The following is a 72089-nucleotide window of genomic DNA, read 5'->3' on the forward strand; positions in this document are numbered from 1 at the left end:
TGCAGTAAGAATGACTTTCGATGCCGATTACCACAGATGACGCCAAACTATTAATGCAAAAATCTAGTCCACCCTTTTTAGACATTCGAGTACCTACACAGGGAGAAGACAAAGAAGACCCTGGATAGAGCAGAGGACCCTCCGATGCCAAAGTCAAGAATCTGGGTCTAGTAGAAGTGGTTTAAGGGTAGAGACACTATGTGTACGTACCTTTCACCATTGGGAATCCCCCTATTTATAGTTGAGGAGGGATCGTAATGTAGAGGGATCCTCCTGGTTTAGTAGATGCGTGTTGTAGATGAATTAGGATTCGTAATGCATTGGGATTCACTCGAGATACTCGACGGATATCTTGGGATCCCAAGCCAACCGCAGATTAGCCTACACAATCTTCGGAGAGAACTTTGGACCGTTCCCCTAGATAAGGTCAGACTGCAGACACGGATAAGATCGGACGTCAGTCGGGAATCGAAGTGGATTCGTCTGGCCTTCGAATAAGATCAAACAATAGAGGTAACAATGCATAAGGTCGGATGAGCTCCTCTCAAGCTGGCGACTTGTCCTTTCAATTAGGAAGAACATCTTTGCAAAACATCTTTATGATATCTAATTTATGTAGCCTTTAACTTCTTCATAAGTCTTAATAACCTCTTTAGGCCGACCTTCAGGCCGACCATGGTCGTGCCGACCTATGTCGTGTCATCCTTTTCCGACCTTTCTCCTTGATTCGGCGGTCAGGTTTCTTATCCTTTGTTGCGTATCGGGCCGGGCAAGATCTCGACCTGATCTGCCTATCTAGGCCGGTCTATTTTTCCCCCATAACAAAAATTACCTGTGTTAGAGATTTTCAAAATTTGAGGTTCTTCTCAAAATATTATTAGTAAAAATATTTAAAAATATTTATTGTAAATTAATAATTTAATTTAAAATTCAAATATACATATTTATATAACAAATTCCTCATTGTTTTACTACTACACGAATTAATTTCACAATATTATTGTCATAAAAATGCGATATTTTAAAAGAGTCCAGTATTTTAAAAATCTGGAGATAATATCACAATAATAGCGTTTAGTGTATTTTTTGCCGTATTAACATTTATCACACTTGTTTGAACTTCCAGATAACAACACTTTCTTTGCTGCTAACATGTCACTATTGCATAACAGCAGAGACACCCAAGGGGTGGGTGATACCATGAAGATCACCTGACACTATATACGGATCCCATTAGATGTGGCCCACCTAATAAGTTGATTGGTCCATTTTTGTTCCGTGGGATCTTTATGCTGCAGCCCACCTCTTGCGTAGATTAAATATTCTACATCATTGGCATCTTAGTGAGTCAGCGAAGAAGGAAAGCACAACATTTGTTGGACGAAATGGGATTGCGTACTGAGTAATCGTACTGAGTAAACTCGGTTGGGCCCACCTTGAATGTACGTTGTCTATCCACGCCATCCATCCATTTTTCCGTTTAATTTAAGGGGTCGATCCCAAAATTGAAGCATATCCAAAGATCAAGTGGATCATACACAGGAAGCAGTGGGGATAATGATTTCCACCGTTGAAACCTTGCTAGGCCCCATGGGGATGTTTATTTGTCATCCAACCTATTGATCAGATTATACAGACATGGATGAACGGAAAACACACATACAAGCTTGATCCAAAATTTGTGGCCCCAAGAAATTTTCAACTGTAGAAGTTCAAGTCACTGTTTCCTGTGGCATACTCCATTTGAACATTGTATATGCTTCATGTTTGGGCTCAAGCCCTAAAATTACGTGGAAAAATGGATGGACGGAGCGGATAAAATACATAAATCATAGTAGACCTCACAGAGTTTACTCACTGCACAATCCGCTTCCTTGTTGGACATGGCGGTGGAGCCCACATGAGAGCAACAACTGGTGGGTGGGTCCCACATACCTTCCCACTTCTCTCTTCCGAGACTTTGGAAAAAGGTTGGATTAGATAGAAATAAACTTTATTCTATCCAATCTCATTCTCGATCTTCGTTTCTACAAATAGAGAAAAATACCATTTGATGAAATCAAACAATTACAAATAGTCGAAACCTTGAAGAGAGAAGAAGAGATGGAATGCCGTAAATCGAAATTTGGAGCCATCTATACCATAGTATAAGATGGGTGATTAGACCCATATGCTCCAGTAGTGGTTAGGCGGACTGCTCGACCTGCACTATTCATCCTCAACTTTATAGGGGTCTCATATCATGTAGACCGTCGGATCCTGAAGGCCCACTCTTCCGCGCCGACTTTCAACACTCACCACACCCACCCCATAGATGGCTATTCAATGGATTGTACACAAATCATGATGCTTGGCTGATCCTAAATAAGATGGCCAAACAGCAGTATAAACAGTTTTTTTTTTTTTTTATATGCAGTAGGGCCAGGAATATGTATCCCTAAATTGAGATACACATGCCATGCATATGTAGCCTTTGCGAGCCCTCTAACATGTTGCATACATATAATCAATCAAGACCATCCACAAAACTGTTTACCCCACAAATGGTGGGGCCTGAAACAACAATAATTACTAGTCAATCTAATTCTATACAGTACAACCCTGGCATCCAGGATTTCCACATCGGGCTTGCTGATCCAGATCATCGACATGATAGTCACCACTGTTGATTGCCCATGCAACAAAAATCCCCAGATGGAAAACTCCTCACCCTTGTATTGATGTCCCAACAATTAGATGCTTAAGAAAGGAAATAAGTTAACAGTTGACATTGAACTGGAAAGAGGCCAGCTTTTCTATAGCTAGGATCTTCCAATACCAGTATTTTTAGGTGCATGAACCATCCACAAGCCCATCATATCAACTGTTTGGATTGCTCAAACATTGGTCTCCACACGTACAAACTGAAAACCCAAACATACAGTACCAACTCCAAGACGGAACATTGTATAATGCCACTTTTAGTCATTGCTCAGTCTCTAATACAGGTGTAGTGCAGAATGGATTCTCTACCAACAAACTGTCGAGTGGTTAGCATTTCAGTTAGTAGAGGGATTTCACTGCCGGTTTGGCATAGTGTTGCATTGACTCTATTGAGTGGTTCGCATTTCAACACAACATTTCCATTATGCTGCCTAAACACTAAAGTACATTTCAGCCCAAAACTCCACACAATCTTTGACTTCTCCACCCTACTCTTGGAAGAGGAGATTCCCAACACGAGCAAAGAATCATGGATTATTTCTGTAACGTACTGTTAGTACACAAAGAAACCAGCTAACGGTAAAATGAATAGCGAAAAATTGATATACTCAGGACGTGGTGGTCACCAAAATTCAGTAACAAGTGGTATTCACAGGAATTAAGAGATGATTAGGAGATTGTTCTGGTAGCCGTTGTTATTCACGACAGGTCTGAGTGGATCAATTCTCCAAACGCCATCCACGACAAACTTGATCTGTACCACCAAAATAGTCCTTCATAATAGGGTACAACTAATTTCAATGGCTCATTATCCCTGTATGTTCATGTTCATGCGTGCACACACACAAGCACGAAAGGAAAAAAACCATAATGATATTGAACATGCACAACATCACGTACCTCATATCGACCAGGATACAGCTTTAGGTTCAAAGAAAAGATGCCCGAAGTTGATCTTTCCATCCTTCTCTGCAATTCAAAACTAACCATTAGTTCAATTATTTTGGCCTGCTAGGGCACCATCCATGCAAAATGGGAACTAAAACTAATTAGGAATTCAAGGATTTCTTAATAAAGAAGTTGCATCATCCAAGTTGGTTCTGGTTCTGCAAGAGGTGTTCCACTGGATTTTTCTGGCCCAGAACATAGTTTACATACCAGGTGAGTCGATTAGGGAGTTGGCCAAGTCAACCTGGCCCAGTCACTAACCTGACCAGTGAGTTGGGAAAACCAAGGATGCAACGGACACAGGCCTGATTTTCTGAGTCAAGGGGTGACTCAGTTGACCAGGCTTGAGTCCAAACAGATCATGCTAGTCTTTCATTTAAAAGGTAGAGAGAGACGAGCAACCCAAGTTAGTATCATTTCCATTTTCTTCTCCTTTCCACTCCAGCAGAAGTAATTTCCATAAAGAGAATAAAAACTTAAGAGAAAAAAAGGGAGCATTTCCCTTTTCCCACACCTCCCAACCAGTGTTTGAAGTATCGATAGTATCGGCTGATGCTATCGGTATCAATGTTCACCAATACGAAACTGCCTGGAAGTTGTAACACTTCCGGGTATGGGTTGATATTTCGTGAAATATTGCAATGTATCACAGAAATATCGATACGTTGCGATATTTTCATTACATTGCAGTTATATTCTTCCATGTATCGATGGTACCATATGTATTGTCGATAGTCGATACATTCTACCAGAAACTCCCTTTTGAAAAATCAAAAAAAAAAAATCCCCAAAAAAACACTCTAAATTCACATTCTCTCAATTTTTTTTTGGCTTTTAATCCGCTCCTAATCAGAAATCAGCCATCCCTATTTTTTTTTCTTTTTTGGCGGGAAAAGGTGGTTTTGGTGCTGAAATCGAGAGCGGATAGCGTGTGGGCCGAATTTGCAAACAGTGAGATTTCTTCGATTTTGATCTTCTTTTTTTTTTTCTTTCATTTTTTTTTTTTGGCTGTAGATCACTTGAAATCACTACAACAAAGACAGAAATCCATGATTTTGAATTTCAACCTCCGATTTGCGAATTTGGGGAAAATGGAGACAAATCCAAAAATTTCCCCATTTCCCTCATTTAACTTGCAATTAAACTGTGGAAACAATAGAGTGATTGACAGAATTTTTGGAATTTTGAAAAAAGAAAAGAAAAGAAAAATAACTTTTTAAAAAGATCTTGATTGATCAACAATTATTTAGCCTTAAAATTCATGTGTTTATGAGTGTTGGATGCTATCAATTATACTCTGATTCTCGAATTTGGGGAAATTGCAAAAAAAATCGAAATTTCCACACATTTAACTTGCAATTAGGATGTGGAAAAATCACATTAGAGCGATTGGAGGCCTATCTATAGATTGATGGAAGTTTTTGGAATTTTTTTTAATGTATTGCTTGTGTTTTCATACACGAATATAGTTGCATTACTTCTGTCAAACAACACATAGCTTAGGACCCTATACAAAGGAAACTTATTACATGCACTTGTATTTATGATCTTTTGGTTACTAAGTGTGATATGATCTCTTTTTAACATCCCTTGAAGTTTCATTCAAAAATTCGACAAATTTCCCAACATTTCCCAAAAACAGCAATACATCCGAATTTCCCATGCGATACTTGAAAAGGGTGTGATACATCCATCAATACTAAATATTGAAAACATTGCCCCCAACATTGAAGAAAAAGAAGGAGAGTATGAAAAAGAAGGACAAGAGGTATGGTTTAGGACATTTTAGCTTATGATTTTTTTAAATTCTTTTCTAATTTTCCAAACATATGAAGAAGAAGAAGAAGAAGAAGAAGAAAAGAGCCCGGATAAGTTTTTTTTTTCACTTGTCTCATATTTTTTGTTTTTATAATACATTTCAAAAATAACAAAATATGTATTTCTGACCAGCCTGATCAACACAAGACTCGGCAGGTCAACCCAACCTGGTGACTAACCAAGTCCCAAACTAGGTCCAAGTTTGCAAAGTATGACTAGATCTTACAATCTGTCTATGGTCACATATCTTCCTTGGAAATGTTTTAGAGTCGTTAGAGCACCTTCTTTTAAAAATTCAATTTTCAGATGAGCCAAGATCTGTCCCATATAAAGCAAGCTGGGAACCCACAACACAATAACAAAACATGAGATCAGAACGCAAGCATGAACATATTACAAGTTACAACAATTTCAGCTGGTACTCTAAATATCCTCAAGCATAATCTTCCACTATCACTCCCAATAGGAACACGACAATTATTTGATACCCATGCCCGAGCGCACACCAACTAGCAAAAACAATCTCCTGTATATTAGAGTGGGAAGCACGCCCCTCCTAGAGGGAGTATCTACGCTTGGGTCCCACTTGTACTCACACAGACATGACATTTGCCATGCAATGACTACTTTGGCCAATAAGTTTTTTGAAAGGTGATGATAATGATTTTATTCAGGAGAAGAAGGCCAAAACACAATTACAACACAGCCTAAGAAAAAGATAAAAGATTTCACTCGGCAAGAGCCTTAATATTTGAGGCCCACTCTTAGCCCTCCCAAAGATATCTGAAACTTGCCTGCTCCGATTATGGAAACACAGGTTATTCCTCTCCCATAAGGCCCAAATGTTGGCCGATATAGCAAGGCACCATAAGATCCTCCCTTTCTTTCCTATTGTAGCCCTGTGCCACGCAAGAAAGAGGTCCTCAATGGAACATGGCATAACCTACGTTGAACTGAAAGCCACCAAGAACCTAACCCACATCTCTCTTGCAAAAGGACAACGAATGAAGAGATGATTAACCAACTCCTCACTCCACAATCACAAAATGTAGATGTTGGTGATCATCATTTTCTTTATCTAAAGTTATTTCTACCCACCAACCATGCCAATGCAACAACTTGTGCGTGTGCCTTTTTTTTTTTGTTTTTTTTTAGTGCCAAATGAAGGAAGTTTGAAATTTGCCTTTTAACTCTTTTAAGGATCAACCTATAGAATGATCTAACCGAGAACTGACCAGACTTGTCCTTATTCCACGCTGATGAGTCCTTTCGCCTGGAAAAGGGCAAATACGATGAATCTACTCCAGAAGACTGATGAGCTCTCCCTCTTTCAACAAATTCCTCATACACTGAGGAGACCACGAACAATGGGGATGTCCGTCATTGGAGATAAGCTGGCGAACCTCAGCAAGTCTTTACAAAGAGTCCTCTCACCCATCAGCACATCATCCCCGAACCGAATCCTCATCCCACTCCTAGAGATAATACAATTCCCACCTTGAACCTTTTAACTCTTTTAAGGATCAACCTATAGAATGATCTAACCGAGAACTGACCAGACTTGTCCTTATTCCACGCCGATGAGTCCTTTTGCCTGGAAAAGGGCGAATACCATGAATCTACTCCAGAAGACTGATGAGCTCTCCCTCTTTCAACAAATTCCTCCAACACTGAGGAGACCACAAGCAATGGGGATGTCCGTCATTGGAGATAAGCTGGCGAACCTCAGAAAGTCTTCACAAAGAGTCCTCTCACCCATCCACACATCATCCCCGAACTGAATCCTCATCCCATCTCCTATAGATAATACAATTCCCTCCTTGAACTTGTTCCCCAATCTAATAGTTGTTTTCCACAATGCTAAGGCTCTATAGAGAGAAGACTCTTTTGTCCACCACCCACCTTCCTTCACACCATACTTACGAACTAACACCTCTCTCCATAAGCTTCCCTCTTCCTTGCCAAATCTCCATAACTATTTGCCAAACAACACTAAATTCAGTATCCAGCTTCTTTATTCATGCGCCCCTTTCCCATACGGCTCACACACCTCCTTCCACTTCAACAGATGGAATTTGTGCTTCTCTTTCACTCCCTGCCATAAGAAATCATGCCTTAATATCTCCAACCCGTCCAACACATCCTTCGAGCACTTAAACAAGGACTAAGTATTGTAGTAAATTCAATAAAGCTAGTTTAATTAATGCCAACCTACCTCCCAGCGACAGATGCTGCCTTTTCTAATTCAACAACTTCCTTTCAACTCTTTCACTAATTGTATCCCACAAATGCACTGATGGCTTACCAATGCATAAAGTCATCTTCATAGTCACCAATTGAGATTCCAACCAACTCACTGACATTACCCATTGCCTCCTTAATCCAACGCATATCCCTTGTCATGGGTATATGGCTACCATTCTCCCAAAAGGTAGACACATAATCACCAAACACCAGCATCTTGCTACCCCAAGCCTTCTTGCCTCTGCGTCTGGTTGCTTGCAAAGGGTGAGTGTCTAGCAAATAGAACATCAAGTCATCAATCAACAACATCTCCTAGACCTCTGTGGCTCCAAACCTCTAGCTAGCACTATCAGAACCACTGACTTGGCCCTCCACACATAGCGACTGCACTTCCATGCCTTTTTCGGATATAAATTGCAAGTCCCACGCCCCATGTTGAAGAAGAGATCCTCATGATGGGAAGCTCCTTTGCTTGATACTGGCTTTCGATAATCATAAATAAAGAAGGCAATGCTCGTGCACCGGTGATTCCATTTTATTAGACCACATTTCCCCACAACCAAGCTTGATCCAGAGTGTCATTCTAATGGGAAATGCCCGAGATCCCTTATGAAGAAAAGGAAACCTGATTCGCACGTACCACGATTGAAGTATTCGCACATGTGCGTGCTGCCTTGCTCCAACCATGCAAGAGTGAAGTCATTTACATGAGCCACATGCATATCACCATCTCAAGCATCCTCCAGAACACATGGAAAGCCTCCATCATCTGCCTCTATCTAAACATTCTACTCTAGACATATGACAGCCCTAATTATGATGCATGCTCATGGACATAATTAAACAGCGGAAATAAAAGGAATAAATGATCTAAAATTCTAACAGTAATCATCATAACTGAGAAAATCATAAAGGAAACATGCAATGGAGCGGGCCATCACTACAACCATGGATTATGGAATTCAATTACTACTTAGGTTGGATCCGGCGAGGGATGAGACCTCCCGATCTTGCATGGTCACACCCAATCGATCAATGAAGATTACTAGTCCAAAGAACCAAGAAGTTTCTCGGATTAGGGATTTGAGAATTTGGGAGTTTAGGGTTTAGATCGGTTCTCAAGATTTTGATTGAAGAAGGATTAGCCAAAACTGGAAAATAGAAGGAAGAAAATTATTACCTTGAAGAAGTTGGAGGGGCACAAGAAGAAATTAGAAGAAGAAGATCAAGGGAACAGAAGAAGCACCATTAGAGAGAAGAGAGGAAGGAGGCAACCAAAGGGTTTGCTTTTCATTAATCAATAGTTGAAATTCTAGTTTAGGGCTTTAGCCCACTTAAATAAGCAAATAAAGACATAAAATTACTTAAATACTCCTAGAATAAGCAAATAAAGACATAAAATTACTAAAAGACCCATAACTAAGTCAAAAACGCGCAAATAACATAAGTACGGGAAAGTTTGGGCGCTCGGTCTTCTTTCTCCAATCTTCCTTCACACGTGTCTTCCCTGAGTGGGGTCTTCTATATGTCCAATCACATGTGAAAGGTCTTCAGCTCCTCAATAGTCGCCTATCTATAAGGACGGCACTTGTGGTTGGCGCTTTCTTCGTTGGTACACCTTGAATGCGCTTGTGTCCGCATCACCTAGACCACGTCTAACCCCCGTTGCCCCCTTTTCTCTACCTCTGATACTTGAAGAGACACGTGTCTGGCATTCACCGTCAAGGTGCCACCTACCTCCTACATGCAATGTTTTAAATATCGACGATATCAATCGATATTTCCAACGATATATCTTGTATCCCACCTGTGTGATACGAAACACACAGGTAGTGCTGATATATCTCACATGTTCGATCCAGTGAGCATTTTCAATTTTCGATCCAATTTATTTATTTTTGTTGAAATTATGTTAAATAAGTGCCAAATGGTTATAATCCATTTGAGCTATGATTTCGATATCCAGCTATTCTTCATGTTCTCCATGTTTTTTTTTTCAAAATTTTCCTTCAACCAGCTATCAACTAAGACTAATTTCAAAGTATTTGGGAGTATTTGATGAAATGATCATCGCATACACTCTTAACTTCAAAATTTGAGTGTAGGTGATCTAATTTGGGAAATTTTGGGGAAATTCAAAATTTCCCCAATTTCTCTCAAATTTGCTTGCAATGTTGCACTCCAAGCATGAAATCGAGCATGTATGAGGGCTGATCTAATTATTTGTTAGGTCCTTGTCAATTTTTGAAAAATAAAAAACATTTTTTAATTAAAAATTAATTTTAAAAAAATATTAAAATATTAATCTTTTTTTCTTTTAAATTTCCTTCAACCAACTGTCAATTGAGACTAATTTCGAAGTATTTCATCACATACACTCTAAATGTCATGCATTCAATTTGAATATAGTTGCATTAGTTCAGTTAGACAGTGCATAGCTTAGGACCTTATGCAAAGGAAACCTATTATGTACACTCTTTTTTGAGATGTTATGATTTAAAAGTGTGTATTAAGGTCTTTTTTAACAATTCCTAAAGTTTCATTGAAAATTTCAACCAATTTCCCAACGTTTCCTAAAAAGTGCAACAAATTACCTGATACAAACGATATATCCCGTGCGATAACCGATACATATCTGTATCCCAAGGATGTGAAATGTAACGAGATACCGATATTTCGAACAGTGCCTTCACATGATATATGTCACCTTCAACTACCTTTTCTCCTCTATCTCGGACAAGTGTCTGTAACGTGAGACAGATGTCATTCTATCACCTCCTCAACTACCCCCACCCTTGAACCAGAACCTCATTGGTGTCTAGGAATGACCCGTGGTTCACCCCATCACCTAACTCATACTCCAACCTCCGACTCATCACCACCATTCCCACCTATTGGCATCTGAACTTGACTACCTCCTGGCACATCTCGCACCACCTGCATGTGAATCTTCATGTCTCCAACAACTATTGCCACCTTCACTGGCGCCATCTTCTTCCTTATGCAGTCCTGGCAGTGTGAAGCTTCACACACCCTTTTGTAAAAGGGTCGATGGTGATTACGTCCCTAGACAAGAACCCAGAACCATGAAAACATCCCAGATTCAATGTTCCAATGGGAGGTCCCAAAGTTGGAAGTAGACATCCTCTAGCCCAAGGCCAACCAATCTTCCCACTAGCAGATTGTTGAAACTAGGTCATCTCTAAAGATGTTGCTAGCAAGGATGATTCTACCTACTTTTGCATGTGGTCAAAGAGAAATCCACCACTCCGTCTTGCTCATTTGCTTAATAGCTCAGTCAACTTCCTCTAATCCACATCACTTTTAAGCCACTTCCCCACCTCTGTTGTTGAATCCCCAACTCTCAACATTGCCACCAGGCTCCATTTAAGGACCTTCTAAGTGCTTTCGAGCACCTTCACGTGTACACTCACTACTGGACCCTCTGAATCCCCTTTCCACACCCCTTCATCTCACTTGAGAAGCTTCACCTTCCTCCCTCAAACCCTCTCATGTTATATTTCCACCACCGGTATGACTTCCCACAAATACATTCGAAAGGATCTCGACTTCCCCTCCCTGATCTCCCCCTTATTACCCTTCAATTCAACCCTTTGATCGATCTTTCTAGGAATGGAGTTTCCCATCACTTTTTCCTTCAATTCAACCCTCTTATCACCATTTCTTTCCCTCTTTTCTACATAATGTCCCCTATTGAAATCGCATATTTGAGGGAGATAAGCATTTACAAATGTTTACTCAAACACTGTTATAGTGTAACTAGCACAAAATTTCCTGTTTGATTACCACCAGATTGATTAAATTCATTTCTAGTTGACGAGCGCAACTGTAGTTGTTAGTGCTAGTTGCCTAAGGAGCGAAAAGTTTCTCTTGCATAGTGTGGCCCACCAGGATTCAAGATGCGCCTTACATTTGGGGCATGGTACTCTCATGACATGGCATAAAATGTGGACAGTTTGAATGCTATACAAGTCACATCTTTGCGCTTGTTAAAGGAGGCAGAAAAGTAATGCCTTCCAAATAAAAAGAAGAAGAAAAAAATTAGCAAACTATTTTCCTGACCTTGACAGTTTCTAGTGTAGTTGTTTTCCAATCGGTAACAACGGATGTATTGCACCCTTGGGATAAAATACATATCGGGTATAGCACAAGAAACATCAGATGTATCGTGTAGTATCACTATTTTTGGGAAACATTAGGAAACATTGGAAAATTGGTCGAAGTTTTAATGATACTTTGGGGGACGTTAAAAAAGACATCATTGCACACTTAGAACTCCAAAGATTACAAAAATCAAGAACACAAAATAAGATTTCTTTGTATAGGGTCTTAAACCATGCGCTGTGAGATAGAAGTGATGCAACTACATTAAAAATCTATTCATATAAAAAAAATAAAAATAAAGAAACCACTAAAATTTCTATAATTCATATCATTTATTAGCAGATTCAATGTACTAAATACTGCCACTAAAGTATGTCCTACAATATATGGTGCATTTATTTAAACAACATATTTTTAATTTCTTCATAATTAAAATAAAAAACTTAAAACTTATTTTTGAAAATAAATAAGTGTGGCTGATATTAAGATCAACATACGCTCATAAATACAAAATATTAAATGTATATAACATCTGGTTAATCTAATTGTTTTCAAATTAATTAATTTTTAACATTTTAAAGTAAGAATATTTTTTTCAAAAATTTTAAAAGTTTCGTCAATCTATAGATTAGCCTCCAAGCACTCTAATGTGATTTTTTTCAACCTCTAATTGGAATTTAAATGGGAAAAATTTTGGACTTCCCCTATTTTCCCCAAATTCAAAAATAAAAGGTCAAAACCCTTGATTGAGCACGCGAAACATGCAAAATCATGGATTATGATCTTCATTCCATTAATTCAAATGGGTTTCAATTAGAAAAAACTGTTTAAATTTGCAAAAAAAAAGAAAGCCTATTTGGGTCTCGGTACCGAACACTCTTCGGTCTCTCGATTTGCACCCCCGAATCACCTATCCTCTCCAAACAATTGGAAAGGAATAGTCGAAATTCCCTTATGAAAGTAATGAAAGCAAAAAAATTCAGACGTTTTTCCAATATTATCACAAAGGGGGTCGATGCACTTGAGGTATCACTAATATGTATCAATACAGTCGATATGTATTGACAATACAAAGTAATATACAACAACGATATTTTCAAAATATCACAATGTATTGATATATTGTCGTTACATTGCGATATATCAACCAACAATATCGGCGATATTGTCGATAATATTGCCAATATTATCAGAGTATCACTAAATCAGCGAAACCAAAACTGTTGGAAGTATAATAATTTTCAAATATCACTGATATTTTTGAAAATATCATCTATACTTGGCGATAGCATCGATATCAGCGCTACTTTAATAAGAATCCCACATAAAAGTTTCTTGGTATCGGCGATACCATCGGTAAAATCCCCGATACCATGGAAACATCCATAAATAGTTGAAATTTAGGAAAATTTTCAACAAATCAAAAATCTCCATTTTTTTCCGGGGTCGGGATTTTGTTCTTTAGGTGATTTCAATCACTCTTGATTTTTATTAAATAGAAGTTTGGATTCAGGAAGGAATCTTGACTCGAAACGAAGATGGCTGAAACTCGAAGGTGACAAAAAATACATAGAAACTTCAATTTTTTTTAAAATCAAATGTTAGCATGGATTGCAATGGAAATCCATGTCTATGCATGGATTTGTGGCGAAAAATTAACATTTAAGTGAAAATTGGGGGAAATCCTATTTTTTCCATTTTTATATTGGAAAATGTGTTCTTCACTATTAATTAATGTGGAAATTTTGTATATTAATGAGTGTTGGCCAATCTATTGATTGGCTACAAATTTTATGTATTTTTTAAAACTGATTTTTTATTTTTTATTTTTTAATAACATGTGGTTAGGCCCCCTCTAAAATGAAAACTTATTGTGCGCAGTTATTTTTTACAATTTTTTGATTCATACATGTGTAAGCATGTCTTTAATATCTCATAAAGTTACACTGAAAAAGTCCAATTTTTTTACCAACAATTCCCCAATGTTTCCTTCAAACAGCGATATTTTCAAAGTATCGATGATACCTATACAAGTTTCTGCATCTCCAGCAAGCAATACATGTAACAATACCAATGCTTTGAACACTATATCGACCGATATTGGGAAGTTTTGCAAGTACAACCCAATATCATATTGATAGTATGCGATACCAATAGTGTAATAGGTATTGATAGGGCAATCACATAATTGTGGAGGCTAGGGGAGATGCTGGATGATCTATCACCATCCACTCTCCCATGTTGCCAGTTTGTATCCTTTTTGTTTGGTGCTAATAAATCAAATGTAACATGCAAAAAAATTCAACAACAAGACTTCTAATCTTACTGAAATGGTTAAGCAGGTACTGTTGGTTGGCAGATGGCAATTTAGGAAAACAAACAAAGCATAAAAGAATAGATCCTACAGCTTGAGATGTTCCTTATCTACAGTCAAAGACAAGTTGCAATAATAAAGGTGGCTTTGCCACTAGGGCAATAAACTTGTCATGCAGTGTACATATCAGGTAGATTAGTGATAGGAAATATAGCACTATATATATCCTGCTTCTTCTTCTTCTTTTTCGAGAAACGTATAAATCCAAACAATTGATATTTGCCAGCAAGAACAAACCTGACTTGTCCACCCATCAAAAGACCCAGCCAAGAAAACCTCTGAGGCAGAATTAGGCCAAACTATACAGGCAGTTCGGAGAATGCTTAGAGCCTTTTGAGCATCATCAATCCTTCTTTGTCTCTCTTCCACAATCTTTTGTGCTTCACTATAAAAGGAAGAAACAGGGCCATCATGCCCAATGGAAAAAAGGGTAAGGATATAGTTTAATTAAATGTTCCAATGATATAATCTGAATGCACAATCATTAGGCAAGCAAGCTTGTCCAATTTCCCTTTTTGGATAACACACAACAGTTAGGCTATAGTGCAGCTAGGCATGATTGTGTTGGCATGTGATGATATTGGTGGGCTCCCTACTATTCCGTATAGCCAACTAATGTGGTGGCACGAAGCACCAAGGGAAGCCACCACAGATTTGGGTGCCAGAGCATGAAAGCATTCATTTCAACAAGTTATCAAGTAAAAACAGCTAGGAAGTGTGATTGGGAGCGTGAATCTATCATGTATTCAAAGCGGGAAGACACACAAGCAACTAATTGACCATGTTCTTTCCACATTTGGTCCGATCATGGTACATTTATGTGCAGCAGTGCCAACCCACTCACCACTTTTGGTCTTTTCTTTTCTTTTTTTCTTCTTTTTTTTTTTTTACTGTTTTTAAGGTCGGGCTAAGATGATGATAATGAACAAATTATAATGGAAATGTACATAAAATTTGTTAGAAAATGTGATGATGGAGTCTAAAAAGACAGTTCTCTAGTTATACCCTATTGTGATTTGTGAGAGGGTATGGCAATCATGTGCATGCATGCCATGTGTCTCACTCTAAACCATCCAAATGTTGGGCCCCATGTGGACAGTTCTAACCAAAAAAATTATGCCATAAGGACAATCTTGTCTGTTTGCTGGCCATCAAAATGGATGGTTAAAAAAGTAAATAATCAATTTAGTTTCAACATGCAAATTTCCATTAATCACCCATGAAGGAATCAACAATTGGTGTGATTTTTTGTTACACCATTTGACAATTGTGGCCTTGATTTGGACAGATGGCTTTAGATATTTGCATGCTAGTGTACAATAAGTCTGTGCATGTGTATCATAATCTATACTCCAGCAGATTACAGTATAATTCCTCTTAAATCCAAGAAACCGACCAACAAGCCATTGATCGTGATTAGATTCCAGAAGCCATCAGCTACTAAAACACTCAACGTAGAGAACAAAGCTGTGACTTTTCTGTCAGTTAAAGTCTTCAGACAAAGATCAAGACTCAGACTGAATCAAGTTGAATTGACTGAGTCTCAAAAGAGCCAAACTAATTCACATTTTCAGCCCAAATTATCACCAAGTCAACTAGGCTGAGTTTGAGCTTAACTTGAAAATTTTTAGAACTATGCAAAAGACAAGTGTGCTGTTATTGTAGAGAAGGACATACATAATCTCCAACGCCATCTTGCCTTCTAAGACGGCCAACTTTGCACGCATGGAGCGCAATTTGTCCCGGGCTTTCATAATTTCAGTTTCCTGAAATTCCCAAGCATCAGAAAGCTTATGCAACTCCTCCAAGGAGCCTCTTTCACCCTGATGAACAATGAACATCATAATCAGTAAAGAAGTGTTCCATAATTGTCGAACATAGTTACTGTAAAGAAAAAATTATGAATGCAGGAGGTTTCTTCCACACCAAGTGCTTGAACTGTTTTACACTAAGGGCTTGTTTGGCACCTTGTAAATTGATATACATTGGAATCCAATTCACAATTACACTGGAATCCATAGTTGCGTTTGGCAACTTGTAATTGGAATGCACTAGAATCCAAAAATTGTGTATGGATACCTGTAATTGGAATGCATTGGAATTTCACATAACCTGAATTTGATTAACTAAATCAGTTTTAATATCCCAAATTAGAGTACATATACAATATTTGACAAAAATGATTGTAATAAGCCCATTGAAATATATACTTCCACCAAAAATGAGGAAATTCCAAGCCTCGGATGGGCCACAAACATAAGAAGCACAAGTGAGCAACTCACCAACGTTTTTTAACCATCCATTTAGATAACCAATGTTTCGACAATTCAAATCATTCTATTGGTATGATTTTAGTGATCCAACCAATAATTGGACTATTTCGGAGTATCATCAGCGTGCCAAGCAAGGTATTTTGTATCAGTAACCGTGGCCATAACGGTCACCACTGTTACCGATATGGTGGTGTAACGACTGTTACGACCCCTGTAACGGCTGGAAAACAAAATTTGCCCAAAAAGTTCTGAAAAAATATTTAGAAAATCCAGAATAATGTAAATATTCCACTAGTTGGTGAGAGTGTTATATTTGGTTGTTTGGTAAATTTGTGAACATGGTTATGTGTCTCTAATATTTATACAGCACAATCGAGCATTAGAACTAGAAATCGAAAAGCAAAAAAGGACATAAATACCACTTTTTATTTTTTGAAAAAATGGTCATTGAAGTTTCTATTCGCCCAAATCGCTTCAATCTACAGTTTTAATCCTAAAAAATATAGTAAAAGTGGTCAAAATATATTGTAAAATAATCTATGAAAGTTTTTGGAATAGGAAAAGTAGAAAAATGAATTTAAATAGAAAAAATAAAAATATGGCTATTTTTCGACCGTTATGGGGGTAACGGTGTTATGCCCCGTAAAGGCCTATACGGCCCTCGTAACGGCCGATACGGTCTCAAAAAACCAACCGCACCTTTTCACCCCCGTATTGCATAACTATCATGGCCATTACCTACATGTGTTAGCCTTTACAGCCATAACTTAACGGATACGGAACACCCTGATGCCAAGTGTACAACAAATTCGTAGCCTAGCGACACCTTTGTTGTTACTCGTACGACTCTCCTACTGATGCAAGACAATTAACCACTTGCTCTAAAAGCTCGAATTGATAGAGCATGGTAGGACCTCGGCCGAACCACCCCCCCCCCCCCCCCCCCCCTCGTGGGCCCCACTTCACATGGTTACCGCCTCACACGAGCCGCCCACCCCGAGTGTGCCCCCGGATCCCACAGGCCACCCCACTCGAGCCCGGTGTAAATGTGTCTGTATTAATCGCCCTCGGTAAGGAGTCTCGAACACGAGACCTCTCGCTCTGATACCAATTTTATGCAGGATACATGATTTAATGCTAGCATGCAATGTGGAAAGGATGAGTACCACCCACAAATAGCGATGATTATGCAATACCCATGGATGGGCATACTGATCCAATTCGGAGAGGATGAGTATCACCCATATGTCAAGGAGCATCTTCATTAGTATCATTCTACAATGACCTTAGCACAATAATGACTTTAAGCCATTGTGCAAATCTATGTGGGTTTGAGGCACAACGGCACAAGCGCATTGAGGGCAAATCATAGGTATATTGTTACTTCTTTGCCTTTTGAATATATTGTTTATGCTTTCATACATGTTTTCTTAGATTTATAAACGATATAAACTAATTTTTAATGTAATTACATCACTTCTATCAGACAACACATAGTTTAGGATCCTATACAAAAGAAACTTGTTATGTGCACTTGTTTTTTGTGATCTTCTAATTTTAATGATGTCTTTTTTAAACATCCCCTGAAGTTTCATTGAAAAATTTGACCAATTTCCCAATGTTTCCTAAAAACACGATACATCCGATATTTTCCCATGCGATACTCAATATATTTTTGTATCTCAAGGGTGTGATAAGTCCAGCAATACTAATACTAAAAACATTGGCTATCTCTTAGTCTCCTCATTGTATGCCAACTAGATGTTTGCTCTCCATGTCAATGGGACTTAATACATGTTCCCCGACAACACAATATAAATGTTGTGGACAATTGCTAGAAATATTTAATTAAGAATCAACTTGATGGTTTGATTGAACGCTACAAAGCTCGTCTTATAACCAAATGCTTAATCAACAACATGGTCGTGATTTTAATGAAACATTTAGCCCTTAGGTAAAACCAGCAACAATTCGCATTGTTCTCACTAGGTTGGTCTATTTGATTGAAGAACGCCTTTCTTCATGGCATTCTACAGGACGTCTGTATGGAACAACCTCGAGGCTTCCGTGATTGATCTTGCTCGGTCATGCTTGTTGTATGCATAAGGCCGTCTATCGACTTAACCAGGCTCCACATACTTGATTTGGGCAGTTCAACAGTGCTTAACTTGAACTTGACTCCAATTGCAGTCTTGCAAATTCATCCATCTTCAAAACCCTATAATCCTTTGCTCCTGTCATTCTTCTTCTATATGTTGATGACATAATTGTCATCGGTTTCCTTGGTCCTCCTTTCTCTTCGTTCACTTCTCGCAAGCCACTTTGCCACAAGGACTTAGGTCGTACCCTCCACTTCTTTCTAGGATAAAGGCTACCATTGTTTCATCTAGTGTTCTAAACATTGGTATTGCGCAATGTATTGCAACCTTGGGATACAGATACGTATCGGTTATCGCACGGGATATATTGTTTGTATCGCGTAATTTATCGCACTTTTTGGGAAACATGGGGAAACATTGGCAAAATGGTTTTTTTTTTTTTTTTTAAATGAAACTTCATGGATTATTTAAAAAGACCTTAATACACACTTTTAAATCATAAAATCTCAAAAAAGAAGTGCACATAATAAATTTCCTTTGTATAGGGTCCTAAGTTGTGCGCTATTTGACTGAACTAATGCAACTATATTCAAATTGAATGCATAACATTTATAAAAGTATAAAGATATGTATGAAAACATAACCAATGCATTCAAAAGCAAAAGATATAGTAAAAATTAGAAAACATACCTATCAATGATGTGTGTATTCAATATCCACCCCATCCATCCATTTTTCCATATCATTTTAGGACATTATCCAAAAAATGAAGCAGATCCAATAATCAGGGGGACCATACCATAGGAAACAATGGTGATTGACCATTAGTGGGCCACAAAAGTTTTGGATCAAGCTGATAATTGTTTTTTCCCTTCACTCAAACTTATGTGGACCACGTAAGTGAAAACAGTTGAAATTGATGCTACCGTCGAAAACTTCTTGGAGCTGCAAAAGGCTCTGATCAATTGATGCTACCGTCGAAAACAATAGGGCCCACCTCGATGCATGCACGGCATATCCGCATCGTCCATTTGTTTTACAACCTAATTTTAGGGGTTGGCCTAAAAAATGAGGCAGATACAAATTTCAAGTGGATGTGGACCACTCCACACGAAATAGTGGTTATTGACCATTAAAAATTTTGTGGGCCACAAATTTTTTTGGATCAAGTTGATATTTGCTTTTTCTTTCATCCCAGTCTGTGTGAACTTATCAACAGGTTGGATGGTCACAGTGGACCCTAGGAAGTTTTCAATGGTGGAGGATCAATGACCATTGTTTCTTATAGTGTGGTTCACTTGAAACTTGTATCTGTTTCATTTTTTGGGACCATGCCATAAAATAAGCAGTCCAAACAGATGGAAAACGTTGTTATGCAGTACATACATTGAGGTGGGCCCTAAAAGTTTACTCACGTACGCAATTTGTTTGGTCAAATCCAAGCAACCAACTACTTGGATGGGACCCTAACCATGGGACTACCTTGATATAAGATGATGTATCAACACCATCAATTCATTTTAACACATCATTTTAGGGTACGGGCCGAAAAATAAGGTAGATCCAAATCTGAGGTGGACCATACCACACAAAATAGTGGTCATTGAATGACCACCATTAAACTTTTTTGGGGCTATAAAATTTTTGGATCAAGCTAACACTTATGTTTTCCCATCCAGGTTTGGCAAACCTTATGAACGGAATGGATGGTAAATAAACATCACGGTGGGCCATAAGAAGTTTCAATGGTGGACATCATTGCCACCACATTCTCTTGAGGTGTGGTACACTTGAGCCTTACATATGTCTTCCTTTTGGGCTCATGCCCTAAAATGACCTATGAAAGTGGATGGATAGTATGGATTGGTTGGTGTACCACACACCAGCGACCTGGTTGGTGTGGGTACGTGTCGTGCAAGGATGAGTGTTGATGCTCCTCGAGCTCGAGTTGTACAAATAGTTCAAAGGAGATCAAAGTTACATGGGCCCCACAATAATGTATTTATTATATCCACGTCGTTCATCAATTCAAAGAGATAATTTTAGATCATGAGCCCAAAAATGAGTCATATCCAAAGCTCAAGTGGACCACACCATAAATAGCAATGGGGACAATGATTCTCACCGTTAAAACATTCGTAGGGCCCACCATAACGTTTATTTTCCATCCAATCTGTTCATGAGGTCACACAACCTTGATGAAGAGGAAAAACAAATATCATATTGATCCAAAACTTCTATGACTCCCAAAAGGGTTTTAATGGTAAACGTTCAATCTCACGCTGCCTTTTTCAATATGGTCCACTTGATCTTTGGATCTGTCTTATTTTTTGGCTCAAGCCTCACTACGAGCTCACCAAATGGATAAACAGTTTGGATATAACATATACCTCATGATGGGACCCACGAAACTTGGTGATGTCAACACACCATCAGGTCAGTGGTGAGTGGTGCACCAACCCATCTGCTTCCCGTAACAAGTGCTCAAGGCCCTTTTTTCGAAGCAAAGAGGGTTCCGGCGTTCCGGAACCCTAAATTCTCTCCCAAATCTATCATTTGGCTGAGGATTTCTTCAAATTTCGTCGAGGATTTCTCCAGATTTCGCGATTTCTCTAAATTTCAACAGATTTCGCCCAAATCTCTCCCAAATCAGAGATTTTGTTTGCACTAACCTACAAATGACGCTTCAATTCGAATGGCCCATCAAACGCAGCTTCCGATCAGGGCAATCTCCTTTATAGGTACCGAAATCTACTGTTGAAAATTTTTCTTTTTTCATTTCATTTTTTTTTTCTTTTTTTTTTTTTCTTTTTTTTTTTTTCCGAATAATGATGTTGTTCGAACATCTTAGAGTTGGCTACGGTAGCCCCTGTAAAGCAAATTTCTTGAAAAAACAAATAAAATCCCAATAAAAGTGATAATATCATTGATATTGCACGATATTTTGATATATTGAACGATATTTTGTGATAATATGCAATATTTATCGATATATCGATCGATACAAAGTATTCTGTAAAATTTTCCAATTTTTTAGTCTCTTCCGAAGGGTTTCGTATCGTTGGACCGCGATACAGATAATATTGGCCGATATATCGGTATTTCGAACACTGGTTTCATCATGGTTAGTTCTATCCCAGACTAAATATACTTGTGATTTTCCAACATGGCTAATTGCAAACCTCTCACTACTCGTGTTGTTTCTTCTGAGTGTCATCCTTATGATAGTGGTCCTCTCCCTGATCCATCTACGTATAGCAGTATAGTTAGGGCCTTACAGTATCTCATTCTCACTTGACCTAACTTTTACACTGAACTTAATGTATGTGTTAAAAAAATAAAAATAAAAAACTTAATGTGTCAGTTTATGCACCAGCCTGTTGTGTCCCATGTCCATCTTGTAATGCATAGTCATTGGATTGTGAAAGAAATTCTTTCTCATGGCCTTCACAGTTGCTCAAGTTCCTCTCTCCATAATTGCAAACAATCTGAGAGGAGTGTTAAAGAATAGTGATGTATCATGTATGTTAGGAAATTATGGTGTTATTCATGTAAGACATTCTTTGTAAACACTATGTCCTGTGAGGGTATTGTTGCAATCTATGTAAATCTTTTCTATGGGGATTGGGAAGATCTCTAGAATCTTCTAGGTAGACTGAGAAGCCGATAAATGTCATACCGTTATACTCATTCCATTTATTCAATAGAGAAACAATTCTTAACCTTCGATGTTCTTTTCGAAGAGCTCTGTGGCTTTTGCCCACAGCGAAGGCTGCAATGCTTAAGAGTGTGGCTTGTCTCAGCAGAGGGACAACCCCTTCATGCAAACCTGGCCAAAATGCCACGCCGCAGTAGCCACTAGCACCAACAGATGTCAAACTATACACATGGCCAAGGCTACATCCCTTTGGGGGGTGACTTTCATACTCAAACTATGAACTTCGAAGTGCGGATATGAACAAATGGTGTCAAAGTCAGCACAGGCCTCTACATCCTCCCTATGCAGCCGTACAGCAGCTTCAGCCATTTTCAACTAAGATGCTTTCAACATCCATGTATGATTTTAAAGGGCACTAGGTCGAAAATGCACAGAAGCTTTATATATATAACCCATAAGAGTCCAGACAGAAGCAAGTGGTGAAAGAATTCTATTAGCACTTCTGCTCAGCAGCTCATAAAGGCAGTCCAGGCTGTAGGATTAAATAACTGAGGATGGAACATACCCGTGAGCCACATATTCCATTAGAACACTTCATTTTTTTTAATAAGCTTCCACTAAAACATTATACACAAGCAAAGGGATCACAAATAATTGTGGAGCAGCAAAATCCAGCCTAAAGAACCACAAAGTCTAGCATAGATAAGTTATATAGATTATATACATGAAGCAAGAAGGGTCAGATCATACACCTTATGCAAAACAACAGCATCAGCTCTAGACCTAAGAACGCGAAGAACAGAAGTAAGCTCTAACTGCAGTTGCTGAAGGCGGGTATGTATCTGACTTTGAAAATTATCTTTATCACCAGAAGCCAGTTCCTTCCTTGTGTTTCTAATCTCATTCATACTCTCAGTTATGCTACGCTTCCCATCATTCACAACCACATCACTTGAAAAGTTGTGATCTATTGTCCTTTGCTTTCCACTTCCATAGGGAACAATTTCAGCAGCTGCACATGAAAAGACAACAACAACAACAACATATAAATGGAGCAATGCTTTTAAACCAAAACAAGCCACTTGAAAGTAAACTACCTTCGAATTCAGTTTCTGGGAAACCTGCCCTTCGAACACTCCACATCCTCCACATTTCTGGCTTCAGGGAGCTAAACGTGCCATTAAAGTCTGAGGATGTTCCATTTTGAAAATGCACATCTATAGACTCATCAAACTCTTTGCCAGATCTACTTCTTCTTTCACTTCTAGCAACTGTCTTTTACAGGTAATAAATATTGCATGTTAAGTTTCAGAATCTATTTAAGAGACGTTCACAGATTAACAGAACAAGGCAAGTAACTCCACCTTGATATTTTTTTTATTGGTAATTGGAGATTTTAATAGAAGAAAACCAAAACAGCCCAAGTGTACAACAGCGAAAATTCAACCTTGCTCTATTTAGTTCAACCTTCAGATGTAAAATGACAACGGTGCATGCACATGCAATTCTTCTAAATGTTTTACCATCACCCAATCCAACATGCCTACTTTTACCACTGTTTCTCCTAGAATAGCCATCTAGAGAAAATAAGTCTCTAAGAAGATCAAGAAGCAGGCCATGTTTACCTTATGGTAAAAACCAGTGTTTCAAATAGCGTTCGTAGCATTCGCTACGTAGCGTAGCGCTATGTAGCATACTAAATAGCGTAAATCTCTTGTAGTGTACGCTACAGCTACGTAGCGTGTACCGTACACTACCATGTATTTTTTACTGTTTTATTTTATTTTTTATTCTTTTTTTATGTTTCTTTGTATCTAGTGTTGAGGTATGTAACACTCACTTGTATTATACGTGCTACTTTTGGCTTGTGACTGGTGGTATCAATTAGACATTATTAATTAACGTGGTTTGCTTAGAAAGTTGTTGATGTGATAATTATTTGATTTTTTTTATATATGTAGATTGCCTTTTGATAAATGATAATCAATAGCTTGTTTGAACATGCTTATACTTGAAAAAATTAATAATTTTTTAGGCATTTTTATATTTTTTCCTTTTTGTCTTACTATTTATCATATTTTTCCAATTTTTAAATTAAAAAATAGAAGTATCGTGTAACTTATGCTACACACTACACTATTTGTGCTACACGCTACAAAGAGTTGAGCGCTACGCAACACACTACCGCTATTTAAAACACGGGTGTTTAAAGCCTGTAAACACTTTACAAGCAAATTCAGGCATACAAACATCCACTGTTTGTAGCTAAAAGATTTTATAGGCATCCAAATCGCCCCTAAGAAAAAGGAATATAATTTTCCGCAATGCATGCATCGTTTATTTGCGGGAAGGGGAATTGGTGGACCAACTATTCATGTATTGTGGTATCTCAAGGAAAGTTTGGGATGGGTTCTTCATGCTCCTGCACATTGAATGGGTTATGCCCAAACAGATTGGGGTTTTATTCTCTATCTGGCACTTTGCTCGGACTAGCAGAAAGAAAAGAACCATATGGTGTTTGGTGCTCCCAGCATCTCATGGGCTATTTGGATGGAGCACAATAGCAAGACTTTCTGCCACATGGCTTATAATCATGACTAGATCTTTCGTAAGACTAAATGCATGGTTGTGGAATGGGCTAAAGTGTCAAGTGTCCTTGGGGTAAGTCCACTGGAGGCTTTCCAGGGTAGTTGGGGGGAACTCTCTTCATTGGATTGATAGGATGATTTATCATCATCTTTTGTAATCACCTGTTTTTCTTTCTTTTAATAGAAATTTTCGTTGTCCGTCAAAACAAGAAGATGAAGAAGATGAAGAAGAAGAAGAAGAATAAAAGAAAAGAATTTAAAAAAACAAAAAACAAAAGAAAGAAAGAAAGAACCAAAAAAGAAAGAACGAAAGTCATGTGGTTGCTCTTCATGTCATGTGATTTGAGTTACCAAGATGACGAGGTTTATCTTGGTGGTAAAGGTTGATAATATTTTTATCCTTGCACGCATTGTTCAAAGTATCCCCGATATTACGATAATATCGTAGATATTATCCGTATCTCCAACTCGGCGATACTGATAACACTCGTAACGATACCAATAAGACTGGTACTATCAGAAATTCCAAGACTTGGCAATATATCACTAAGTATCGCCAATACATTGCTATGCCAATATTTTCGACTGTGTAAATTCTAAGTCTCGCTTGTATCGCCAATGTATCGATATCGCCAATATTTTCGATCGTGTAAATTCCATGTGTTGCTTGTATCGCCAATGTTTTTGCAATATTTTGAAAATATTGTTAATGCATCGATAATCGCTAAAACCTTGTTTATTATAAAAATAAAATTAAAAAAATCATTTCAATTTTTTTTATAGGTGCATGGTTGTATGTGTTTGTGTGTATGTATATGTATTATGGGATGGATGAATGGTTGGATGGTTGGATGGATGGATTGAAGGCCAGATAGGTATATTGTTTTAGTTCATTTACTTTTATGTCTTAGTTATTGTATTATCATAGGAAGTGACAATAGCAGTTTTCTTTAGTACCCAAGTGCATATAATTACTAGGCCTGCTGCAAAACTAAAAGATGTCAGGAAGGTAGGATTTTTCCCAAACAATAAATGGAGATTGAATGATCCAGCAGACACTATTTTCGTATCTAAGAGTGCCTCCTAATAAAATTACAAGTGGCGCCCCATTTGTCAACATTAAATATCAGTGAGACTAAGAGGAGGACTAGAGGAAGGGATAATGTGCTGGATGAGGAGATGCGGTGTTGACACCGTCCAAGAATGATCATCAATTGTCAGGAAAATCAGATCCTAGAGACTATTTGCTTCCATTTTCTGTTTGATAATGCAGTCAGAGTCAAACTATATTAGGATGAAAGGTATAAAGATCTGAAAAATCTACAATTTGAAAATTCATGTCGGTGATTTCGTATGGTGCAAGCAATACAAAACAAACCAGAGATACAGCACTCATCAATAATCCAGTTTCTCTTTAAAAGCACCAATCCATGATCCAGTTATTTCCCATGCAAAAGCCCAATCCTAAAAACAGTGGTTTCGGAGACTCACCCGCATCTGTAGAGACACCCTGCCAGGCATTATCACCTTCTTTCCCCAAGATCCAACCACTGTCTTCTTTCTCACCAGACTCAATGGCATATAGAAGATTCCTTTCTTTCTCAAGTCTGCTCAATATACCCTCAATTCCAGAATCCTCCCCAACCCCAATTTCTCTGATAACAAGAAAGAAACAGACAAATTGACAATGAGAGAAAAGCAGTTCTGCAAAAGTACACAAAATTGTTAAAAGAAGGACAAGAGAGAGAGAGAGAAGAACCATCGGCCCAGCAACCATACATTGATCTACCGGAAGAAGACGAAGAAGCTGTGGTATCCGCCTGGTCACTAGTGCTACTACCAGAAAACCTTTGTTGAAAGACTCTGCTATCGTCGAGCAAGAAACCACCAATGCTGTCGATACTCCCATCATCCCCCGGAGAATCCACGGGCTTCTCATCCAAATCCCAGCCGTACGCGAGCCAACCACCCCGGGCGGCGATCGCTTCCGCCAAATCCATCCTCCCAGCAGCAATAAACTCCTCTCTCGTCGGAAACGCATTAGGGTTGGGGGATTTCAGCATGAAATCGAGGATCTCATCCTCCAATGCTGCAGCGCCCGAATCCGCCTCTCCATCATCATTGGCCGAAGAAGACAATGACGATGATGATGAGGATACCGTCCTCGTCTTCCGTTCATCGTACTCATCCCGCCGTTGAAGGAACAGAGCCGGTCCCACACTGGCGAGCAGATGGTGGTGGTGCTGCCGATGGTGGTGGTGGTGGTGGAGATGAGATTCTTGGTTCCGAGTTCTTGGAGAGACGACAAGAAAAAGACGGTGAGGAGAGAAATTAGGGCATTTTGACGGGGCGGAGAGGAAAATGGTGGTGTGGTGATGAGATATCATCCCTTCTGCATTTCTCCAAGAAAACGAAAGAGAATATATGCTTCTTTCTTCTTCTGCTTGTTCTTCTCTGAGAAATCGATTCGTCTCTTTCTTTTCTCTTCCGAAAGAAGAAAATAAAGAAGAACTGGGAAGCAAGGAACGACAAACTCGTGAAAGATGAGCAGTGCTGAAAATAGAAATTTAAAAAACAAGAAAAAAAAATTGAAGAAGAAGAAGAATCGAGTTTTTCTTTTCTTGTAAGAAGGGATTTCTTTTTTACTTTCTGTAATTCTTCTGTGACGGATTTGTCTGAACTGAGCTTATCGCCCTCCACACGCTGCCTTCAAGGTCGTTAATCACAATTGAAGTCGAGAACTGAAGGGATTCGCGCGAATCGCCTGCGACGGTTGATTTGCTTTGCACTCCCCTTCGAACACGTGGCTGTACGGTTGATTTATGAGGGGAGGTGGATTCCGTACTGCCCCGCCCGAGCGCGGGCGCGGCCTCGCGATCCACCGAGGTGGGTTGGATCCCTGACCGTGTGGCCCACCTTAATGAATGTGACTTATATCTACGCCGTCCATCCATTTTGAAAACTCAATTTAAGTACTGATCCCAAAACTGAAGAAGATCGAAATCTCAGTGAACCGTAATAAAGGAAATAGTTGTAATCAACCACTAAAAACTTTTCCGTGGACCACAAAAGTTTTGAATCAAGTTGATATTGGTGTGGTATCTTCGTCCATGTCGTTGCGACCTTATCAAAAGGTTGGATAGAAAATAAATATTCCGTTAGCCCCACGCAGTTTTTAATGGTTGGGATTCAATCACAACTATTTCCTATGACATGTTAATCAAGATTTTTTTTCTTCAAAGTAGCTGTCAGAATGGATTGACGTGTGAATGAAAGGTGCCGAAGACACCCTGCTCTATAGATCAAGTGGTAGACCGAGTGAAGGATACCTCGTTTCATCGCTAAGGTCTTTGGCATCGTTTCCCTGGTGGGGTGGCTAACCGTGAAGTGTGAACTGGCAGTGGCTGTACTAACAAACTAATAAGGAAAAAAAAAAGGTGCCGAAGTGAATTAGTTAGGGTACTACAAACCGGGTTTCTAGTTGGTGTCGGTGTATCAACGTCAATAAATTTTGTAGGTTCCATCCTAAAGTATGTGTTATATCCAAAGTGCTCATCTATTATGGTGAGTTCGTCACGAAGCTTGAGCTTAAAAATAAGAATGATCTAAAGATTAAATTACACTGCAACAAACAGTAATGGAGATTGAACATTTAACATTTAAACCCTTTTGGGAGTAACATAAGTTTTGAATTAATATGCTATTAGTTTTTCCTCATCATCCATGTCTTTTTGTCCTTATGTACAAATTGGATGGAAAATAAATGTTATAGTAAGCCCTATGAATATTTTAATAGTGAAAATCATTATCCCCATTGTTATTTGCAGTGTGGTCCAGTGAATCTTTAGATACGATTCATTTTTTGGCTCATACATTAAAATAATTTTGAGAAAATGAAGAACAATGTAAATATAAAAAATACATTATTTTGAGGCTCATTTAATTTTAATCTCCTTTCAACTGTTTGTATCAAAGCTCGAGGAGCATCAACGCTCATCTTTGCACGGCATGTACCCACACTAACTATATCATTAGTGTGTGGTACACTAGCCAATCCACTTCTTGTGGTTTATATGTCATTTATTTTATTTATTTTTGTTAGCTTGTTAGTACACTTACTGTTGATTCACACTTCACTGTTGGCCACCCCCACTAGGGATCGATACCAGGACCTCAATGTTGAAACAAGGTATCTTTCACCCAATCTAACACTTGAGATATGGATTAGGGTGTTAAGTCCATATATAATAGTGAGCCCCACATTTAGAAATCGGATCCATCCAAAGTACACTTAAAGCTTGACACATGCAAAGTTTTAAGGAGTTGTCATGTCATGATGTATGGGTTTTATTCTATATAAATTCTTCTATATTATTTTAGAATATAAGTCTAAAATGATGTAAATCCAAGGATTAAATGAACCACACGATAGGAAGTACAAAATGAGGTAAATCCAATGGTCAAATAAACCACACCTTGATGATGATCATGTCTTTCATTAAAATCTTCTTAAGACTCATATTGGTGCTTATTTGTCATGGAACCTGTTCATTAGATCATATGGACCCGAATGAAAGAAAATACAAATATCAATTTGATCTAAGAAATTCATCCACTCTTAAAAAGTTTTCAATGATATTTATTTAATTACCACTCTTTGCTTCACTCAAGCCTTAGTTCTCCCATTTCCTCGCATCCAAACAAAATATTTAAATTTCTAATACATTTCATTAATTCCCACGTAAATATAATTGAGTAAGCACAATTCATGTACCTCCAATTTCATGTTCCATCTACCTTCATTTGTAAGCTCTTAACCCAATCCTAATATACTATGGAAAAATGGATGGACATTATGAGTAAAACCCATACATCACTGTGGCCCTAAGAGCCCTTGCTCTTGCCAAGCTCAAGACAGGCAGTAATATCCAATCGTCATTCATTTACGAGAAAAACATGAATATAAGATGTTGTAATCATATATTTGTGTCCGCCATGATAGGTATTTGATATCTATTCAGTCCAAAAATTAGGGGCCTTGGAAAAATTAAGTAGCCCACACCGTAGGAAACAATAGAGATAGGAACGTGTATATTGAAACCTTCTCGGCATCCATGATGATGTTTATATTACATCAAACCCATTCATAAGTGAATACCACAAGAGTGAAGGCCAAAAAAAAAAAAAAAAAAAACATCATACTTATCCAAAATTTTAATGGGCCACAATGTGGTTTTAATAGCAGGCATCACAATCCCTTTTTTTTTTTTTTCAGTGATGTGGAACAAATGAGTGGCGGATCTGCCCTATTTTTTGTAAGGCAGCTAAAATAGGCGGGTGAAAATTCATGGACGGAGTGGATTCAATATTTACATCACGGTGGGCCCTACAGAGCTTTTTGTTCCGTGGCTCCATCAATACTCGCGTTTGCGTGGCTCCGACACACTCACGCCTTCACAAAACGGTTATGCGTTCCCCCCAAAACAAGTCGTCGTGCGCATCGTCCCATATGATGGGCGATTCACGCAAATAGCCGCCCGCATTTTGAAAATAAAATAGCGGTGGTTCATTCTCTTCACACGTGCCACTGATATGCAGCAATCCAGACCATCCAAATTGTGATTCCCATTTTGGATGATGCGTATGTCTAAAATCACACTGACTAAGAGACCCTAGACATTCATCAATGGACATCAAATGGATGGTTATAATTAAAATAATGACTCGTCCAAATTAGAAAAGGAAAATCAGATGTTTGTATTATATCCTGATCTCCATCATCGTTGGGCCAGAGATTTGAACGGCCTGGATTTACGTAAAACTATGGCATATATGCGTTGAAAGTGGTGCTAATCTAACATAGGAGTGTATACCTCCAATGCTATTATTTTGTAATTAAAATATAAAAAAACAAAACTAACTTTTCATTGCCAAATCAGTAGTGGTTGCTTGTTGCCCGTCTCCGCGTGGAATTATGGATATACAAAGAACGTGCTCGGAGAATCTGAAAACGACGGTTCAAAAGATTTGTGTGGTTGAGCCGGTTGAACTGGGATTTGGTAAAGCCATCTCCTCACGGTACACTAGGCAGTTTGATTTAATAATCCAGACCGTCTGTATCTTATTTTAAGTGGTTTAGATGGCAAATGGTTCAAAATACACAGAGAGGATCTTCCTAGCCTTCTGATCGGTGGCTTCTAAAATAAACGGTAGAAAACATTACATGATACTCGGTGCAAGAAAAATGGAGAATGAATGGCTAGGATTGTCTTGATTTTGTTGGTGTGAATTAAAAAGAAAAAGAAAAACACCTTCATTGGCACAAAAGGAGTATAGCAATTGATGCTTCGCCTTACCACGTGTAATGTGTACTCATAATTCCATGGGATCAGCTCCCAGCTTTGATGAACGACGTCCCAAAAATATCCCTTCATGTGGTCAGCTCTAAGCATTTTTTTTTAATGTTTGTCATGTAAATATATGGTCTAAAGAATTCATATTTCTTAAATATATATGTACATGCCAAGAATTGAAAATTCTTCTGTATTTACATGCCAAAAATGGAAATGTTATAGAAACCAAATGAAGAGATTTGACAGGCATGAGAAGACTTTTTAATATGGTTTATCTAAGATAGGGTCATCATTGAAGAAAATATTTCAAATAAAATAATATGATATAATATATTAGAAGGAAAAAAACAAAAGAAAGCTTCTCCTGTTTTTTTTCACAGTGTGGTACGCGCCTCTCCCTGACAAAATGTGCACCCAATCTTGAATTAGAGCCTACGACTAACCTAAAATCTGTAATTCTTAAGAAACTAAGAAATTCGAAAACTTAATCGAGAATACTAATCACCAAAGCCTACCCAGGTGGTAACTTATAACATGATCCATATAAGGCACAGGGACCCCATAGGACCACCGAAACTAATCAAAAGAATCCCGATGTGCAAAAGTTCATCCTAGTGGCAATCTGATTGCTCGGCACCATCCGGCAAGAAGGGCCCACCGGAGATCATTACAAGGTTGTGGGAGTGATCAAGATGCAAAATTAGTGAAGAGGCCGCAATCCGCCCCTATCAACATCACTCCGTGCTCCACGCACATCTTTGAGATTTTTGAAGGGGTTAAGAGAGAGATTTGACAGTTGGGTAATTATTAGGTTGTCACCCCTTGATAAAACAGTTAATTTTTCCCTTAAAAAGAGGTAAAATTACGAGCTTTACCACTTATCAATCCAGCTTAAAGGCTTTACCACTTATCAATCCAACTTAAAGGTACCACGTATACCCTAGCCAACCACATATCTCCACATGGCATTTCTACCCCCTGAGTTCCCATTTATTACAGCAATGCTATGGACTCTTCCATAAAATATCCATGCCCTATCCCATTCTTTGGGCACAACAATTGAGGGAAGAGAGAGAGAGAGTTCTACCCACTTGAGCAGAGTAGACAAGTATAAAAAGAGTAGTGGAAGGATAAGAGTAAGGGTAAAAGAGTGAGTGTGTGAGAGTAAGAGTGTCCATTTACCCTATCTCAGACATCCAACGCAACATTTACATGCATCTAATGTGGGACTTAATCTATATGCGGAATAGTCCCACGGATCTGTCTGTGCATGGGACATGGCGATCAGGGGTTCAGATAGCTTACTTAGCTGAGACGCCGCCATGGAAGCCGGATAAGAACACCAGAATACCAGAATTCCTTTAGAGCTTAGGATCTTCCTCTCTTTCACACCCTTTCTGCAAATTAGTAGATGGGACTCGAATTTTTGCTGTCGTGTAGGATCGGGGACCCAGCTCTCTTTTATAGAGTCTGTGGAAAGAGAGTTTGAAACCCATCACAACTCTCTCTCCCATGCTCCACATTGTAGCATCCTAGTACAACTCAAATTACTGTCTGCGTAAGACAGTTATAGCATTCCAGCCCTAGTACGCAAAGCTGCGCAGATAGACTGCGCAGCGCATCACCTGAAGTGGGGCCCACTGTTCTACTCAATCATCCAGTCCAACTGAATGACAATCCAAACCGTTGATCAGTAAGGCCCACTAAACAGAGTTCTTACATTCTCCCACTTGGGCCTTATTGAGCAACGTCAATGATGGTCATATAGAATAATTTTGAAAACAAGTTTTGATCATTTAAGAAAATATCTAAATGGTTAACCAATGAAACAGTTGGACAGTATGAGTAATGCTATTCAATCTGGTCCATTAAGACAGTCAGTATCGAAACGCGGTAGTCATCACAACATTTAATTTAGGCGAAGTGAGTCTAAGCGCGATCACAAATACTTTCAATCTTAACGACATAGATCACGAACTAGGAAATATGGTATAAGGATTACACACTTTAGTATGATAATATATGCCTATCCTTAAGAGGTCCTGAAGCTTTTTCATATCTCCAACGAGACACAACTGTAGTTCCACTTATTCAAAATTTGCGCATATATATAAATAAGCAGAAATAAATCTTTATATCAAAATCATCCAAACAAACTGTATAAAACGAGATCTCTAAATGTCTGTGAAAATTAAAGTACGCTCAACTCCCACTAACTAAAAAATATCTGTGGGATCAATGACTCCCATGGATGTTACATGCTCCTGAAATGGCGTGATAGGGAGCCCTTTAGTGAGCGGATCTGCAATCATCTGCTTAGTGCCGATGAATTCCATGGACACTTGATGATTCTGAACCCTTTCCTTTACAACAAGATACTTAATATCGATATACCTCGACCTTGACGAATGCTTGTTGTTACTAGAGAAGGAAATAGCAGCCGAATTATCGCAAAATATTTTCAATGGTTTCGGGATATGCTCCAATACTCACAAACCTGAAAAGAAACTCTGCAACCATAGTGCCTGATTAGATGCCTCATGGCAGGCAATAAATTCAGTTTCCATAGTAGATGAGGCTGTGGTAGATTGTTTCACGCTTTTCCACGACACAGCTCCTCCCACCATCATGAAGATATATCCTGAAGTAGACTTCTTAGTATCGACGCAGCCTGCGAAGTCTGCATCTGAATATCCGATCAACTCCAACTGATCAAACCTTCTGTATGTGAGTCCGAAGTCTTTTGTTCTCCGAAGATATCGTAATACTTTCTTTGCTGCTATCCAATGTTGCATTCCTGGATTAGATAGATATCTTCCCAACATTCTAGTGACAAAGGCAATGTCTGGTCGCGTACAGACTTGAGCATACATGATGCTCCCTATTACTGATGCGTACGGAAATTCTTTCATTCGATTCTTTTCTAAATCATTCTTTGGACACTGAAATAAATCAAATTTGTCGCCCTTCACAATGGGGGACTTTCCTGAAGCACAATTTTGCATGCCATACCTTTCGAGTACCCTAGCAATATAGGCCCTCTGTGACAAGCTGAGCAGTCCAAGTGTTCTGTCACGGCGAATTTCAATGCCGATGATGTAAGAAGCTTCACCAAGGTCTTTCATTTCAAACTTTTGAGATAAAAATTTCTTGGTATCTCTTAACATCCTGGTATCACTGCTAGCTAACAGAATGTCATCAACATACAAAATCATCATAACGAACTTACTCCCACTGGTTTTAATGTAGATGCATTCATCTGCAGTGTTTTCTACAAAGCCATATGAAGAAATTACTTCATGAAACTTAAGGTACCACTGCCGCGATGCCTGTTTCAACCCATAAATGGACTTCTTAAGTTTGCAAACTAAATGTTCTGCGCCAGTAGCTACAAACCCTTCGGGCTGTAACATGTACACATTCGTATTTAGATCCCCATTGAGAAATGCAGTCTTTACATCCATCTGATGTAACTCTAAATCCATATGAGCTACAAGAGCCATTATGATCCTGAATGAGTCTTTCTTGGATACTGGTGAGAAAGTCTCCTTAAAGTCAATGCCCTCACGTTGGTTAAAACCCTTGGCAATAAGTCTGGCTTTATATCGTTCGACATTACCTTTGGAGTCCCGTTTGGTTTTAAATATCCATTTACAACCAATCGGCCTTATTCCAGTGGGTAACTCTACAAGATCACATATTTTATTGTCCTGCATGGATTTCAACTCATCTTTCATGGCATTAAACCAACGAGAAGGATTAGCACTTTGTTTGACTTGTGTAAAGGATTCAGGATCCTTTTCCACCCCTATGTCAAAGTCGTGTTCTTGTAAGTATACGATGTAATCGTCTCGATTTACAGGCCTTCTCTCTCTTTCAGATCTTCTTAATGGTTCAGTTTGTTGGGTTTGATCTTGATTTTTCTCATCAGTGGTTTGTATATGAGGTTCTACGTGGTGCTTGCAGTGATTGCAGAATCGACTGCATCATTAATGTCCACGTGATCTGGATTGACTATGACAGGAGTCACGGTCCTTTGTCCCTCAAATATAAAATTTCTTATGTTCGTGCTCCCACTGTTTTCGGTGTCCTCAATGAATCTGGCATTCCCAGTCTCAACAATCCTGATGGAGTGGGAAGGACAGTAGAATCGATTGCCTTTTGATCTTTCTGGGTATCCAATGAAGAAACAACTTATGGTTCTAGGATCAAGCTTCTTTTCATGCGGGTTATAAATTTTGGCCTCAGCAGAACAACCCCAAACATGTAGATATCGGAGACTTGGTTTTCTCCCATTCCACAACTCAAAAGGAGTTTTCCTTACTGCTTTGCTGGGAACCCTGTTTAATATATGAACTGCGGTTTTGATCGCATCACCCCACAGGGATTCTGGTAATGTTGAATTGCTGACCATACTTCGCACCATATCCATAAGGGTGCGATTATGTCTCTCAGCAACTCCATTCTGCTCTCGAGTACCAGGCATAGTGTACTGAGCAACAATGCCACAATCCTGCAGGTATTTGGCGAATGGCCCTGGATTGCGTCCTGATTCATCATATCTGCCATAGTATTCACCACCACGGTCAAATCTGACAACTTTAATTCTCTTATCGAGTTGATTTTCAACCTCGGCTTTATAGATTTTAAAAGCATCCAGGGCATCTAATTTCTCACTGATAAGGTATAGGTACCCAAAGCGAGAGTAGTCATCTATAAAGGTAATGAAATATTTGTGGCCACTCCATGAGGCTGTAGGGAATGGTCCACAGATATCTGTATGTATAACCTCTAATAGATCTACACTCCTGGTTGCACCTTTCTTTCTCGTTCTAATCTGTTTTCTTTTTATGCAATCAATGTATACTTTATAGTCAGAGAAGTCTAGAGAATACAAAATTCCTTCTCGCACAAGCCTGTATAATCTCTCACAAGATATATGGCATAGCCGCCTGTGCCACAACATGGAGGAATTCTCATAGTCTAGTCTTCGCTTGGATCCCACTACATTTCCATACAAGGTATTAATATTATAGACATGAGAGGCAATCAAGTCTAATTGGTATAAGTTGTTTACTAAAGAGCCTGTTCCAACTTTAATCGAATTAAAGTAAATATTAAAACTTTTATTTCCAAAGTGGAACAAATATCCCAACTTATCCAAACAGGAAATTGAAACTAAATTGCGCCTTATAGACAGCACACAGAATGTATTTACTAAATTCAAAAAATGACCAGTTTTCAACTTAAGCCTATAGATTCCTATTGCCTCCACGTCAACTTTGACACCATTGCCTACGTATACTGAGCGCTCCGCATCAGTTAGTGGCCTGGCCTGTAGTAATTCCTGCATAGAAGTGCATATGTGAATAGTAGTTCCTGAATCTATCCACCAGGAATTCACTAACACATCGGTCAGATTAGATTCAAAATAGACAAGAACAGAATGATTACCTTTCTTTATGAGCCAATCCTTAAAACCTTCGCAGTCTTTCTTTAAATGACCCGTCTTTTTACAAAAGTAGCACGGTTTGCCTTTAACCCGTTTGCGTTTAGATCCATTTCCAGATTGATTCTCATGGTTTCCAGATGGAGGACCAGAGAATCTATTATTAGAACCTTGTTTCCTCTTCCTTCTACCTTTATTCCCTTGCCCATGCCCTTGTCCTGAAGTCACCATATTAACATTTTGAACTTTTATCATCTGTCTGATCCTATCTTCTTCTTGGACGCACTGAGTGATGAGTTCATCCAATGACCATATGTCTTTCAGAGTGTTATAGTTTACCAGGAATGTGCCGAATTGGGGAGGTAGGTTGTTCATGATCAAATGAACCATTTGATCATCAGTGAGTACAAGCCCTAGAGCACGGATCTTAGAAACAACTTCGATCTGCTCTATAATGTATTCACGGATGTTGCCTTTTCCATCGTAGGACGAGCGAGTCAATTTATTCAAAAGAATGCCCACTTCAGATTTATCAGATTTCTTGAATCGTTTTCCCATTTCAGTCAGGAAAACTTTAGCCTTATCTGTTTCAGGCATGACACCCTTCATCGATTCAGAAATTGAATACTTAATGACTTTCAGGCATGTATCATTTGATCTAAACCATGCAACCCATCGATTATATTCAGCTTCAGTGGCATTATCAGATGGTTTTGGCGGTTCTGGTGTTATCAGGGCAAGATCTAATTGAAGACAGCCCAGTACAACTTCAATGACATTCTTCCATTGAGTATAATTAGACTCATTTACGACAGAGACTTGATGCATATTAGTTGGAATTGAGACTGAAATATAAGAGATACACATATACTCACATTAATTCATAGTTTCACAAAAGCAATTTTGTGAATGTAAACAAATATCAGGCAAAGTTAATCAATTCAGTTGCTAAGGGAGGCATCAACTGAATCATCCAGGATGAAAATGGGCTCAACCATTACATCTTAGTGGGAATTTGTTACATCATCATCATTCCTCCTGTGGGAGGAAATAATAACATGTTAGTGATCCTCCTGAACATGAAGCTGAGTGATGTAAGTCATGTAAATTTGAGACACTCAACACCTATGGGTGAGATGAGTCTTTCAGTTTTACATTACCAGCACCATTTACTTCACCCGTTCACTTGACTGCCAAACGGTAATCGTCTATGTTTTCGTTACCGTACGCATGAAAACGTGAACGCAACTGTATGCAATCTTTCTGATCCCAATGTTACAAGTCTGTACTTGTAAAGTTTTCATCGATTGAGGTCACTATGGTGGCTAACACAACCAAATCCAAAACTACAAATATAGACTTTAAGATTGCTATTATAATCCTGCCTCTCTATGGATTATATCTTAATTATTCTGATGCGGCCCACTAGATAGTTAGTTTTGATCAATGGAAAATAGATGATCTAAAGAGAGAAACTGTCAGATATGTTTCGCTTTCTATGATCCAATGGTCTGTAATAATATTAAGGATGGGTAATGGGCCTAAATAGGGGCTTCATCAAAATTTAATTTGTATGATCTATACATCATCCTTAAGGCACTCATAATTAGAATAGAATTATCACAAGATGGGTGGTAATAATCAATAATACGTTTAGTTCAATTATAGTGCATACATACCCTTGATCCCTGCTTAGTGAATATTCTACATGAGATGCCTACGGAATACATAATTGATGATTTAGATTTATTAATCAATGTCCACAATGTAAACACAATGTTTACAATGTCAATCATATATGACCTTGGCCCATCAATGGTTATGAAAAATCAGGCCCATGGATGTCTTTTAGAAGACTAATGGCCCAAATATTCAGTGGAATGTGCCCAAGGACAAGAAATGAGTTTACACATCATGTCAGGCCTTGTTCATAGACCCAGAGAGCGGATCCGATTGAACTGCAATCGGGTCTAGAGAACGGATCCGATTACACTAAAATTGGGTCGGAGGACCCGTCCTCTTATAAGGTCGGTTTTCGACCTAATTCCATTCACAGAAGGAAAAAACGCAGGTCGTTTTTTTTTGACCGAATGTCTGCGGCGAGGAAGGAGCCGGTAGATCTCGACCCGCTGTAAGCAGTCTCGGAAAAAGAAGAAGAAAGAGAGATGAATCTCATCTGTTCTCCTCTGTCCGCTCGATCAGATGAAGAGAAGATCGACAACGGCATCTCCTCAGTTTCGAAAACATCGTCTGAAGAAGCGGCAGCGGCTGTGGCATTGGCTGCCATTGATGGACGCTGAAGCACGAGACGCTGGCAATGGCTCCAGATGGAGGAAGAAAGGAGGTTCAGAGCCATCACCATCGTCTGCACGAGTGGAAGAACCAATCGTTCATGGCGGTCTTCACCAATTCATAAGTATGGGTATACAAATCCCTAATTAACGGGATTTAGGGTTTCGAATCTGAAATCCCCAATATTTGGATTTGGGATTAAAATCCCTAATTCCGAATTTGGGATTCGAAATCCCTAATTGGATGACTGGATTTCAAAATCCTGATTTGGGGTTTTGAATCCAAAATCCCTAATTTTCAGAATTTGGGAATCTGGATTTCGAAATCCCTAATCAGATATCTGTATTTAGGGGTTCGAATCCAAAATCCCTAATTTAACTGGATTTGGGGATTTCAAAATTGAAAACCCTAATTATCTGCTGAATACAGGGATTCTAAATCCCTAATCTTAGCTGGATTTTTAGGGTTTATGAGACTGAAATCCCAATATTGGATTTGGGATTAAAATCCGTAAACATTAACACAGCTTCAAATTTGGGAAAAATTAAACCCTGCTTATCTATATGGGTTTTGAATCTGAAATCCCTAATACGAACCTGAATTTGAAAATTAGATGAATCTGATCATCATGCCTTTGCACAGATGGCTCTGATACCAACTGTGGGACTTAATCTATATGCAGAATAGTCCCACGGATCTGTCTGTGCATGGGACATGGCGATCAGGGGTTCAGATAGCTTACCTAGCTGAGACGCCGCCATGGAAGCCGGATAAGAACACCAGAATACCAGAATTCCTTTAGAGCTTAGGATCTTCCTCTCCTTCACACCCTTTCTGTAAATCAGTAGATGGGACTCGAATTTTTGCCGTCGTGTAGGATCGGGGATCCAGCTCTATTTTATAGAGTCTGTGGAAAGAGAGTTTGAAACCCATCACAACTCTCTCTCCCATGCTCCACATTGTAGCATCCTAGTATAACTCAAATTACTGTCTGCGTAAGACAGTTATAGCATTCCAGCCCTAGTACGCAAAGCTGCGCAGATAGGCTGCGCATCGCATCACCTGAAGTGGGGCTCACTGTTCTACTCAATCATCCAGTCCAACTGAATGACAATCCAAACCGTTGATCAGTAAGGCCCACTAAACAGAGTTCTTACATCTAAGCCATCCAAACAAATTGAGTTGTCCTTTAGTGTTAGGACTTGAGATCTATGATCATTTCCTCTTGAGACGAGTGTCTTAGTTCTCTTTCTTTCCTCTCAAATCTCCATGTGCAAAGGCGGCAATCCGACCTTCCATTTTACTTTTCTTTTCCTAGAACGTGCATTTCCCTTCTCATAAACTATGTTCTTTATTTTCAAGTGATTCTTGATGTATGCTCTACACCTTGTTGAATCTTTGAATCCCAATATATTTGAAATCAAGAGTCATTTAGTCCCTTTCTTTATTATTTCATTATGTTACTTTGTTTATTTTCCTTTTTTAACTATTGTCTCTTTAAGTTTCTACAAAGGCTGAGACGTTACGATCTTTCAGATAGCATCTTAAATCAAGTTGTAGTTTTCTAATCAACCTGAGGTTTTACTTGCAAGCGATTAACTAAAACGAGTATCTGGAATCTTTTAAAAATTTAAAATTCATAAAATCTCATAAAGTAGAGAGCATAAATGATTGCGGGTGGAGAAGGTCGTTATCCAAAATCTCTGGTCCTAGATCACATCTAGGAGTCATCTTAGTTCGGAATTTGAAGGCAACTCTATGGTGTCTAATTGACCATAGATTTTAGGTTTTATCGGCTAGTGGCAACTTCAAGTCAATCAAGCATGTCATTCTTAGTCCATACCATGACCATTAAAAAAATCAGGGTCGAGCAAGATGTATTTTAGTGCTCGCACTCACACCACGTTGGGAGCATATACAAGTGTAAAACCTTTAGTACCACATCGAATGGGGGAAAGAGACTAGGAAGTGCTTATAAACCATTTCTCTCACTTAAGCCTCTTGAAAAAGTGTTACGTTATTCTTAAGATCGTAAGTATGCATAAGGCCGCCTTGTGGGGAAACTGGCCTAAAAATTAGTTAATCAGGAGCATTGAGTGTGAATCCAACCCCGATATGCTTGATTAAGGTTCCTTCTAAGAGTCTTGAAGGGGGCTTGGTTTTACTTCTTCTTCTTCTTCTTCTTCTTCTTCTTTTCTTTTTTCTCCCTCTCTCTTCCCCGGACCTTTAAGTACTTGCACAGTGAGCGGACAAAGGAGACCCTGGCTGCTGCAGGAGACCCTCCAATGCCTAAGTCAGGTAGGGAATCTGAGTCTGGTCGTAAACAGAGTTTTAGGCTTAAGATTGTGCTTACCTTCCACCATTGGAGGGGCTCTTATTTATAGGTGAGGAGTGATAGTGGTGTAGAGGAGATCTTCTTACTTGGTAGGAACGTGTTGTAGTAGGATTCATATCCCATATATGTCCTGAGGATCTTCTGGGATTCTCGTCTAGGATCTTGGGCAGATCCATGTTGCAACCACTTTCCTAGATCCTCGAATGAGATCTTGGGTAGGCACTATTGGGATCAGGTCGGAACTAATAGAAGAAGGGTTGTGCTGATCTGGGGTTGTGCCAACTAGACTCCTTTGGCGACTAGTAGTTGAGCTTCTTTTGGCATCGGGTAGATCAGTGGGTCTTCCAACCTGTTGACGAGAGACCGAGCTTGACCTCATTTCCTACTCAGTCTGGGGTCAGAGGTCGAATCTTTAGTCGTATCTGTCATTGTTCGACAAGTGCTTGAAAGACGTTAGGGAGGCGCACCCCAAGCTCGACCTATCCGCTTTCAAGGTTGGTCCCTTCGAAGACTCCATTCCGCCAGGAGTTGAAGTCACCCCTTCTGAGCAACCTCCTCCATTGAAACCCTGAACACTTTCCCCATCTCTTGTACCCCTCTTGTTATGTTTCTTTTACGTACTCTTCTTTTTCGTATAAATGAAAGAGAGTTTTTATTGTAATGATTGTTGTGCTTGAGTTTTTTAAGTAGACTAATCCAATCAATTTGTCGTTAGTTGGCGGATCGACCCCTTTAGGCCGTGCTGGGGCTCGCACTTAGACCCTTGCGATGATCTTTGTTTTCACAAAGTAGATTAGATGAACTGCATTAACTCCTTTGTAGAGGGATGAACAGTTTGCTTTTAGAAGCACTGTTCCCCCTTATTGTAGATCGTGTCGTTTGAGTAGTGGTGCTAGTTAGTGGTCCGACCTCTTCTTTAAGGGTCAGACGACTGGTTGAGGGCTGTTCTTCCCTTCTACTAAGGGAAGTCCCCAGTGGGCCATGTAAGAAATCTACTCAACGGTCCAACCTCTTTTCTAAGGGTCAGACTGTTAGTGAGGACTAATTTTCTCTTGTACTAAGGAAAGTCCTTAGTAGACTTACTTAGGTCGAACGTTTGCAGACAGAAGACTAGAGAGTAAAATTTCCTAACGTTGGGATTTTTATTGTAGATTCTGAAGGAGACATGTAGATCCCGACATGGTCGGGAGCTAATTGTAGATTCGAAATTGCAGGAAAATAGATTATATCCCTAAGCCTGGTTGGCTTCTATGTGTAGTAGATCTTTAGCTGCTCAACGTTCCACAGATGTGGTAGGGGTCGTCCCTCCATATCTTCAAACCAATATGTCCTTGGTCGGCTCATGCTTGTCACTTTGTAGGGCCCTTCACAATTCGGCCCTAGGGTCCCTAAGCTAGGCTCCTTGGTGTTCTAGAAGGTTTTGCAGAGGACCAGATATTTGGCTCAGAACCTCTTCGTCTTCACTCTAGAATTGTAAAACTGGGCGACCTGCTGTTGTCGAGTTGCAACTTTGAGTTGTGTTTACTCCTTTCTTCGATCAGGTCAAGGTCCAATGTCATCTGCTCGGCATTTTAACGTTCATCGCAGGAGCGAGTCTAGCAGTCAATAGTCCGATCTCGACTAGGACAACGACCTCAGCTTCGAAGGTCAGGGAAAAAGGAGTTTCTCTTGTGGTCGTTCGGCAGTGGTCCAGTACGCCTAGAGAACATGGGGGAGCTCTTCTGCCCAGTCTCCTTTAGCCTTCTCGACCTTAGTTCGGAGGTAATTCTTGATAATTTTGTTGACCGCTTCGACTTGTCCATTAGCCTAGGGGTGCCGGGGTGACGAGTAGACATTTTGAATTCTGAGGTTCTCACACATACCTCAGAATCGGTCATTGTCGAACTGCTTCCCATTGTCCGAGACAATCGTGTGGGGGATCTCATACTGACATATGATGTTCTTCCAGACGAAGTCGGTAATTTCTTCTTAGTGATCTTAGTTAGGGGTTCGGCCTTGGCCTACTTAGTGAAGTAGTTGACCGCAACGACCACAAACTTGGTCTGTCCCTTGCCTATTGATAGAGGATCGATGATGTCGATCCCCACTAGGTGAAGGGTCACGGCTTGGTCATAGGAGTTAGCTGCTCAGGCGGCTAATAAGGTATTGTAGCCAACCGCTGACACTTGTTGCATCTCCGAGTGCAGTGCCTGGTGTCTATTTGGATGGTTGGCCAAAAATATCCCTACGAAATGACTTTATGCACGAGAGCACGGCTGTCGGAGTGGTTACCATAAATGCCTTCGTGAATTTCTCTTAAGACATACTCGGCCTCGTCAAGTCGGAGGCACCTGAGGTAGGGGAGAGAGAATCCCTTCTTATATAAGGTGTCCCCGACCATGGTATATCAAGCCACCCTGAATCGGAGTCTGTACACCTCCAGTCGATATTCGGGTAGCTTACCCTCCTGGAGATATTTGACTATTGGGTACATCTAGCTCGGGATTGAGTTAATTGGGAGGATTGCATTTGGATTGGGGTTGTTGATGCTTGGGTCAGCGAGGAACTCGATTGGTGTTAACCTAGGAATGTCATCTTTGACTGCATTGGCCAGTTTTGCCAGCGTGTCGGCTTTGGAGTTTTTTGACTCGGGGATTAAAATGATGTCACGCTTAGGGAACTTGCCAATGAGTTCTCGGGCCTTCTGTAAGTAGGTGATCATTCTTTCTTCCTTGGCTTGGTATTCATTAGTGATTTGGTTAATAATAACCTACGAGTCACTACAAATTTTTAGGTTTTGGGCTCCCATCGTCGTTGCCAACCTGAGTCCGGTGAGCAATACTTCATATTTTACCGCGTTGTTCGATGTCTGGAATCCAAATCTTAGGGCATATTGTATGTAGGTCTGATCAGGAGCCTCAAGGACTACCCCAGCCCCTCTGCCCTTAGAATTGGATGAACCGTTGACGTACAACGTCCATGTCGGCAGATTTGGCTCGTTCGTCCGATCTTCGGGCTAATCTTTCTTGCTGTTTGAGCTAGCTTCCAGGTCGTTCTCGCTCATAAGCTCGGCAATGAAATCAGTCACTACTTGGCCTTTGATGGCGGTTCGGGACTGATATTCAATGTTAAACTTGCTGAGCTCGACTTCCCATTTCACAAGTCTTCCCTATACCTCAGGCTTTTGGAGTACCTGGCGGAGGTGCTAGTTGGTCGGGACTACAATGGTATGGGCCTGGAAGTAAGGTCACAGGCTGGAAGTAAGGTCGCAGGCGATAGGATGAGACGATTGAGGTCATGGTGAGTTTCTCGATGTCTGGGTACCTAGTCTCTTTCGGGACCAAGGCTTTGCTGATATAGTACACCGGTAGTTGTTTCCCTTCTTACTCCCAGAGAAGCGCTGAGCTGACTACTGCTGTTGAAACTATTATCCCCTTGCACAGGCTTTGAAAACATTGGTGGAGATCCCAAGTATTGCTTGAGCTTTTGGAAGATGAGCTCACATTTTTATGTCTACTCTGTCCTTTTTTTCCTTTTCAATTACTTAAAAAATGGAAGACATTTATCGGTGGCTCGGGAGACGAAACGGTTGAGTGCGGCTATTCTCCCTGTGAGGCATTGAATTTCTTTCATCGTCTTAGGTGAGCCCATGTTGAGCAAAGCTTGGATTTTGTCAGGGTTCGCTTCTATCCTCCTTTGGCTGACCAAGAATCTGAGAAATTTTCTCAAACTGACATCGAAGGCGCATTTGCTCAGATTTAACTTCATCCGGTATTTTCACAAAATTGTAAACATTTCCTCGAGGTCGGCGATGTGGTTTGTAGCTCTGATGCTTTTGACGAGCATATTATCAAAGTAGACCTCCATAAAGCGTTCGCTCTGCTGAGCAAACATCCTATTAATGAGTTGCTAATATGTGGCCTTAGCATTCTTCAGCCCAAAGGGCATGACCTTATAGCAGTAGAGTCCTTTGTTGGTGACAAAAGTCATCTTCTGCTTGTCGTAGGGGTGCATGACAATTTAGGTGCAGCCTGAGTAGGCATTCATGAAACTTAGAAGCTCGTGCCCAGCCGTGCTGTCGACGAGGTGGTCAATCCTTGGGAGGGGGAAACTATCCTAAGGGCAAGTTTTGTTCAGGTCGGTGTAATAAATAGAGACCCATCACTTCCCATTGGACTTTTTTCACCAAGATGATGTTTGCAATCTAGTCGGGGTAGTATATCTCTTCGATGAATCCAACTTTGAGGAGCTTGTCGACCTCCTCTTCGATGATGGCATAATGCTCTGTTTCAAAGGCTCGTCGCTTTTACCTCATTGGTCGTTGGTCAGGATCCACGTTTAGTTTGTGGAACATGACTTTTGGGTTGATGCCAGGCATGTCTTGATGGGACTAGGTGAACACGTCGTGCATGTTATCGGAGGAGGTCCATGAGCTCATTCCGTAGAGCTGGAGCTAGTGACGAGCTGACCTGAACTGATCGGGTCGGGTCGAAATCAGTGAGAGGTATGGCTATGAGATCCTCGAACGAGGACCCTCTTTCGACGAATTCTTCCTGAGGGTCAAGTGAGGTGACTGTCATTGTCTGATGTTGTGTTCTTAGTGCTATGAAATAATATTGACAAGCTTCTTGCTGATCTCCTTTAACTAACCTGACCTCGTGATCGGTCGGGAACTTCATTGCGAGATGGTATGTTGATACCATTGCTCGTGGAGTGTTAAGAGAAAGTCTTCCATGAATGATGTTGTAGACAGAGGGGCAATCGACCACTAGAAAGTCGATCATGGTCGTCATTTGGTTATGTCCCTCTCCTACTGTGACTGGGAGCTGAATAGATCCATCGGAAGTGACGTTATCTCCTGCAAATCCGAGTAGGGGAGTCTTAATAGGTCGAAGTCGAGACCTCTCGGCTCCCATCTTGTTGAAGGCTTTAACGAAGAGGATATCAGTCGAGCTTATGGTGTCTACTAATATTTAAAATACCTTACGATGGGCTATAGTCATGGTCACTACTAGCGCATCGTTGTGGGGGTGATGGACACCTCGGGCATCTTCTTCGGTGAAGGTTAACTTGCGGGATGCCATTTTTTGTTCTTTTGGAAGTTTGTTGGTGACATGGATTTAATGCTCTGAGCTACAGTGACTGATGCTTCGGGCATGAGCTCTTTGCGCTTGATTCGAGTCTCCTCCCCCAGCGGGTTCGCCAAAGATGGAGCGGATCTCCCCAGTGGCTTCATTGTTGATGGGATGCTCGATCTTCCGATCTACTCACTCTTCCCTCCTATTGGCATATTCTCGCAAGTGCCCGTTGCGAATGAGGGCCTCGATCTCCTCTTTTAAATCGAAACAATCATTGATTGAATGACTGTGGAAGTGGCAGTACTTTCGCTTGTCCCGCTTGTCGGCATCAGATTTCTTCTTATTTGGCCACTTGAGGATTTGTTTATCCCGAACTTCCATGAGAACTTGTTCGAGCATCGCATTGAGAGGGGGGGTGTAAGAACTGAACCCGCTCTCAGGCCATCTGTTAGGGCGCTGACTTCTAGTTGGCTCATCATCCTTTCTTTATTTGTTGTTGTGGGTCGAGGTCTGTTCCTCTTTAGGTCGCTTCTCTCTAGCCGAGCTTCCCTTGTTCTGAGCAACCTTTCACGAGCTGAAAAGCTTCTCGGTGTTGTTGTATTTCTGAGCTCGATTGAGGAGATCAGCCAATGTTGTTGGTGGATTTTTTTCAAGTGGGAAGAGGAACCTCTCCTCCCTTAGGCCTCCCATCATGGTGGCCAGGGCGATCTCTTCTGAGTGCCCTTCTACTTGCATCACTTCTAGTTTGAAGTGTTTGATATAGTCTTTCGATTGCTCATCTTCCATTTAGACAACGATCATGAGGAGGTGAGTAGTCGGTTTGAGCCTCTCCTTTCCTCTTATAAAGTTAGTAATGAATGCTTTGCTAAGCTGTGTGAACGAGCTGATAAACTGTGGCTTCAGTTACTGAAACCACTTTTGAGCCGCTCCTATTAGGGTTAAGGAAAACGCCCGTCACATAACCGCGATTGATGCACCGTGAAGTTCCATCCAAGCCCTGAAAGATTCCAGGTACTTGGCCGGATCGGTAGTTCCGAAATAAGGGGCGATCTGTGGCATTTGGAACTTGGGTGAGAGCTCGGCATGCATAACATCGGCGGTGAACGGTGGCTTGGTTTCTTCTAGTATTGCTTTTACTGAGGATAAGCCTGTCATATGTCGTCGATTTGGCCCCATAATCCACTGAGCTCGGCTTCCCAAGGGTTCTCGCTTTTAGCCAGTGCCTTGGCTACGGTTTGGGGAGCTTTGTCGCACCTCTTCTTCTCTAACTCATGGTGTAACTCGGAGGTAGCCAGTGCGGTATTGCCGGCTAACTGCTCCTCGATACTTTGATCTAACTGCTCCTTCTGGAGCTGGTGGGTACTTCAGATGGTGTAGTGACTTCTGTAACTGCTCGAGCCGCTGCTTCTCTAGTTCCCTGGATGGGGGGAGGGTTCTGTTGCTCTAAAAGTTGCTTTATCAAGTTTATATTGTTAGTCAGTGCTTTAACTTGCTACTCGAGGGAGACAAACCATCCTCCCCGATTTCGGGATCACTGCATTGGTCCTACTGGCTCAAAGTCAGCCTGAAGTTGGGAAGAGGAATCCCTATGGTCAGCAGACTGCTTTGGCGATACAAGATCAAGTGCAGCAGTAGAGGTCTGAGCTTTCTTTCTCCCCTTCACCATTGTTGAACCTTCGTGGATTATAAGAATGGCTTTAGATGTTGTTCCCACAGTCGGCACCAAACCGTTGATGCAGAAATCTGGGTGACCTTCTCTCGACTTTTAAGTACCTGCACGGTGAGCGGATAAAGGAGACCCTGGCTACAGCAGGGGACCCTCCGATGCCTAAGTCAAGTAGAGAATCTAGGTTTGGTCGTAAACAAGGTTTTAGGCTTAAGATTGTGCGTACCTTCCATTATGGGAGGGGCTCCTATTTATAGGTGAGGAGTGGCGGTAGCGTAGAGGAGATCTCCTTACTTGGTAGGGACATGTTGTAATAGGATTTAGATCCCGTATGTTGCGAGGATCTTCCGGGATTCTCGGTTAGGATCTTGAGCAGATCCATATTGTGACCGCTTTCCTAGATCCTTGGCTGAGATCGTGGGTAGGCACCATTGGGATCAGGTCGAAACTAGAAGAAGAAGGGTTGTGTCGATATGGGTCTGTGCCGATCTGGGGTTATGCCGACTTGACTCATTTAGCGAGTAGTAGTTGAGCTTCTTTTGGCATTGAGCAGATCAACGGGTCTTCTGACTTGCTGATGAGACACCGAGCATGACCTCATTTCTTACTCGGTTTGGGATCAGATGTCGAATCTTTAGTCGTATCTGTCGTTGTCCAATCTGGCGAAGTACAAAAAGTTCCGACCCGACCTTATCTTATGGGTTGATCCATTTTTCCCACAATGAAATCAACAACATTTTTAGCCATTGTGATGTGGTCCACTTTAATCACACGGTTTACATTGTAAGAAACATGTCTCATAATAGTTGGGCACACCATAATGCATGAAAACGTGTGATTATTGTGGGATATGTCCAGTTTTAAAGCTTATATAAAGGCCTTACATGTTTAGGCTTTTCCGCACAACGTAAGAACACAATGCCTCTTTTTTAATTAGGAAAAAAAGAATTTCTTTTTCTTTTCCATTTTCCTTTGGGCATAAGAAGGAGGTTGTTCCCTTTAGTGTTTTTTTAGTGTTGGAATTTACAATGAACGGTGCACGCTAAAAGAATTCATGCACTAGGTCTTGTATCTTAGGGATAGTATGTTAGGTGGCTACTACACCGATCTAAATAATCAAGGGTTGCGAACTATCTCAAAGAGAGTAATTACATTCATGCCTTGTTCCAAAAACAATTGAAATTCATTACCCTTTTCTTACTTCTTTTGCAATTGTTATATTATCAGGTATGAGGTTCCTAATCTTCGTTGATCAACTTCTATTTAAGTATTTCCTAAGCATAATATCTAACAATTTTGAGATATATGGCCATTGTCACCTTAGGAAATTACTTGAGTTCTAGCAAATCGAAACTTTCGATGGAAACAATATAAAAGGTGGTGGTAGAAAATGTTCTTTTATCACAATCAAGTAATTATAGACATTTGGTCCTCAATTCTGTTGACTGAGGACCAAGACGAGTAGGTGCCCATAACAGGGGAACTTTAGTACATTTATTTTATAAATCACACTCCCGTTAGTCCGTTGTTATGTCCCTTCGCTCAAATGACCCTGACCATTACCCACTCTAGGCCAAAGAAGTAGTTAATTATGTGAATTTTTACTTTTGGGCTAGACTACAACAATGACATTCGCTACATGTGATAATTTGGATTGTGCATCATGGACCTATTATTGATGGAGAATATGCCAAAATCACAACTAATTGGACTATCCTAACAGTATCGTTGCAACTATTGAATTTAGATTGTTGGCCATTTTATTTGGTACTAACAAAATTGATAATGACCACCAATTGAATGTTATATATATATATATATATATCATTGTTTGTGTGAAAACTCAATTTTAATTTCTATTCCCAATCAACATTCGACCGAAACCATCCTATGTGATAAATGTGTCAAGTCTAGGTCTTATGCCCAGACCTGATCCATCAAGTAAATGAGTTGGCTAATATTGACTTAGACCTGACCCGTACCTGACTTAAATTTTAAATGGGTTGGGTCTAGGTCCACAATTCTAACCTGATTCTTAACTAAGTGGGGTAGAGCCGGCCCATGTCAAGCTTCATGATTCGGGTAGAAGTTAAAGGTCGGCAGGTTGAGATTAAGAGCTAGACCCTGCTCCAATTTGAGCATTGCATAAAACCCAATTTGCCTAACTTAATCTTAAGTATACTAAGGCCCCGTTTGTTAAATCTGAAGTCTAAAGCCTGAATCTGAAATCTGAAGCTGAATCTGAAATCTGAAGCTTGAATCTGAAATCTGAAGTCAAAAAACTTGTTTAGTAATTATGGCTGAAGTCTGAAAATTAAGTACTGAATTTGAAACATTCTGTTTGTTAACAAACATATGAATTGTCTAAAATAGGTTGATTTGACACATTTGCCCCTATCTCTTGTTTAGAAATATTTTACATTATAAAGAAATTATTTTTTATTAAATGAAAATAAAATTATTCTATTTAATTCAAATAAACTATAAAATACTTAATAGAAAATTAAAATATCATTAATCATGAATACATATTGCAAATTAATGATTTGTACGTATAAGTATGGTGGATTTTTTTGAAATAGGAGATATAAAATGATATGTAAAAAATGAATGAACTTGATGGATGAAACACATACATCATGGGGCCTCACAGCACTGACCATCACCCACCAGGCTGCTGGCTGGGAGAGTAGCCAATCCGTTGATACGTGGATACGTGTCGTGCGAAGACGCTCCTTGAAGTCCGCCTTATATGAAGGTTTCAAAGGAGATCAAAGTTACATGGGCCCTACAATAATGCATTTATTATATCCGCACCGTTCATAAATTTTTCAAGATTATTTTAGAGCATTGTCTAAAAAATGAATCATATCCAAAACTCAAATGGACCACACCAAAAATAGCAGTGGGATAATGATTTTCACCATTAAAAAATTTGTAGGGCCCACTATAACGATTATTTTCCATCTAATGTATTCATAAGGTCAAAAACATCGGGATGAAGAGGAAAAACAAATTTCATATTGATCCAAAACTTTTATGACCCCAAAAGGGTTTCAATGGTACACGTTCAATTCCCTACTACTTTTTGAAGTGTGGTTCAGTTTATCTTTATATATGTCTTATTTTTCAGCTCAAGTCTTACAACAAGCTCGCAAAATGGATGGATGGTTTGGATATAACAAATACATCATGATGGGATCCACAGAACTTGCTTAACACACCAGCCAATCCGCTTCCAATCCCGTCCGTGACTCGGACGGGGATTCCCGCGAAAAGCTTTCGCCTAAAGTTCCTGCGCTGGGAACTTAGGTGAGGCCTACCATGATGTTTGTGAGAAATCCACTCCATTCATTTGTTTTGTGAGTTCATTTTAGGACATAAGGAGAAAAATGAACCGTATTAGATACTTAGGTGGGACAAAAATGTGAGTATTGAACGTCAACAGTTGAAATATTTGTGTGGCCACAGAAGCTTTGAAACAAGATAATATTTTTGTTTTCATTTCATCCCAGTATGAATGACATTATAAATGGTATAGATGGCATATAAATATCACTGTCTACCCAGGAACATTTCAACGGCAGAAATTTCCCTGTACACATTTTCCTTTATTGCGGCCCAATTGAGTCTTGGATCCTTCTCAAATTTTCTCCGAAGTCCTGAAATGATCTCAAAAAACGGATGAACGGGGTGGATTTCTCACAAACATCACGGTAGGCCCCACCTAAGTTTCCAATGCAGTCACTTCCCGCGAAAGCCTCTGGCAGGAAATCCGCGTCCCCTAACTCCGAACGGGCAGTTCTGTGGGTGGGTCCACTGTGATGTATCTGTACATCCAAACCGTCAATCCTTTTTCTCAGATTATTTTAAGGCATGTACACAAAAATGAGGCACATCCAATGCTCAAATAGACCACACCAAAAATAGCAGCGGGATATTGATTTTCACCATTTAAAAATTCACAGGTCCACTTTGATGTTTTTTTACCATCCAACCTATTCATTAGGTCATGTAAACATGGATGAAGTGAAACACAAATATCAGCTTGATCTGAAACTTCACCAGCTCTTAAGAAGTTTTTAACGGTGGACGTTCAATCCCCACCTTACGGTCCAATTAATCATTGGACCTGCTTCTTTTATTGGATCACACCTTAAATTATCTGAAAAAGTTGATGGATGGTGTGGATCAAACATATAAATCATGGTGGGGCATAAAGAAGTTTCCCCGGTTAAAGGTTGATTTTTTATTGCGCAAATAATTTAAAAGAAAAAATTTCCTTGGTAACTTGAAAAGGGGTATTTTTGGAAGCAAAAAATTTTTGTTTAATGAAAAATCACGGAGCGCATTCTGCGTTCACCATTAAGCCAGACTCCTATCACGGAAAGAATTCAGTGAAAAACCACTTACCGCTTTCCGTCTTCCGTGTTAGCAACGCATTAACAAACACCACTAAACACGGAAAATTTTCTCCATTCCGCGTTAAGTGCAAAATTTCAGCGTTAACAAACACGGCCTAAGATAAACTAAGTTCTAGACATACCCGTTAGGTGTCATTTTTTTTATTTATTTTTTTTCATTTTTAGTTTCTCCAACAAAAAACATTACCTTATATTTTTCCACTTCCTCCTCTTTTATCTCTCCCTCACAAGGATTTTTTCGTATTTGTTATCCACCCTCCCCTCTTTTATTCTCCAACACACCTAGACGACAACCGATTTCTCACTCCACACAGATACATTAACTAATCATATTATCAAAGTCAATCCCCATCTTAACTCCACTCATTTAAACTTTCCTAACCTCAAACAATTAGCCCACGGCCTACCAAATCATGTTTCTCTCTCTTTTTTAATCTTTGTACATAATTTTCTTCAATGAAAGGTGACAAAGGTTTGTATGTAGGCCCACCATGATAGATAGCTTGGATCCAAGTCGTTCTTAAGTGTGCCTCACTAAGATGAAGGCCCCTTCCCTTCACAATTGTTTTCCTTGACACAACTCATCACCATTCACTAGGTGCGTGGGGCCACCATTGTGTATGTTGGAGGCTACACAAACTATATGTAATAACCCAAATTTGTGTAAACATGTGTACACATTTATACATAAACCTAGCTACATCACACGAAATGTAGTGAATACCTAGATACGCCGTAGGTCGAGAGGAGCATCCTTATATATCCATTTACAAGGTGGGAGCATTTGAATTTCAAGGATGAAATTCTTTTGAGGGTAGAATGTACTGACCCATGGTTTTGTAAGCCTTCGTGTACAGGTGCAATCATCCTTCATCCATGCATACATATATCCATTACTTTGTGCAAATTATAACTATTTGATATGTGCAATCGATATCTTTAGTGTGAACCATTGATCCATGTAATTACTAATTATATAATTTTCGTGTATATATATGTATAGGTATGTATATGTTCAACCTCACCATTGGTACTCACAAAATCACTTGTTCATCCTTAATCTAGTCTAAATATAATTGTTAAACTTACTCTATACCTACCCAATCAAGATCGGTGTCCGTGTATCAAAACCACGCCACTAAGATCTTGTAATTACACAAAAAATCTGCCCTAAGAAGATTCTCAACTTGTACTTCAAATCAATCAATTCTAACCATCTAATCTTGACCTATTATGACCCTTAGTGAACTCGTAAAGTTTAATATCGATCCGCCTTTAATTGACCCATGGTTCTCACTATAAACTTCATCATTAAAAACCATTAAACCGTGATCTAGATCAGCCTGTTAAGACGTGGTAACGTATCCCAAATCCATCAAAACAATTCAGTCACAAGTCACGGAGATAAACCAATCCCTCCATCTTTGCACTTAACCAAAGTGCACAAATCCTCTAATCCCATTATGACTCATCAACATTTACATCTGCTTATATCCATGATCATTCATCAATCTAATCATCAAGAAGACTCTTTACGGATAGGCTAAGCCATCCAACCATTCACTTTTGATGGACCACCACAACATAAGGAAATGGACAAAAGGCCCAATTTGGGCTATTTTTGACCCTCCAGCATTTTTAATCCGTATATATACTCCCTCATACTATAAAGAATCTATGTATCACTTATTCTGAGTTCTAGGATCATCCAACCATCAATCGTAAATCCTTTTTTTTTTTTTCCAAATCATACATTCCAAAAGATTCATGTAATTTGCCTTATCTTTAATCCGAGCCACCCACCGGGTAAATCGTGACCACCAAATCCAACCATCCATCATCATTAAACCATTGATCCACCATCTCAACCGTGGGCCCAATCTTGGATATCAAGTGTGGCTCGAACCAAGGCCCAAGTTCCATGTGTTCTATGTAACATCGAGTTTGGTCAAGCTGTGACTATAGGGCTCACTTTGATGTATGTGTTGTCTATCCAGGCCGTGACTGCCCATTTAATGTAACATTGAGTTTGGTCGGGTTGTGATCGTGAGTCCCACTTTGATGTATCGCGTCTTGGTTCAACGTCAATCAAATGGGAGTGGATTTGGTCAGGCCAGGAAAGCATCAAGTCTGGTCCAGCCATGACCATGGCACTCACTTTGATGAATGTGCTATATATCTGAATTACAATCACAAGATCAAATTGTTTGAACAATCCTAACCTCTAATTTGAGGACACTTGTTAGTGGAAATAGAACCGTTGGATTTTTCATTTTTAGCAGTCCATAATTGTCCACCATTATGATAATCAAATAATCAGATAAGCTTTTTTTTTTTTTTTTGGTTGCTTACACATATATACTGGATTTTATAATTTGGTTGGTTTAATATGATTACTTGTATACCACGTGTGCAATTTCCAAATAATTTCTAAGTGCCTATTCATAATCCATCACACTCTGCTGGGGTAGTAATTTGTTGCCTTCAGACAAATACTATGTATTTAAATTAATATTCAGACCTTATTTTTTTAATTTACCAAATGACACCTTAGTAAGGAAACATGTAAATAAAAGGATGGTTAGGATGCTCCAATCAATATAATTTTTTAACCTTGAGCTATTCATGGTCAGGATAGATAGGTGCACGGCTACAATCTTTGAAACAACAACCATGTAAAGGCTACCATATCCATGACCTATTTTTCCATAGCTGAGATAATCATACAACAATGGTTTCAAAAGAAAAGGGTTTGGAAGATGGGCAAAATTGGCACATTTGATCACATGTAATGGAGAAATGAATCTTTTGCGGCACATATTGCATGCAACGGTTGCAACACCCAGCTCAATAGGTAGTGAGGCCAACTTACACAGGTATGGACATGATGAGGTCGATCACTGTCTTCCTCAAGGGGATAACTACTCTGAATCCACGGAGCTTCTCTGGACTCCTCACAGAAACACCTCGAATCCATGAGGGAAAATAAGAAAATAGAAATAAATTCTAGAAATTCGAAAATTAATTGATAGATGATAAAAATGAATTTATGACCTTTTAAATAGTGATGCCAAACCTTGGAAGAAGTTTCAGAATCAAACTCCAACTCAAACTCCCTAAAATTTGTGACTTACTATAAATAGTAAACTTACTATTTATAGACGGTCATGATTCCTACTAGACTTCATGGTTTTCGGCCAAAAATAGTAAGTGTCCTATTTGGCTTAACCATGTTATTCTCCTAAATTTTCTAATCACTTTTCAAGTTGGACAACTCCTAAAGCTCAAAGGATGAAGAGTTATAATCAAACTAAAACTTACTATAAATAGTAAAAGCGAAAATAAAATAGATTTTAGACTATTGATCTGATGGAATCTCGCAAATTCGGTGTGGGTAACTTGGCATAGTGGGGTTGGGTGGCTAAAGTAGCTTCTCATACCCCAAAATCATATATGGTATGTCAAATAACTCATTCTGGTTTGTGAGATATGCCTGTTTTTAAGGTTCTGACGGTCCGGATCACTTCCACCTTCGATCGGGCCATCTCTAGTGAATCTTGGATATGAAAGTATCTGCGACTTGCTCTACATCAGTCTCCTCCATTTCAAAAGAACTCGTCTCGCTTTGGTTCATGATACTTGGTTAGGTCTTCGACATTGAAAGTACGTGAACTCGTCTCGCTTTGGTTCATGATCTTTTGGAGGATCGATACCGGTCCAATCTTCTTATTCTTCAACTTGTTATAAGTTCTGGTCGAAAATATCTCCTTGCGTAGATGGACAATAACTTGGTCGCCTACTTCGAATACCTTTTGTCGACGATACTTGTCGGCTTGCTCCTTGTATTTGTTATTTGAGACATGCAAGTTGGCTTGCACCTCGGCATGAATGCCTATAATTCGAAGCTGACTACCTCATTGCTCATTGTAACAAGTAGTGATGCACGATGACTAAGTGCATCAACCACCTTATTCTGCTGCCCTGACTTGTGCTTTAGAATAAACGTAAATTCCTGTAAAAATGAAACCATCTAGCATGCACACGATTCATGTTAGCTTGGCTATTAATAAACTTTAAGTCTTGATTGTTAGTGTAGAGAATAAACTCTCTTTAGATAAGATAATGCCGCCAGTTTCACAGTGCTTAAACAACTGCGTACAATTCAAGCCACAGGTCAACCACTTCTTTCAGGTTTCGCTGAGCTCCTCGTTGTAGAAGGCTACTGGCCTGCCTTCCTGTGATAAAACTCCTCCAATTACGACGTATGAGATGTCACACTCAACATCAAACAATTTGTTGAAACTGAGAAGAACCAAGACCAGTGTTGTGGACAATTGATACTTAATTTCAACAAAGCTCTTGTCACCATCATCGTTCCATTGAAATGATCCATTTTTCATGCAACTATAATAAGTGCGACTATCGTGCTAAAATTCCACACCAATCGATGATAGAAGGTCACCAACCTATGAAAACTCCTTACTTCATGAATGTTCGTCAGGATTGACCATTCCCTAATGGCTCTCACCTTTTCATCGTCCACACGGATGCCCATGGATGTTACAATAAATCCTACGAACAACAAGTTGTCCATTAAAAAACTACACTTCTTCAAGTCTTAAAACCCCGATTAATACCTTTTACAACCTCCACAAATCTAGGCCATGTGGGTGAAAGAGATCATTTATGTAGGTTAGGTGGAGTGATAGTCTGACCATGTAATGACCTAAGGTTTTATAAGTGCATTCATTCATGCATCCATGCATACATCCATCCATTAATTTTTGCAGGTTGTGACCATTAATATGCATGATCTATCCATTTAATGTGAATCATTGATTCACGCAACTAATAATTATATGATTCTATTTATATATTTATATATGTAGGTATGTACATATACACTCTCACCTCTTACGGTCACAAGACCACCCGTTCATCCTTAATCTAGCTTAAATCTAACAATTGATCACACACGCTAAACCTACTCAATCATGACCTATGACTCATGTTTCAAAACTACTCAATTAGGGCCTTGTAATTACGCAAAAATCTGCCCAAGTAGATTTTCACTTGCACATCCAATTAGACTATCCTAAAACCGTTTAACCTTGAGCTATACCAACCCTTAGTCAACCCGTAAAGTTTGAAATCAATTTGCCTTTGAACAACCCATGATCATCACCATAAACTTACATCATTATTAGTCATTAAACTCATGTTTTAGATCAACCACTTGAGCCATGTGATAATGCACCTACACCATCCAAAATAGCCTAACTGGGAAGATAGATCAGTCCCACAATTCCTATGCCAAACCAATGGATGTAAATCCTCAGATTCCATTACTAATCCTAGGCCATTCATTCACAAACCTTCACATCTGCTCGTGTACACGATCATTCACCAAACCAGTTGTAGAGATACTTAACTTAGACTTAGGTGCCATTTGGTAAACTAAAAAATAAGGTCTGAACATTAATTTAGTTGTTGAAAGCTTAAACTGTTGAACTTATGTACTTATGAGTACTGAAAAATCTGTTTATTAATTTGTCAAAAAAAAAGTCACATATCTGAAAACAAGTATTTTTTTCATAGAAACCTTATTGTTAAGAACAAAACACAGATGTATGAAAATTAGCAATTTATCATACTTGCTCCTATTGTCTCAATTTCTATCTTTTGGAAAAATATGAGACAAAACATGCTATTGCCTTGCCACCAAATTCGGTACACCTCTTTCCCATCCACATATATCTCTAAAATATGACCCCTTAATTAATGGATCACGTGCTATACTCTTCTTGATAGAAAAATCATAACCCTTCGATAATATTAAGCACTGGGTACCATTGAATTAAATAAATTTATGAAATAAACAAAAATTATCCACTATCTTATGGTAACCTTTCAATCCCCACTACTTCATGTGGTGTGGTCCACTAGAGCCTTTAATCTGCCTCAATTTTTTGCTCATGCCCTAAAATTATTTGTCAAAATGGATGGACGTCGTGGATAAAACATATACATCATGATGGGCCCCCACAAATCCCTTGGAAAAACGGTCTGTCTTTAGCTACCCGGCCAATCGCGGATTGCCTGTGACCCTGACACATAGATATTCTGGAGCCCAGGGCTGTGTGGAGTCCATAGAGATGTAAGTGACAAATCAACTCCGTCCATTTTATTTGCAAGTCCACAATAGGACATGAGTTAAAAATTCAGGCAAATCCAAAACTCGTGCGAGCCATACCACATGAAACAGTGGGGATTGAATGCCTAGGGTGATAAAAGTTTTGTATCAATACGATATTTGATCTATATTGTTTTTAGGTTCGTATCCTATAATGATCTAAAACATGGATGGAAGGTGTGGATCTAAGAAATACATCAGTGTGGGGCCCACATAAATTTCACACTTCAAGAACTTTTGTTGCTTGCTATTTGGTGCAGGAGAGCAGATTAGGTGAGACCCTGACCTCACCCAAGACAGTAGCCTGAACCGTGGCGCTCACCTTGATATTGGTATTCTGTATCTACTCCGTCCATTTTTTCAGATCATTTTATAGCATGATACCAAAAATCAAGAAGATCCAATCATTAGGTGGACCATACTCCAAGAAACAACGGTGATTGAACACCTTACCATTAAAAACTTCTTAAGGCTCACCTTAATGTTTTGGTAGTTTTTATTTGCCATCCAATCTGTTGATAAGTTCACATAAGCCTATCATTCACTAGTTACATGATTCTAAGATCATGGGACAACTTGCTTAGAAATCAACCCTTCCAATGCAAACCGTTCTGTTGTCGATACAAATAATTCATCTAGTGGACTATTAGAAGATCATTGTCTAGCCCCAACCTTAGCCGTTCACACATATGAACTCAAGTCAAATGCACCAGCCATATTCGTACATGCTGCCACTAAAGACATTGGAAGCTATTGGCTCTCCCATCGTTCAAAAATCTACTCATCTTTCAAAAGAAATTTGGAAACAAGATTTCTTTTACAATTAAACCTTGATCTCAGTCATCCTTACCTTACCCAGCTCGTACAAAGAAGTAGATCGGAGCCTAACCTGTGAGATGTTTTTTCTCATGTTCTCGAGACCGAAAATATTGACATTCTAGTGCTTTCGGGCCACGAAAACGCAACAATAATACCTGCATTCATCCACATCATTGGATCCTTACTTTCAAGCCATCTTACAGGGTCAGAAATCCCCGAATAATATGTTGTCAAAGAACCAAACTATTGTCCGATTCTCTCCATCTTCTTCATTAGTTGCATGCGGTAGTCGAAACTTTCATTTTCGGAACCCACTGACAAAAGAGGTCCAAACTGTTAAAATAAGGGGGCCCCAGGCTTCTCCCCAGTCATCCAAATCGTTCATCAGAGTCGTTTCGAAGAAATATAATGCGTACACTGATTTTTCATTAAAGGCGTTTGTCTTCTTCACCATGAAATGTTAATCATAAATCATTATTTGGGTAATGATTTGAAATCTAAACCATTCATTGACTAAAGACTAGAATGTTCATATAAAGATCCGTTTCTAGACTCAAAATAGATACTACACATCAAGATTCACTCAACAACCAGATATCATGCTTTGGAAAGATATTGTTGGAAAACTCGCAGCAATATAGTTTGATAGTCCTTTTATAAACCAAATTCTTGATTGAGAGAAAAAGAAGTCAGTCAAAATTCTATAAGAATACCGTCGAAATTCAGAGAGTGATCATTTCAGCACTTAGATTAGAAATTGGAAATGAGAGAGAGAGAGAGTGAGAGAGAGAGAGAGAAAATAATCCAACAAATTTGCGGTGATAGGTTTACGTTCGAGTTAGATAAATGTCGTCAATAGGTGAATATCGCGTACGATTTCTCCCATAGCAATCACTTCTAGGCATTGCTGAAATATAAATTAAAAATACTCTTATAACTTGCGTGTTAATCATGTATTGCTTGTCCTTAATAATTATTGTTAACTAAATATTGACTTCTTTTTTATTAATTGATTTGAAATGTATAATGATGTGTATAACCGAGATTACATTATGTTAATAATGATTAATTTTCATATCCTTGATTGACAGGGTTTTAGTGTACAAAAAAAGAGAGATTTCTCTCTCTTTCTTCCGCAGTTCCCGCCTATAGGCAGTTTGAAGAGAAGCCGTCCGTGCGTTAATTCGTGGCCCACCAATCAAGTCCCACTTCCATGATTTGAACCGTTCATCTGATGGGGACGCAAGTTCTGACCAAACCCTCCCTAATCCTATGCCTTGGAACTCATGTGCATGCACACGAGCCTTGATACAAACAGGGCCTATAAGCACACTACCTTCCAAAAACAGAAACTATCTTAGTGTAACAGGTTGGCGATCCACGTGAGGAGAAATCCTCCAATCCTAGCCCTCCGTTCAAGCCTATCTCAGCCATCCATTTTTGCTCACGTGGGTTAGGGCTTTTGGTAGAAACCGATGCCAAAACCACAGTTTTGGTTAGCTATTTCTAAAGATCGGATGACAGGATCAAATCCTGGCCACTCTTTGTCCATCTAAGGGTTGTTAGGAAGTTAGGATTGCAATAAGAAGGGAGAGGAATCACCTCTCTCCCGTCTCTTGCAAGGACCTGAGAAAATAGGTCGCCGTCTTCCAAGCTCAAACCACCAAAGAAGAAACTATGAAGCTTGGATTTCAAGCATTCACGAGCTCCATATATAGCTCATTCAAACCTCCCACAATAGTCGTTAGAAGAACGATGATCCATATTCAGATCCACCATTGGAGGCCGACCTTCTTGCTCATTTGCTGTCACACCACACCACACCGAGTCTGGGTTCGTTTAGACCCTCTTGAGCTCCCAAGCAAGAATGAAGAAGGAGAAGATAGCCGAAAGAAGGAAAGAAAAAGAAACCAGGAAGGAAAGGAAGAGAGAGAGTGTAAGGCCCGTATCCTAAACCGTACCGTTCCATAGGCTTCCGTGGTCCTCCTGGTCGAATTCCGGCTACTCATGATCTATTATCGGTGTTTGCGTGTGATCCTGAGTCATGTTCCATATATCAGAGTCAGATTGACCCGAGACTTATATCCTTGCAAACGCGCCGTCGCCGTGGTTTCGATGCCGCGTTTCGCACGCTGAGGCGATACCCGGGCCAAGAGATGTGGGCCCGCGTTCAGTTCAAGGAAAACGCCACGCATTGCTAATCCCAAGAGAATCCATCACATCAATCCCATCAATCATATCAATCAAGTACACATCACTTCCGTCATTCACACCCATCTCCAAGTACAACTACCCATCCCCAAAGTCGACTCTCCCTTACACAAGTACTCCCATCACTCACTCACCCATCACTCATATCTCTCATCTCTCTCATTTCTCCCAAGCAACTCACATCCCAACCTCCATGAGAGAGATCTTTGTATGGCCCACCTCCCTACCTCCCATCCCCACCATCCAAAGTCCATCTTAACCGTTAAAATCCACCCCTTGGAGATTTAGATCGTGTTGGCGGAAGAAGGAAGAGGAGATCAAAGGTGGGTGATTTCATGACTTGATTTTGTGATTTAAGGGCCTACTTATAGTGAGACCCATCTTGATGTATGCATTGTATAGGGAGGGCCCATGTGGCGGGGTCCCTCCATCTCACCGTTTCTCTCTCTCTCTCTCTTTCTCTCTCTCTTGTATGGATGGTGTATGTGTGTGTGGCCCACCATGAAGTAAGTATTTCATCTATGCCGTTCACCGAGTGGGCCCACATGGCAGTCCGTTTGGACGGGCCTGATTGAAGAAAGATACAAGTATCAGTTTGATCCAAGGCTTATGTGGGCCACATGTGTGGACCCACCATCATTATGTGATGATCCACACCATCCAGATCCCTGGACGGTGGGACGCGGGTGTTGGATGGGTTAGATTCTACACCATCCAGACGTCCAGGGTATGGACGATGGGTCTGGGCAGCCACCTGTTATGCATGTAATGTATATATATAATATAGTATATTATATTATATTAAAGTGATATTTTGGTGGGCCACACCCACATGGGACCCACCTTTGTTGAAGGTTGAATGGCTAGTGCAATACATCAGCTAAATAGCTGTTGTATTGCCGTGGGCTGTGTGGCCAGCGTGGCATGATCCGCACCGTCCCCACCTCAGGACAGTGGGACCCTTGACGTATAGCTGCTGTACATGTAACAGTGGACGGTGGGCCATGCGTGATGTGTGTGGAGTTTATCCACATCGTCCAGTAAAACTGGACGAGTGGGACCCCACCCATGATCTATGTACTAGATCCAAACCATCCACTATCTGGCCGGATGATTTGTGTGGATCCTCCATGTAACGCCCCGACTTTTCAGAACCCGAGAACATAACCCGTTTCCCCAAAAAAACGAGTGTTAACCTTAGAAGATGGTCAAATTCAATATATAATATTTTCTTTTGAATTATCAGAGTAAGCAGACGAGCGTAGAATGGACAAATCATACATAATGAAAAATTTCATTTACGTTTAGAATATAGAAGAGGTTGCCCATAATGACTTATATAAATCAATGCTTCTGAATTTAAACAAGTACAAGATTTACATGATTTAATACATGAAGGATAACAGAAAGCATATAAATATAAGCCGCAAAATCACGCAGCTCCTCTAGGCAAATACATTCATGCATCCCTGACGATCGTACTCTGCTCCTCATCAAGTCTGAACATGCATATCACTTAAGCCACCTGTACTACCTGTACGGTTGTATATTGATGGATGAGTGGCCAACTCAGTGTGAATTCCCCTAAAGATTACACACCGCCGCATTAGGTAAGAAATAGTATAAAATATTCAGGCAGCCAAAACAAAGTAAATGCAGTCTTATTATATGCATGGATGCATGAATGTAATCATTGTTCTGGGTAAAATATCCAGACGGACATTGGGCTCGTCACCCATGAAATCATTGTTCCGGGTAAAACATCTAAACGGACATTGGGCTCATCACCCATGAATATGACTGGTTATCAGCGCAACACTCGGCATAATCGCATGGGCATGATGATCCAAGTCATCATCATAAATCGAATGGTTGGTCTAGCACAACACTTAGCGTAATCGCATGGTTATAATGATCCAAGCCATCGTAAATATGTCATGTATGCATGATTAGCCAAGTCATTATTAGTCCATTTACAACAAGCCAATTTAAATAAGCTTAAAGGTCATTACGGGGAGCGTATAGCCTAGCGTAGGCCGACAGCTCGGGCATAGGTCTCATACCACCATCCCCGGCTCATGAGACTACCACCTTAGGATGTTTAATGGAATCCCGTCGACTAGTGGCCAATCATATTACAATATATGGGGCTTACCATCACATGGTTACACAGTATAAAACATCGAACCCATATAGAAAAATTACCAAAACAAAGCCACATAGGGCTAATATCAAAATAAGCCACATAGGGCGAGTATTAAACCATGCGATAAAAGAACATCCTTGAAAACCATTGGACACAACAACCCTGGATGGTAGGCCCAGATCAATGGTTAATTTAAACCATCATTCAATAACCACTAAATCGAAGGTCCATTACAATCACCGTCAATCGAGTTACATCCCAAGTATGGGTGTACATTTATAAGTGGGTGTTTTCCACTGATGTACCAGTTTAAGTTCCATAAGCAATCCACAAATAATCCACAAGCATGAACAAATATACAAGATGAACATTAAGCAAGCAATATAACAATTCAATTTCTACCAGCTAACACATGTGATTATAAGAGAGAGATATCAATTTAAATAAAAACTATAACTTAAGCTAATGGAAAGATGAAAAGCTCAAGGGGAAGAATCATCACCTTATACTTTGAATCGACTTCTAGTGTCGCTAAGTGCTTGCACCTTTAGAACTGTATCCTACCACAAATCCTGAACTTATACAATTAGGTCTCAATTCTAGTCACTACCTAGGGTTTAAGATCATAGCCTAGGGTCGTCTTTTAAGGTTTTAATGTGGAATTAGGGTTTTATCCTAGAGTTTAGCCCCATATTTGAATTTTAGGATTTGAATCCTAACTTATTATTATTAATGTTATTATCATTATTATTATCATTGTACAATGGGTCAAATAATATTCATAGTAAGAGTATCAATCCATCAATATTAGTAACGATGGTTCATAAGTTTATGTTTAAACGTACTGATATTATCTAATATACTCATAATGACTAATAATCTCTCAGATAATACAAGTCATAATGATAGGATATTTTCTAATGATAATACAATAAGGACTAACAGCAATAATTATATTTGACTAATCCCATAAGGGAAACGATAATACTTTTTAATGATTTTAAATCATAACTATCAATCCCACTCATGATAATGGATACTATGACCTACCATGAATTTGAAATTCTATAGTTAGATCCAATCCTAACACACTATTTAGGGTTAAGGTCTTAACCTAGGATTTAGATTGCCTAGGTTTTAGAGTTTCGTCTTTGGGTTTAGTTCTAGGCTTAGATTTAGGATTTTGAACTCTAGTTGGTGTATCATTAGTTACAATTACTATTAGCATTAGTATTATAATTTATATTAGCTAACATGGTAATAAAGATCATTATAATAGAATTATAATTAATGATGATAATTATCCATAATACTAATTAGTGCATTGTAATATTAATCATTATTTCTAGTCAATGTTATTAAAGTAACATTAATTGTTAATTACAATAGATAGAAAATAATGGCGATATTATTTATAACAAAATAATTGATGACGAATCTGAAAAGAAATGGAAATTCTCACCTTATAGACCCGGTTTGAGCTGTGATTCAAACCGAGTCGACTCGGTTGAGTCAACCTGTTCCACTCCCTTCTCCTTTCGCCTCTCTCGTTTTCTACTCAGTTAGGGAAGTCCAGCAGCATCTGGACTCAGAAGAAACTGGCCTGACTCGAGTTTGCAACTCGACAGTGAGTCAGGTTCGGGTCGGTTCAAGCAGGTGCAACAACGCACCCTCTTTGGCTCTAATCCTTCTTCCTCTCTTCCTTCTTCTCCTTTATTTCTTCTTCTTCTGTCCCTTTCTTTCCATATGCTGGAGGTCCAGCAACGCTGACTCGGACAGGGCCCATCCAACGTGCCCACATTCCGACCCAGCCCGAGACTCGGCCCAAGCTCAGCTCTGTTCGGGCTGCTGTGCAGCCGCTGACGTTCTCTCCCTCTCTGATTCTTTCTTCTTCCTTCCTTTTTTCTTTACTATTCTCTCCTAATACCATCACCAAATGGTGAAAGCCTGAAAACGGCATCACGAACCGAGCTGACCCAGTTTTGAGCGGTGGAGAAGATGACATGCCATTAATGGCGGATTTGGAAACACCATTTATCCCTTCAATCTGCTCCCCTCAGACACCCCATATGGGTCCTAAAAGGCTTAGGGATGGGATCTTTTGAAGCTTGGATGAGGTTTATGCGGTGGGTTTGGAGATGGAGGGCTGCGGCTGTTTTCGTGCAAGCTTGCAGGAACCGACGAGGATCCCTGCTGCACTCGATTTGTAGCTTCTTTATTGTATGTAAAGGTTCTCTTAGCACCGTTGGATAAGAAACCAATGGCCCTGATATCCTCTGCTGATCAGAGGTATTTGCAAATGGTGGGCGCGGCAAAACCGACTATGGTTTTGGTTTCTGGTTCGCTAAGAAAAACCTAATCCACGTGGAAGGTTGTTGGAAGGTCGATATCTTGTCAAACGGACGACTAAGAGGAAAAGGAGTCACGCGGATCGCGACAGAGTGCTTTCCATTTTCGAAAAGAATGGTTTCGTAGGGCCTGTTGTCAGAAAGGATTGTGTGCATGCACACGCTCCTCCAAATGCTGGACAAGGTAGGGTTTGTCAGAATGATCTTCCGCACCAGATGGACGGCTTAGATCATGTAAGTGGGTCCTGGGTTGTGGACCACGGTCGAGAATTCCAGATGCCCATTCGTCCGCTGATGAGAACCAAAGAGGGAGAGTGTTTCTCTCTCTAAGGAAAGCTCCGTCAAACTCAGTTTGACCGAGCAGCTAGGTTCCATGCAGGGCTGGTGCATGCCCCTAGCATGCACACTCCTCCTGTGTGGCGTCCACCGTGGCGTTAGTGAGAAATCCACTCCGTCCAAGGTGCTCTATGGGTCTAAATGGGTCCCCTATCTAAAGATCAGGCATATGTAAGTCCTAGGTGGGGCCCACAACTTGATTTGGGCTGTATTTGTGGATTCTCGCCAACCGAATAGTCGGATCTTCCCGAGTTTGAACGTCAACGGTTAAAAGAGTCCAAGGGACCATTTAAGCTAGAATTTAGTGGTTGGACTATCAATCATATGGCCTAATACATGCTTATAGCATGAGCTATTTGTTTTTAATGCTTTTAATATCATTAATATTATTATCATCATTATTATTATTAGTATTATTTTTTTAAGTTGTTTATCGTGGTTTGCATCTCGATCCGTGCCATTTATATTTTAAATTTGCAAGTGAGCCATACTTTCTAAATACAGTTTTTAAAGTTAGATAAACGATGAATCTGTCGATCCGGACCTTAGGACATAGGATGAATGGTTACTCTGTGACGAAGATAACTCCTAATGTGTGGATTGTTGGATTGTGTCCTGAAGGTGGCTATGTATGGTTTGATTGTTTATATAGCTCATCATGCGATCCTATGATTAGGGCATTAACGAATAATTCATATCTATTTCTGTTTGATAAATGTCTACCATATCTCGGGGTCTAGTGGTTGGTATTGCGGTCACTGGTTGGATTTAGACTGAAATGCACGTGATTGCTTGCTTAAGCTAGACTTACATTTATTCTAAATTTGATTATACGGTAACACCCTAGTACTGGAAAGTGCGGGGTGTACGGGGTGTTACACTCCACACGTGGGATTTGGGACCCATCTCCCATGCCATGCACAACCCCACTATTGATGCATGTGTTGCATCTATACCGCCCATCAATGGGCCCCACGACACCAGCAGCAATTCTGTGGGGCTCGCTGGTGTATGTGTTACATCTAAACTGTCCATTCTTATAGCGTGCTCGTCTCTAGGTTTGAGACTAAAAATAAGACAGATCCAATTATCAGGTGGATCACACTACAGGAAGCAGTGGGTTTGAACGTCCACCATTAAAACCCTTGGGTTACAGAGTTTGGACCAATATGATATTTGTTTTTCCTCTAAATCTAGGTCTTTGTGACCTTATGAATAGACTGGATGGAAAATAAATCCTATGGTGGGGCCCACTGGAATTTAATTGTGGAAATCATTATCATCGCTGTTAGATGTGGTATGGTCCAGTTGATCTTTTGATATGATTCATAATGCTCTAAAATGACCTCTAAAGTTGGATGAATGGTGTAGTTGGTGTGACCCATTTGATACGGCCCATTTGATGTATTCGAGGTCCATATATTGTGGCCCATTGTGATGTGCATTCGGCCCATGTTTGAGGCCCAATGTGATGTATATGCTGCCCGTATTTGAGGTCTGTTGTGATGTGTATTCAGCTCGTGTTTAAGGCCCAATGTGATGTATATGAGGCCTATGTGATGAGGCCCATTATGAGGCATTTGAGGGCTAGGCGATGGAGTCCATTGTGATGTATGTTAGGCCCATGTGATATGCCCATCGTGATGTGTATTAAGCTCTTGAGTGAGGCCCATGATGTTGTATATTTGGCCCTTGTGTGAGGCCAAGGGTCCACTATATGTTAGCCTCTATGTGGGTCATTCCTTGGGGGCAATGTTGGTTAAATGTCCACATTGTCGAGGTCGATTGTCGATGCCGGTTATTGATACCGATTATGAGTATGTGACAGCATAGCATCATGATACATGCCCATACGCATCATCTGTATATTTGTTATGAGATATGGTTAACCATTACATATGTCATTGGGCAGGTGATTTATGGGACTCCCTGATAGACGGAGTTATCCCACATGAGCGCATGGTATGCGCAGGATTGATGCATGGTTGGACTACATGACTCATGCATCTTGCATTATATGATTGTGATTACTGTACGCCCTAGCAACATCAGGGTTGTGACCTCCACAAGCATATCGTGGATGGCTAGATGAGACATCGAAAATATTTGGTTCGAGCATTTAAGCACTTTAGATGTCTGTTGGTGAAAGTCCTTAAACCTCCGAAGCTAGGAGACTCCCCAATGTCCAGACCGAGTGGATACATGAGCACCTAAATACCGAATACCAGTAGGTCGCATCTCCCACTATGTCGTAGTCGGTTGGGAGGGGGTGTGGCCTTATCTGCCCGAGTGAGGGGGCTATAAGCTAGGCTGAGTTTGACCAGCTCCCAAATGGGTCCGCTATCGACCAGCCGGGTAGGCATTGGTATATTATCGGCAGGCAGGTAGTGAGGTCTTTTCCACTCACTGGGCTACGTGGTCGGTTGGGGTAGTAGCCAGCTTGGAGTGTACTAGACCCTGGTAATGGTTCCAGAGATGTACAGTACTGATTTATGGAGCAGGAGTTGCATACTCAGCATTATATTTATTCATTCATTCACTATCCACTTGGGCTGGTGGTGCGCAACTAATCGTTATATGTACTTTCACAATGGCCAGAATTTCAGTTGAGGCGCGCGACTAACCTGAGATCAGGAGCTTACCACATTGATCTATCTATCCAAATTTAGGTATGAGACTGGTTTGGATAGAAGTCCTTTGTGATAGGCCCCATAGTCTACGATACCACGTACTACCATCCCGAATTCACACTGCAGCTTGGTCATTTCATTCGCACCACATATTGTATATTGCATTACATCCTCGGCATATGGCATTCTGGGTTGCTATGTTTCTGTATTTATATGACCTAGATGAGGTTGATGGTATTCGTAGCTCTTTTGAATTGCATATTGTATTGCATCCTCAATATCTAATATTTGGTTCATTATGTTTCCGCATTACATAGCCGATTTACATTACTCTCTCAGTATATGACATTGGCTTACTATATCTTTTCATCGCATATCCTAAATGAGGTTGATGATATCTTTATGGACTTATCAGTATTTTTGCTTACTTTGATATCGTATGATTCATGATCTTACCAGTATTTTCGATATTGTATGATTATGACATTATATTGAATACTTGACACTTACCTTATGCACACACTTACACCACCCTCTAAGCTTTCTATAAGCTTATGCACGATAGATGCGTGCAGGTGATGTTAGGTTGCAGCAGCGTGGAGCTTGGAGCATGTAGCTGACTTTTGGAGCTTTGATTTTGACATATGTATATACTTTTTAGCATTGTATTCAAATGTTAATATTAGTGGATATGTGATGATGATGTTGCCTTTGTGATTTGGGTAAACTTGTGGTTATGCTTCTTACGAGATAAATGTATGTTCGAAAATCCTCCTTGTAGGATCCCAGGATCGGAACTTGGCATATGGGCGATGAGAGCTAAGAATGGGGTACTACGGAGGCTGTCGGCACTGGATTCGGTGATCGGGATTCCAGTGAATCCGATTTCTGGGTTTGGGGTGTGACAGAGATAATAAGGGTTGCAGTGCCACACTGCACCAGACTGTCCGAGTCGCCTTAACTTGGGGTGAGCTTGCACGAGTATGTGGGTCCCTAGGTCATTCCGAGAAGGTTGAGAAGGAAGGGAGAGGAAAAGTAGTGGGAGCCAGGGTGCAACCATTGGAAATGGATCAGACTCGGGAGCCCGACTCGCTGCCTATTGTTCGTCTTCATGCAATCACCGCATCGACTCAACTCGACTGAGGCTGAGTCAGGCTGGGTTTGACAGCCATTGTTGGACGTTTTTAGCTGTAGGAAGGAAGAAGAAAGAAAAAGGAAAGACAGGGAGAGATGGAGATTGAAATTGAGTCCCGCAACTGCACTACATCATGCAGTCGAGTTGCCGAAGTGGGTCACACTGAGTCGGGCAAGTTCGCTTGCGAGTTGGGTTGAGTTTTACTAAGTCTAGGTATTTCTAGACCTCTCTAAGTGAAAGGAAGAGAGAGTGGGAGATGAAATAGAGAGAGTTGGGGTGGTGCAGCTGCACCATGTTACTGTTTAGCCCACTGAGTTGCTGACTCGGTTCAAGATGGGGCGAGCTTGGTTTGGTCAAGTTCACCCCAGGGAAGAAGGAGAGAAAGAAAGAAAAATCAAGGAGAATGAAGGAAGCAAAGAGAAGGAAGGTAGAGGAGCAATGGGATTTTGACTCGCTGAGTTAACTCGGCTGAGTCAAATCATCGAGTCAAGCTATCGAATCATGAGTCAACTCTCTCTTCCTAAAGTAGATTATTCTAAATTACCATTAGTTTCATTACCATAATCATGACAATTATTAAGCATGAATAGCCATCAATACACTATTTATGCTAATATTAGTTATTATAAATGATATTAGTACAGTATCCATCTCCTGAAAAATATTATCATTAATAATAGATTATGATATTTTATTACCATTGTAATACTTATTTTTATCATGTTCGCAAATATTATTACATCATTAACGTTAAATTGTAAGTAACCATATTATTACATTGTGTTTAAACTACACATATATGATAGTTCAACTCGTAGATCCAAACCCTAAAACCTAGGTAATCCAAACCCTAGGTTAAGACCTTAACCATAAATAGTGTATAAAGCTTGGATCTAACTGTATAACTTTATAATTCATGGTAGAGTTCGGTTCTATGGGCATAAACACTCAGCGACATTAGAAGGTGATTCAGTTCATCAGGTGATGATTTCTTCCCCTTAAGCTTCCCATTTTCAAATTAGTTTAAGTAATAGTCTTTATTAGAATCATAAATGTTATCTCATAGCATGTGATCTTTTATCAATTCTTAAAGTATGGCTTAAACTTGAATTATAGTTAATAGTTGTACACCATGATTTCATACAATAACTACTTACATGATGGTTTTCATTTGAATTTCAATTGACAGTTCTTATCATGACTTATTTTGATTATCATGAATCAACTTATGTCTCTCATGCCATAATTATATGCTTTCTCATGGATTGTTGTGAGTCGCTATGGATCTCTATTCACTACACTTACTAGCGGGTGATCCCTCTTGTGTATGTGAACCCATACTTAGGATGTAACAAAATGGAGTGTGGTAAGGAATGGGCCCTCGACTTGAAGGTTACATGGGACATGAAATATTAATGTGATATTTACCATCCATAAGTCATATGGTTTGAGTAGCTTAGAAATGACCGCTTTAACCGCTCTGATTTAACCTTACGTGACCCCTTTGTCGTCTTGATTTAATGTGTCGAGCATCCTTTTACTGCTGCGATTTAATATTTGTCCCATGTTTTTATGGTTGTCTTGCATGGCTTCGATGATAATCCTTAATTATCGAATTTGATTGGCCATTGGTTGATGAGCATCCATTAAGAATCCTAAGATGAGGAGACCTCATGAGCCGGAGATGGTGGTCATGAGACACTATGCCTGAGCTGTCGGCCTACGCTGGGTGACGAGCCCCCCTATAGTGACCATTGAGTTACTCAAACTAGCTGATTGTAATTGAAATAATAATGGTTTAACTAATCATGCATTCATAGCATATTGGCGATGACAGGTGGTTAATTTTGGATGCTGTAGCATGT

At 39.8% G+C, this 72089-nt stretch overlaps 1 protein-coding gene across 3 annotated transcripts; it reads right to left on the reverse strand.

Moving 5' to 3' along the window:
- Window positions 1-2944: 2944 nt before the first annotated feature.
- LOC131232442 (protein PTST homolog 2, chloroplastic) lies at window positions 2945-27528 on the reverse strand. Of its 3 annotated transcripts, none has more exons than XM_058228670.1 (8): window positions 26610-27524; window positions 26322-26485; window positions 23340-23513; window positions 22995-23254; window positions 15890-16035; window positions 14450-14597; window positions 3604-3672; window positions 2945-3476 (listed from the first exon to the last, which is right to left on the reverse strand). In XM_058228670.1, exons 1-8 carry the CDS (start codon window positions 27215-27217, stop codon window positions 3423-3425), a joined length of 1623 nt encoding a protein of 540 aa, XP_058084653.1. In that variant the 5' UTR covers window positions 27218-27524; the 3' UTR covers window positions 2945-3422. The 3 variants fall into 3 exon arrangements, with proteins under 3 accessions (XP_058084653.1, XP_058084652.1, XP_058084654.1); XM_058228669.1 differs by having other exon boundaries at window positions 2945-3457; window positions 26610-27522; XM_058228671.1 differs by lacking the exon at window positions 23340-23513 and having other exon boundaries at window positions 2945-3457; window positions 26610-27528.
- Window positions 27529-72089: the final 44561 nt, after the last annotated feature.

This window comes from Magnolia sinica, chromosome 18 (assembly GCF_029962835.1).
Source record: "Magnolia sinica isolate HGM2019 chromosome 18, MsV1, whole genome shotgun sequence".
In the NCBI taxonomy this organism is placed as follows: Eukaryota; Viridiplantae; Streptophyta; class Magnoliopsida; order Magnoliales; family Magnoliaceae; genus Magnolia; species Magnolia sinica.

What these genes read in the sequence shown, in the direction of transcription:
- LOC131232442 (XM_058228669.1), bottom strand. Translation starts at nt 27,217, where the DNA reads ATGATATCTCATCACCACACCACCATTTTCCTCTCCGCCCCGTCAAAA. An exon ending in GGGTGTCTCTACAGATGCGG is followed by an intron (nt 23,514 to 26,321) that starts GTGAGTCTCCGA and finishes TGTAAAAGACAG; the next exon opens with TTGCTAGAAGTGAAAGAAGA. An exon ending in ATGCTGTTGTTTTGCATAAG is followed by an intron (nt 16,036 to 22,994) that starts GTGTATGATCTG and finishes ATTGTTCATCAG; the next exon opens with GGTGAAAGAGGCTCCTTGGA.